General features: G+C 33.2%; 5 protein-coding genes across 9 annotated transcripts; 2 read left to right on the top strand and 3 right to left on the bottom strand.

Moving 5' to 3' along the window:
* Positions 1 to 12706: 12706 nt before the first annotated feature.
* On the bottom strand, positions 12707 to 14351 carry LOC129875422 (uncharacterized). Of its 3 annotated transcripts, XM_055950760.1 has the most exons (4): positions 14128 to 14351; positions 13413 to 13659; positions 13227 to 13334; positions 12707 to 13098 (listed from the first exon to the last, which is right to left on the bottom strand). In XM_055950760.1, exons 2-4 carry the CDS (start codon positions 13466 to 13468, stop codon positions 12765 to 12767), a joined length of 498 nt encoding a protein of 165 aa, XP_055806735.1. In that variant the 5' UTR covers positions 13469 to 13659; positions 14128 to 14351; the 3' UTR covers positions 12707 to 12764. The 3 variants fall into 3 exon arrangements, with proteins under 3 accessions (XP_055806735.1, XP_055806734.1, XP_055806736.1); XM_055950759.1 differs by having other exon boundaries at positions 13413 to 14351; XM_055950761.1 differs by lacking the exon at positions 13413 to 13659 and having other exon boundaries at positions 14128 to 14350.
* A 10866-nt stretch (positions 14352 to 25217) lies between these two features.
* Positions 25218 to 33378, top strand: LOC129880319 (probable alpha,alpha-trehalose-phosphate synthase [UDP-forming] 9). 2 transcript variants are annotated; one of them, XM_055954296.1, is made up of 5 exons: positions 25218 to 25466; positions 25617 to 25693; positions 29962 to 32042; positions 32172 to 32439; positions 32544 to 33378. In XM_055954296.1, exons 3-5 carry the CDS (start codon positions 30061 to 30063, stop codon positions 32865 to 32867), a joined length of 2574 nt encoding a protein of 857 aa, XP_055810271.1. In that variant the 5' UTR covers positions 25218 to 25466; positions 25617 to 25693; positions 29962 to 30060; the 3' UTR covers positions 32868 to 33378. The 2 variants fall into 2 exon arrangements, with proteins under 2 accessions (XP_055810271.1, XP_055810272.1); XM_055954297.1 differs by lacking the exons at positions 25218 to 25466; positions 25617 to 25693 and adding an exon at positions 27240 to 27394.
* Positions 33379 to 43400: 10022 nt separating this feature from the next.
* On the bottom strand, positions 43401 to 46003 carry LOC129870053 (uncharacterized). Its single transcript, XM_055944635.1, has 7 exons — positions 45827 to 46003; positions 45016 to 45363; positions 44590 to 44838; positions 44384 to 44464; positions 44152 to 44259; positions 43956 to 44066; positions 43401 to 43880 (listed from the first exon to the last, which is right to left on the bottom strand). Exons 1-7 carry the CDS (start codon positions 46001 to 46003, stop codon positions 43401 to 43403), a joined length of 1554 nt encoding a protein of 517 aa, XP_055800610.1.
* An 11864-nt stretch (positions 46004 to 57867) lies between these two features.
* Positions 57868 to 61309, top strand: LOC129880318 (uncharacterized). Of its 2 annotated transcripts, none has more exons than XM_055954295.1 (7): positions 57868 to 58190; positions 58307 to 58387; positions 58489 to 58665; positions 59453 to 59623; positions 59858 to 60073; positions 60151 to 60239; positions 60374 to 61309. In XM_055954295.1, exons 1-7 carry the CDS (start codon positions 58100 to 58102, stop codon positions 61043 to 61045), a joined length of 1497 nt encoding a protein of 498 aa, XP_055810270.1. In that variant the 5' UTR covers positions 57868 to 58099; the 3' UTR covers positions 61046 to 61309. The 2 variants fall into 2 exon arrangements, with proteins under 2 accessions (XP_055810270.1, XP_055810269.1); XM_055954294.1 differs by having other exon boundaries at positions 60368 to 61309.
* Positions 61310 to 62669: 1360 nt separating this feature from the next.
* Positions 62670 to 66669, bottom strand: LOC129880317 (uncharacterized). The gene is made up of 6 exons (XM_055954292.1): positions 66543 to 66669; positions 66258 to 66428; positions 65887 to 66051; positions 63796 to 63993; positions 63442 to 63539; positions 62670 to 63360 (listed from the first exon to the last, which is right to left on the bottom strand). Exons 1-6 carry the CDS (start codon positions 66601 to 66603, stop codon positions 62857 to 62859), a joined length of 1197 nt encoding a protein of 398 aa, XP_055810267.1. The 5' UTR covers positions 66604 to 66669; the 3' UTR covers positions 62670 to 62856.
* Between the last annotated feature and the right edge of the window lie 5420 nt (positions 66670 to 72089).

The raw sequence follows: 72089 nt of genomic DNA, 5'->3' as shown, positions 1-72089 counted from the left end.
TGGAATCCATACCCAAACTGTTAGTGTACCGGCGTGGTACCCGATCCAATATGAAATCACACATCATAAACACAACCACAATGAACAGGCACACACACTTGTACAACCAAGTAATACATTCATTGCATGTAAATTGATCACAAGATGTCATTTCACTTCATGTTCTTTCCCTTTTCCCTAATCATATATCATGCATGCAATACTAGTGAAGTAGTTAACAAGCACATATAACACAAGCAGGAAACTCAACCATCACCTACCTCAAAACAAACATTGAAAACTTAAAAAAAATGGAATTTTCCCTTTTCTAATGTCTTGGCTAGTTCTTGGTCTAAAACAAACAAAGAATACAAAGAATCAATGAACAATGACCTAAAATATTCGAATTACATCAAAATCCTAATCTTTGGCCAATTTCGTGATCATCTCATCCAATTAGGCCTTTTCCCACCATTAATCCAGGCCAAAACCTTCCCCCGAGAGAATTCTCATAGATTCTAAGGTCTAAGAATCAAATTACAAGTTACAGGAAGGATTAACTTACCTTTATCAAATAATTTGGTGAAAAACTGGAAAGAAAATAGCCCTAAGTCACCCCTTGCTCTTCAAAAATAAAGTTGGAGCAAATAATAACGTTTTAAGACTTTTCCATGATAAAATCCATGACTTTTCTGCTATAGCGTGATTAATCCCGCCACAATGGCTTTCATGGAGACAGAACTCGAAATTCATATCTCAAACCCCCAATTTGAAAAACAACATCAAATTTTGACGTTCTAAGATAACCCCTTCACGTCAAATTCAATTATGGGAGTTCTACTTACCTGAATTCACTTCCGTAAGACCCTGTGGACTCCTTAATATCTTAGCTACTTGTTCAAATAGTAAAACTTAGAAATACACCCTAATTGTAACACCCGGAATTTTTTTCGCAAAGACTCAAACATTCCTTCACATGTGTGTATAGACTCGAACCGAAGGACTTGTAATTTATATATGAGTTAGGATTAATTCCTAAGTATTTGAAGTGTGTTAGATGTTTTTAGGAGTCATAAGGGATCTCTAACACCAAACCGAGTCCAAAGAATTCCAATCGATTAAGTTTTCGGATGAGTTAGTATAAGGGTCAACTTCAAACGACCATATCTCTTTGAATATAATGAAATGGGTGGACCACGACCTACCAAATTAAAGGTCTTTGAGTCTTCTTTCTAACTCCACCAAGATTGTAATTTTTGGAGTTCAGAGTCAAACGTTATGACCTTTTTTCTACAGACTAGTACTGCAGGAATTTCAGGCCTGAACTCTAACTGCAGAAAATTTAGGTTTGGCGCTCCAGTGGCGCCCGGCGCCACTATAGCGCTAGAAAACAGCCTCAGTAGTTTGGTCCTTGGTGCGATGCGCCACTATTATATATGCAGGGTTTTAAGCCCATTTTGGCTTGGCGCTGCAGTGGCGCGACGCGCCACTATAGATTTTTGCCCAGTTTTCCAGATTTTGAAGAGGGGTAACTTAGATATTTTCCCTAAACATATATACCATAACTTGGAATGTTTTGGGATCATTTTCCAGCCTTCTCACCTCTCAAAAACCCTAATCTCCATCCCCTCTTCTCTCCCAAACATCTCCAATAAGATTTGCCCTAAAAAACTCAAGGATTCAAGCTTCCCATTGAAGACCCAACAACAAGGTTTCTTCAAAATCTACTCTAAGGTATGTAAGGCTAACCTAAAATATGGATTGAGTTCTTCCATATGCCCATAGATGTGTTGGATAGAAGTTGTGAAAGATTTGAACCTTCTATGAAGGTTTTCTTGAAATTTCCTAAACTATAAAATATTACTAAAATGTGTTAATGATGTTCTTGAGTTGACTTTGTTGAGAGTATGGATTCATGTATCCATTCACATGAACCCAAGATGAGATTTATTTTTGGTCATAATTTATCTTGAGGATGAGATTGATGGTTTTTATGTATAATAAAAAATATATTATTTTTCATAGTGAAATGAGGTATTCTTTTACATGAGTTTGATGAAATTGATTTTGAGTTATATGAGAATTGGGATAGTTATGAATGTGAATGGCATAAAAAGAAATGAAATATTGGTAAAGCTAGAATGTCACTTTTGTTTCTATAAATGGAATATAGAATTAAATAAGAATTTTGGAGCAAGATGTTTGATAATGATGTGAATGATGATGTTTGATAATGATGTGAATAATGATGTTTGATGATGATGTAAATGGTGATGTTTGATGATGATGTGAGTGATGGTCATCTTTAAATATATGTAGAATGATTGATGAAGAGGTATGTTGATGATGATGCTTGAGGTGAAGTGGATTGGAGTCTAATGTGATTATGTGATATGTGATTTGCATGAATTGATTTGATTGGAGTCTTATGAGCATTTTGAAAATAAATGTTCTTTTGAGAAGGGGTTTTAAATAAATGATTTGTGAATATTCTTGCATAAACTATTTATACACTATTTTGAGTTCAAAGAATGATTATTTTCATCCTTAATTTAAAAAGAGTTTAAGCAAGATTTGAGTTTGAAAAGTCTCTTAATTATCACTTTGAACATGAGTATTTTGAGTATAAATGAGTTGAGTATTTTTAAATAAAAAATGTCTATTTTGAGTTTGAGTGAAGAAGTTGAAACTATGTTTTAAATGCATCTAATATTTTCTACATTCATTGAGTAGAGATGGTATCAATTTAAAGAGAAGAGTTTGATGATTTGAGATGAGTCGATTTGAAAGAAGGTCCAATGAGGCCAGATTTGATTGAGTTTTGAAAAGAGTCCAATGAGACTAAATGAATATTTTGAGTATTTTATTCACTTGATAGATATGAGCATATTGAGTCTTGGAAGGAGTATCGAGCACCGAATTGGGTAAGAGTATAGTCCATACTCGAACCAATAAATTACGTCGCCAAACGTAGGAGAGGATTGAACCATTAAAGTCAAATGTTTCCTAAATTACAGTCCTGACATGATAGGACTTGATTGGTTATGGATCCATAATTGTTGATTCATTCTTACCCTGGCAAGGTATGAACGGACGTGGCAACAACATCGGCTTGTTGTACTATCACTCGGTCATATAGTGATAGTTGTCGGTTAGAGAAACTCCCAATTGAATGGATTGTGCTTGATATGATTGGTTTGATTGTGATTGTAGATGATTGGGTTGAATTGTAAAACATTGCATAATTTAATTTGCATATCTATTGAGCTGCGCATAGCGGGAGCCTTAGTGCACCAGGCTGCCCTTTTTTTTGAGCTGAGTCCTTTGACTTTATGGTGGAGTTGATTACATATGATTGGATTGGATTGAATCAAAATTTACATGATTGAATTGAATTGAATTGAAATATACACGATTGGATTGGATTGGATGATATATGATTAGATTGTGTATGATTGGGTTGAATAAAGTGGTATGTGATTGAATGGGATCGAATTGTAAATGATTTGATTGAACTGTATTGTACATGATTGGATTGGATTGTATGGTATATGATTGGTCTTTGTCTAAAAATGTATTCTTACTTTAGACTTATGACACTTTGATTGAGTCTCTCTTATCTTTCTGATTTTGAGATATTTGAACCAACATTATTCTTCCTTGAGGTATGTTTCATTCTCCCATATTACATACTCGTACATTTCATGTACTAACATCTATTTAGACCTGCATCATTTCATGATGCAGAGACAGGTTTAAGAGATCATCAATAGGAGCACCATTGAGGACCTATACACACTCAGCGTATTGGTGAGTCCTCCCCTACATTCGGAGGATACCGCTTATGTTATTCTTGCGTCGAGTTAGCCCTTTTTATTTTGATTTGAGGTAGCCATGACCATGTCATTGCCACCAATTGGATAGTAGTGATAGAGGCTTCATAGACTAGATAGTGATGGATCGATTGAGTATTCTCTTTCCTTGAATTATTCTTGTCAAACTATTTTAATGACAAAGACTGGAGTTTGATTTGTTGGCCCATGGCCTTTCTTTATTAAGTTAGATCGTTGATTTGGATTGCCCGCCAAATTATTTCGTTATTTTATACTTTCTGCTGATTTATTGATAGTGAATGGATGTGTGATTGGACCAAGTGGTTCGCTTGGGGACCAGCAATGGTATTCGAGTGTCGGTCACGTCTAGGGTACCCTCTCGGGGCGTGACACCAATCCATTATCGAATTGACCTAGACATCACCTGATTCAGATTCCGTCAAAGTCTAGCCTACTCTCTAAATTTCTAAGATACTATTCAAAACTTTTTTGCCCCAAATTTATTTCCCATTGGCTTGTCCATAACGACTGGAATGGATCTTTAAAACTTACCACCAATCAATAATTTCATAGAAGAAGTTTATAGTAATCGTATTTTAAAGATTCATCAGCCTAGCTCTCTTACAATATAAGGAAAATAGTCTTCCCAATCTGATGCTCTTCATTCATATGTAACTATTTTGATCATAATAATTAAAGAAATGTTTTGAGATTTATTATGCATCTAGATTCTCGAATGTTCATTCCATATAGATAGCATGTGGAGGTGGTGGAACGTTTGGAGGTTATGTTCATTCTTGGGAATAATTATTATTGTTATGCGTCTATTCAAAAATTAAAGGCTTAAGTCATCTACAACCCATTAAAGTTGTCTGCATTATTCACTTAGACACCTCAACTAAAACTAGTACCTATTCAACACCTCTATCAGCCAACATTTGAACCACTTAAGTATGTTTTGCCTACATGGCAAAATATTTATAACTCACGTAAAAGAGTCCTGTGAGTCCCTTTTTCATCCATATGAAATGACAGTTTATCAGTTCTAATATTAAAATTAACGGTTCATTCCTCAATCCTTTAAATCCTCATCTTTATCTTCCCCAATTTCCCAATTTATTAACCCTAAATTCTAATTTTCAGCCATTGTAAATCTCGTTTCTTCCTGCTTTCCTCTTCTTCCATCTCTTCGTATTCTATCTGTCTCTTCATTTTCTATTTTTCATTAGATATGTCACAAAGTTTAGTGAATATCGAGGAAGTCGATATATGTAATTGTGGTGATTATTGTCGTCTAAAAACTTCGAAGACTCCATTGAACTCAGGTCGTAGATTTTTTGGATTCAAAGCATCAAAAGTGTGTAACTATTCAAAAATTTAAAATCAAATTTTTTTCTACAATTTTTTATTTATTACGGTTATTTGGTTTGTAGGAAAATGGTGGATGTGGCTATTTTAGATGGATTGATCCGTCACCTGAAAGTGCTAATTTTCAATCATCTAGATCAGTGTCGTATTTAATGAATAGATTTAAAGATGGTGAAATTTTGATGGATCGACTAAAGGGAAAAATGAAAGAGCTTCAAGAAGAAAGGGATTCTATGAAATTGAAATTGAATGAAAATGAAGAGAAGATGATGGTATTGAACCAAAAACTCAAGAAAATTAAACTACAAAGGGATTGGGCAAATGCCAAATTTAACCGACTTGTGATTGTTCTTCTTTGTCTACTAACTATAAAATAGTTCTTTAATATAGTGTAGTCTTGTAGTAGTCTAATTGTCAAGTTGTGTAGTAGTTAGTTAGGCCAAGATTAAATTTTTTGTAGTAATTAGTTTTGTAGTAGTTAGTTAAGATCATGTTTTGTATCAAATTGAATGGTTGAATGGCCTTTTTTGTATCACATTGAGATAGTAAATATTTGTGAAGTGCATCTGGTTTTCTACAGAGTTATAGTGCATCTAATTTTCTGCAGAGTTGTCAATAACAACTTGTTATAGTTCATGTATCTCAAAATTGATATCTTTGTGCAATATATCACAAAGATATTGTTGCCTGAACACAAGTTAAAACCAAACCTTAACTACACAATATCACAAATATATTGATGCTGAACACAAGTTCTTCAAAACACACTAATTGTATATATTTCAAAATACACAAAAGGTTCAATATACATAACATAAGTTGTTCAAAAATACATAACATAAGTGGTTCAAAAATACATAATACAAGTCATCAAATACATAACACAAGTTGTTTAAAAATACATAACACAAGATAACCTACTTCTTAGAGATTTCACAAGCTGCTGCCACTTTGTTTTTCTTGTTTGCGGTAACGACCTTCTCCCGTCAATAGAGGTAGGCCAATGGAGAAGGATTTTGGGCCAGAAAACTTTGGGTAGTAACTTCGGAAAATTTGAGCCTAAGCCAGACTTGGACGATTCTGAGTCAGGTGAAGTGTAGAGTGATCACGTGAATGATGGGATGTCAAATTTATAATTTGATTGTACAGGTTGATATCCAAGACGATACAAAGTATTTACGGCTTTGTGGAATCGCATTCGGGCGAGTAAAACTCTCGAAAACAAATTTGATGTGAAAGTTATAATTTTAATGAATCTTTGGAAGGGCTGTGTTGAGGAATGGGGACTTGGAGCACAAAATCCGTGCTCACTATTCCCGTATATCCCGCCAGAGCGGGATCTTTCCAATCTTGGCCCAAACTGAGGCTGTTGGTATTCCCCTTCTATATCCAATTTTGGCCCAGCAGATCGTGAAATTCCTGAGTGGGCTAATTGACACTGGTGCCACCCCCACCATGCCCGCAGCACCAGCTCCTGTTGACCATCCATTTACTACTGCAGATCAGCTAACAGATAAAGTGGTTAGCACAAATGCATTTTTCAAGACACTAATGGTCCTGTGATGATAAGTACTAAGCATGGCATGCTCACTAAATTCCTCAAGCTCAAACTTCCAGTTTTCCATGGTACTTAAAATGAGGATGCCTACGAATTTATTCTTGATTTTCATGAGAGGCTACACAAGCTGGGCATAGTGTATCAGCACGAAGTGGAGTTTGTGATTTTCCAGGTGCAGGGAGAGGCCAAGCAACGGTGGAGGGCCTATGTGGAGTGTCATTCGCCTATGTTGCCTCCACTCATTTGGGCTCAGTTTTATGCTCTATTTTTAGAGAAGTATGTGCCCCGCACCCTGAGGGACACGAAAAAGGATGAATTTTAGCCCTTAGGCAAGAGGTTTATCAGTGAATGCTTATGAGGCCAAATTTCATGCACTGTCCAGGTATGCTACTCAACTGGTCACTACTGAGGAAAAGAGGATTAGGTTATTTGTGAAGGGTTTGAACCCCGAGTTGCAGGTACTTTCTATTCATATGACTTCGTCCGACAGGAGTTTCAACGAAGTCACAGAGTTTGTTAAGAAAGTTGAAGGTGTGAGGAAGGATGGGCAAGTCAATGCTTTAGCTAAAAGGCCCAAGAGTGCAGGTAACTTTCAAGAATCCTCTTCTAGAGGGTCAGGCAGGTCGATGATTGTTGCCTGGCCAATTCAGTCAGCACTGCCTGCTTTTACTGGCGGTTTTTCAGGTACTACATAGTAGCATCAGGCCAATGAGAGTCAGGGAGCATCATTCTTAAGTACCCGGCTGTCTTTTAATCGCGACTATTTTAACTGTGGAGAGTCGGGCCATATACGGAGGGAGTGCCCTCACCCCCACAGGACAGTTTCAGCACCCCAGCAGTGGTCCTAGTAGCTGGAGGGAACAGTGACAGAGGACGCCCATAAAATGGGCGAGGAGGAAATTTTAGAGCCGAGGCAGTAATAGTACAGGTGAAGGAACAGTCCAGCCAAGCAGGGAGGTGGTCTGTCAGGATGACTAGGCTCAGTTTAATGCATTCCAGGCAAAATCGAGGCAGAGGCGTTTGATACAGTTATCACAAGTATTATTCTTGTCTGTGACTGGATGACTACTATTTTATTTGATCTGAGTTCCACTTATTCCTATGTGTCTATAAGATATGCCTTGGGTTTTGATGCATTGTGTGATATATTAGATGCCCTTATTCATGTTTCTACCCCTATTAGAGAGTCTTCATAGTCATCTATGCGTATCGTTCTTGTTTTGTTATATTTATGGGATACCACACTTGGGTTGACTGAGTGATCCTAGACATGACAGATTTTGATGTGATCTTAGACATGACTTGGTTGACCTCCTACTTTGATGTAATTAATTGCAATGCAAAGACTATGGTTCTAGAGATCCCGTGGAGGGCAAGGTTAGAGTGAAAAGGGGTGTACAAGCCTAAGCCAGCTAAGGTCATATCTTTTTTCTAGGTTAGAAAAATAGTGGGGCGGGGTTGTTTGGCTTATTTGGCCCATATCTAAAATGTTGAAGTAAAGTCTCCTTCTATTGAGCTTATTCCAGTAGTGTGTGAATTTCTAAAAGTTTTTCCTTCAAACTTGCTTGGTATGCATCCTGATCGAGACATAAACTTCTGCATTTATTTAGAGCCGGGTACTCGCCCAATTTCCATTCCTCCATACCGTATGGCTCCAGCGGAGTTGAGAGAGTTTAAGGCTTAGATTTAAGAGCTTCTTTACAAGGGGTTCATTCATCCTAGTGCTTTCTCTTGATATGTTTCGGTGTTATTTATCAAGAAAAAGAATGGTAGTATGAGAATATGCATTGACTACCGACAGCTGAATAAGGTTACCATCAGAAATAAATACTCTTTGCCTCGTATTGATGACCCGTTTGACCAGTTACAAGGCGCTTCAGTCTTCTCAAAGATTGATCCCAAGTCTGGATATCATCAGTTGAAAATTAGACCTGAAAATGTGCCCAAAACAGCTTTTAGGACCTAGTGTGGACACTATGAATTTTTGGTAATGTCCTTTGGGTTGATCAATGCACCTGCAGCTTTTATGAGTTTGATGAATAGGGTGTTCAAACTATTCCTGAATTTGTTCATGATAGTTTATATAGATGATATATTGGTGTGTTCAAAAAGTGAACAGGAACATGCAGATCATCTTCGAATTGTGTTGAGAGTTTTGGGAAGACAAAAGTTGTATGAGAAATTATCTAAGTGTGAATTTTGGCTGCCTTTAGTTGCCTTTTTAAGCCATCTTGTTTCAAAAGAAGGAGTAATAGTGGACCCACAAAATATTGAGGCAGTTAAAAATTGGGCTAGGCCTAGTTCTATGATAGAGGTTAGAAGTTTTGTAGAACTGGTCAGTTACTATCACCGGTTCGTAAAAAACTTTACTTCTATTGCTACTCACTTGACCAGGTTGACTAAAAAGGAAGTACCATTTGAGTGGACTGACAAGTGTGAAGTAAGCTTCTAAAAGCTCAAAATTCTTATTACCACAGCACTAATTTTGACCCTGCCGGTCGAAGGTAAAGATTTTATTATTTATTGTGATGCTTCACATTCCTATTTGGATGATGTGTTAATGCAGGATAAGAATATTGTAGCATATGCTTCACGATAATTGAAGGTAAATGAGAGGAACTATCCGACTCCTGACTTGGAGCTAGCAGCGGTAGTGTTTGCACTAAAAATCTGGACATATTATTTATACGGTGTCAAGTGTAAGGTTTTACTGATCACCGCAGCTTACAGCATATCTTCACCTAGAAGGACTTGAATTTAAGACAGCGAAGGTGGATAGAGTTTCTTAAGGAATATAATGTCACTATCCAGTACTATCTAGACAAGGCTAATGTGGTAGCAGATGCATTGAGCCGAAAGCCAGTGAGCATAGGCAGTTTGGCTTGTTTGGGGGCCCTTAAGAGGCCCCTATTTAGAGAAATTAAGGTCTTGGAGCCAGATTCATGAGGCTAGGCATCTCAAAGAAAGGTGGGATAATGACCGGAGTTGATCTAAGGCCCACTTTCATAGAAGAGATCAAGACCAAGCAGTTTGAGAATGTATACTTAAATGAAATTAGAGGGAAGATGTTGATGGGCAGTGCTCCAGACTCAACACTAGATGCAGGTAGGGTGTTTCATTTTAGGGGAAGGATTTGTGTTCTCCGGATAGATGGACTAATGCAAAAGATCTTGTTTAAATCGCATGGTTCACGATACTCTATTCACCCTGGAGTTACTAAGATGTATCAAGACTTGAAACAGCTATATTGGTGGTCGGGTATAAAAAAGAACATAGTTGAATATGTAGCCAAGTGTCAGAACTACCAACAAGTGAAATATGAGCACCAAAGACTTGCAGGTTTGTTGCAAAGAATGTCCATTCCTGAATGGAGTGCGAGAGAACAACCATGGATTTCGTGGTGGGATTTCCTAAGACTTTGAAAAGCATAACTCTATTTGGGTGGTGGTTGACAGGTTAATGAAGTTAGCATACTTCATTCTGGTTAGAGTGGATCACAATGCACAACAGTTGGCCAGAATTTATGTGAAGGAGATAGTAAGGCTACACGAGGTACCCGTTTCCATCATTTCAGACCATGGTACGCAGTTCACTTTCAAATTTTAGGGTAAGTTGCATGAAGAGTTGGGTACATAACTTACTTTCAGCACAGTTTTCCATCCACAGACAGACGGGCAGGCAGAAAGGACTATCCAAGTGCTAGAATATATATTAAGGGCATGTGTGATAGACTTTGGGGGACATTGGGAAAAGTTCTTGTCCTTGTATGAGTTCTCCTACAACAATAGCTACCACGCTAATATTGATATGGCACCATTCGAAGCCCTATATGGGAAGGGATGCAGGTCTCCCATAGGGTGGTTTGAAGGTGGGGAAGTGGAGCCGTTGGAGGTTGACTTAGTGAGGGATGCTCAAGATAAGGTAAGAAGCATCTAAGTTAAGCTTCTAGCGGCTTAAAATCTTCAGAAGGAGTATGTTGATTGCAAGGTGAGGGATATGACATTCGAGGATGGTGAGCAAGCACTTCTAAAAGTATCACCCATTAAAGGGGTGATAAGATTTGGCAAGAAAGGAAAACTCAGCCCTCGCTATATTGGTCTTTTTGAAATTCTTAATTATGTAGGGCCAGTGGCGTACAGGTTGGACTTACCACCTAGTTTGTATGGGGTACACCCGATGTTTCATGTGTCTATGTTGAAAAAATACCATGGGGATGGGGTCTACATTATTAAATGGGACTCGGTATTATTAGATAAGGAACTTCAGTATGAAAAAGAGCAGTTGCAATTCTTGATCTTGACGTCCGGAAATTGAAGACTAAGGAGATTAATATGGTTAAAGTGCAATGGAAACATCGTTCGGTAGAGAACGCTACTTGGGAGACTGAAAAAGACATGCGAGACAAGTATCCTCAATTATTCGACGAAACAGGTAGTAATCTATCTTTACTTTAGCCCTGTTTCCCCCAGTAAGTCATTCGGGGACGAGTGATGGGTAAATTCGTATCTATTGTAACTACCTGCTCCAGTCTTTAGGAATAGGCCAATGGGGAAGGATTTTAGGCCAAAAAACTTTGGATAGTAACTTCAAAAAATTTGAGTCTAGGCTAGACTTGGAAGAATTTCGAGTCATGTAAAGTCTAGGGTGATCACATGAATAATGAGAGGTCGATTTATAATTTGATTGGAAGGCTGATAGCCAAGACGATATGGAGCACATACGGCTTCGCAGAATCGTATTCGGGGCAAGTAAAACTTTTGAAATCAAATTTGGCATTAAGAGTATAATTTTAATGCATCTTTGGAAGGGGTGTGTTGAGAAATGGGGGTTTGGAGCACAAATTCCGAGCTCACTATTCCCGCATATACACTCCGATCTCACTGTTCCCGCATATCCTCCCAGAGTGGGATCTATCCCGCTCTGTCGCAACTTAAATAGTGAAAAAGACCAGAAACAGTCTTTTCTGCAAAAATCAATTTTTAAATCCCCAAGAGGTGACCTAGAGCAATTTTCATTAATTTTTCACGGATTTCCACACTTAAGGTAAGGTTTAAACTCCCTAGATTCATACTTTGATTCTTCCAAACTAGACGTAAGGGCGATAATCATTGGATAATATTAGGATCATAGGTTTGGCTTAGCGATAATCATTGGATAATATTAGGATCATGGGTTTGGCTTAGAGAATGAAATTGCATTATATTTCTTGATAGTTTGGCCATTTTATTGATCCTTGATATGTATTTAATGTTTTTAGATCAAGAACGAGAAGAACGAACTTGAAAAGAGAAGACTCTTGCATTATAAGGTTGAGAAATCTTAAATTTGAGGTAGTGATGGTCCAGTTTCCCATATGTATTTCATATACCTGTTAAATTACTTCATGATATGCACGCATGTATATGAATTGCGGAGATACCTCATGTAGAGGAGTGATCGTGTCTTCGAGTTCAAGGGTGAGTTGTTCTTTCAGGCTGCCTAGTCCTTTCTTTTCCAGAACTTAGGTGTTCAAACAATGTTTCTATTTATTACTGATTTCTATTTGGAGTTGTACTCTTGTTCTAGACTTATTAGTTAGAGTTTTGGAACGATGACTTTCAGTTGCTACGATGTGTTTACTTCCACAATTTCATTGTTATTAACATAATTGGCTGAATTTATGGGAACTCAGCATTATTTTTGGTTTATCCCTGCTTTCGCAAGTCTTTAATTGTTATATCCTAAGTTTGATACACTGGGCAGTGGAAATAGTTCTCCCACTGGAAAAAAGTATGGTGGGTGCCAGTCACGGCAGGTCAGAGTCGTGACATTTGCTCTCATTTGTTGCAACTGTGAGGTTCTGACTGCATCTTTTCCATTTCATTTTAGGCCACGAGGTTTAAAACCAATATCTATATTGGTTATTTGTTGGCCCATGTAGAACCCTCTCACTTGATGTACCAGATTGTAATAAAAGAAAGTATAAGACTAGAGTTAACAAGAGTATATACGAGTAAGCCTGTTATGGGTGAACATACATTAAACACTTAGGTTCCAGTTGTAGGATCAAAGTAAACACCAAAACCAGTTGTAGGCCTTTTGTTTCCTCCATAAACAGCTGCAAATGAGGCAGAACTGTATGGTCCCTTGTGACCTAATAAAGGTGACACTTGGATTGAAGAGTCAACTCTTTCACTAACAAATGGGGTCCCTCTTGCATTAGCTCTTTTTCTCCTCAATCTTCTTCCAGTCCCAACCTGCAACCTTGTTTGAGGAGCTCTTGGCACAGTTGTTGTGTCACCATAAACAGAGCTTGGTTGACTTAGTTGTGTAGTTGCATATGTGGTTCTGGTAGTAGAGTGTGATGGACCCCATTCTAGGCTGAACAACATAAACAAGGACAGTAGAGTGTGATGGACCTCCCATTGCATATGTGGTTTTTACAGTGGATATAAAATAACTTGTACAATAAAAATTAAGTCTAAATGAATATATTGATCTAAACTTACTCATGTTTAAGTATCTCTAAGCACAGCAATGGTGTCACCACAAACAGAACTTGATTGACTGTCACTTGATGGTGCAGGTTGAGAAATACTCTCCCTTCCATACTTGTACTAAAAATAATTATATGAAAATTATAATATGTATAAACTTTAAGCAAGTTGCAAATATGAATATGAATTATTGCTTACTCTTGCTGCATACACAGTTTATTATGGCCAATTTTCTTGCATATGAAACATGTCATCTTCACTCCCTTTTTTGAAAGTTTATCAATTTTTTTGGCTCATCCTTCCTCTTCCTTCTATTCTTGCTAGGTCTGCCTTGCATTTTTCTTGATTTTGGAGGCTCTATTAATGGATTTGTACTATCAGGCCACATGCTCATATTGGGAATAGATTGGATGAAATGGTTGTAAGCTTGAGAAATGTTTCTTTTCTGTACCAATGCTTTACATGTTCATCAGGATCAAGATCCAAGTAATAATAAGCACAAATAACATGAGGGCAAGGCATACCTCTCAACATCCACATCCTACAGTCTTTTCCAAGTGAACAACAAATGAATATTCTCCCTCACTAATTTCAAAATCACTCACTCCATTCCATTGAACTTTACACCTATTGGAATACTCATTATTTTCTAGTATTGTTCTTGCCATGGATACAATGTCTATTATTTATATTTCAGCAAATTTGATCATGTCTATATGTCTGTAAATCATTTTATGCCTAATATCCTCTAACATGAAAATAATTAATTTGTGTCTAGCAGCTAAGATTCGGGAATTGAAAGTTTCACACATGTTATTTTCTACAACATCATATTTATAGTGAGTCTTGAAAAAAGCCCTACACCAACTAGTGGGATCATAATGCAACAAGTCCTCTGTTATTTTCTTCTTACCTAGTTTAGACATTGCATGAACTTCTTCTTTAAACTTGACTTCAAAGCTGGACTTTGAGCATCTCCAAAATTATTTTCTTATTTCTTCTCCTTTCCAAGTCACATGTCAATTGCTCCATATATGTCTAGCACACATCCTTCTCTCAGCATTTGATAACAGCTCTAACAAGACTGGATCAAGTCCCTATCAAAAAATATGTATAGTATAAGAAATTTAAGTAGTAAAGATTAAATTAAAACTAAAAAAAATTGTACACAAATATCTTTTGCATGTCTGAAATTACAGTCAAACCTTCACTAGTTCCTAAATTTAGATCAACAATTAAATGCCTTATGAACCAACTCCAACTATTAAGGGGTCGTAGATGATTTAAGCCAAAATTAAATGAACAAAATTTGAATCTTTGATTACTTAAAATAGAAGAAGAAAAATAAAATGAAAAGAAAATAGGTCGATTGGAGTTAAACGGGTGAGTTTTTTAAAAAATAGGATGTTCAAAATTGAAGGGGAGGGAGAGTCATTTAATTCTAAACATGGCATATGCCTCTCTGTTATAATTAAGGAAAAATTTGTGTCATACTATAATGAGAAGGGTATATTTAAACTATTTCTAATAGTATAGGGATAGATTAAACCTTTTTCTGTTATATAAATATATTATTACACTGATGTCATACAATTTAAACTCTCTTCGCACTATTGATCTTAAATATATGAGTGCAAAATCAACCAAAAATAGCTAGAGAAACCAAGAAATTCCGAATGAATAATAGTGTTACGGACGGAGCTACAGAATGCAAGGGGTTTATCGAAATTGTCTTCATTGAAAATTATATTACATATATAAGGATAAAGTTATATTTTATGTAAATATAATAAATGTTGAATTTCTTGCTTTTTTACCTGTGTATAGTTCTTTACACTTTGAATATTTTTAGTAAAATTCCGACTTTACCATTAATAAAGTATATGATACATTTTGTTTGGAGACTAGAGAGGCATGTAAAAAGCATCGCTTGAGGTCCCCTAAATAACGAATGATAAGAATCATGGTTTTCCCTGGATCTTATTTCGGTATCGGTACGACCAGCGCGGTTGTTCCTATTTCATTTTCTTCTTGAAAGTTCTAAATCACTAGCACTAAGTTACTTACGGAATCGAGGCCTCAATTTTTTTTTAATTAATAGTAAATTTTATAATTTTATTTTCACTTAAACCATATTGTAGAAAAAGTTTACAAAAAAAAAATATTTTAAAAAAGAAAGAAAAAATTGAGTACTTTCTATAGTAGAAATATTTTAGATTTTTAATTAAACTACTCACATCTTAATAGTAGTAAATAAAAATTTGTAAACTAATATCTTGATGGCGTGAATTTTGAAGGGACATAGAAATGACAAACAAAACGTGGATAAAGAGAAAAGAAATTCATACATTGCTTGAATTATACGTTTGAAACATTCCATGCAAAGGAAGGAAGTGGGCCCCACGCTGGATAGGTACAAAGCCCAATCTCCTTCGGCCCATACGCTATCTTATCACTAACTGCCGTGAATTATGCTTTGTTTTGGATAAACTTGGGCCCACTATCCAGTGGGTCCCACTACATAAAACACCACCATATACATTTATTTAATAAAATATTTTTTTATAATTATGGGGTTCAGATCAATTTGTGTCATCTTAGCTAATTTTAATTATGATGGTCGTGTTAGTTTGCTCACGTTTTAATAATTCTACAGAATACTTGTCATATTTCCTTAATAATAAATATCAGGTAATTCTGTCTACAAAAATTAAAATAATATTCCAAACTCAAGAAACATGATTGATTAGTCACTTAGATGTCTAATTCATTTTAATTTATGTGATATTGTATAAATCCCATATTAAAAAAGCTTGTTGGAAACATCATGTATTTAAATTTAATCGAATTTCAATATAGATATCGAGCATTAAATTTGAACAGGAAAGAAAAAAGAAGTGATAATCTCTCTAACTAAAACTTTTGACAAATCAACATGAATTATGATGTTGTGCTAGAATTGCTCTATTCTTAATCAAAAATTTTGAATTTAAGTACAATTTAAATTTAATCAAAGCTCTAATATGAGCACCGAACACGAAGGAAACAAAAAAGGGAAACTTTTGACAAATTGAATGGGTAAAAGGAGGACATAAATAGATAACAATTAATCAAGTTTTGGATATGAAGCCATGCACATGGGATTCACATGGGTTCTGGCTAATATCATTTCTTCATCTGTGTATATAATCAAGTAAAGTCGGCATTTGAACAACATTTAGTTGAAATTGAGAAAAAAAAATTATTTGAAGTTGGAAGTTCACAAATAATAATAACAAATAAATTAAAAAGAAAGTTCGAGTTAAGAATTGAAAATTAAAGTTATGCTTTAACATGACTCATACATGGGAAAAAAGGTCATATTTTGTGAAAGAATCTACGTATTTTATAAGTATTTCACTTGGAATGTTTCTTAAACAAGTACTTTTAATATTTTATCTGTATTTCAAAATTAAATACTTACAAAAATTGGTGGTCAAACTAATATTTGCAAAAATTAAAACATCACTATTTGTCAAAGGGGACCAATGCAATGCATGGTTTGATTGGATTCAAATCTATTCATTTCAATTGGATAAAAGTTGGTCTGATCTCGTCTTTTAAATGAGTAAGGCAAGAGTTTTATATGTTTTATCATTTTTCTCTTTTTATAAAATGAGTAATAAATTTCTATATATTTACTTGTAACTTTAAAGACACGTACATACCAAAAAATATTAAAAATTAGTGCAATTTGGTGAAAATAAATACTCTATTGATATGGGTAAGAATAATTAATTTCTACGGATAAATGCATAGGGCGATTAGTTGTGTGAAACTTAATTTGAGGAGGGATTATTGAGTGTGCAAATAAAGTTTTCAAATCAGAAGCTGATAAGAAAGAAAAAAACTGTCTATAAAGTATAATGAAGTGATTTCAACAAGTTACGTATTTTGTCTTCATTTATGTGTCATGTATTTTTTAGGATCGTAAGATTTTTGAATATTATAGATGCAAACATGAGAAGAGGTGGAAGTGGTTATTTGTAAGATGAGTAAATGATAAGAGATTGTGTCAAATGAGATGTCCATCTAGTGGTTATTTTGTAAGATGAAGAAAGGATGAAACGATTGCGTCAGATGGGATTCCGATGGATTTATGAAAAAATGGAGGTGAGGCAAGTATGAAATGACTGATTGAGCTATTTAATGTCATTTTTTGAATGAATAGAATGCCTGAAGAATGAAAGTGGAGTAATTAGGTCATTGTACAAGAACAAGTTGATATTCAACATTGTAATAATTATATGTGTATCTAGTTACTAAGCTATACAATAAAAGTTTGGAGAGGATAGTCAAAATGAGAATCAAAAAAGGTGTATCTATACCCAAAAATTGATTTGAATTTATGTTGGAATGATCGACTACAAAAGACTTTGTAAAGAGACTTTTGGAGAAGTATGGGGATGGTACGAGAAACTTACACATGATGTTCATCGCTCAAGGAAAGACGTACGATAAATTAAGTACCTAGGAGGTCCTCTAGAGGTGTTTGAAGCCTAGCTAGAGGAGTACTCGTGACTTACATAATGATGATTAAGGACATGCATGAGGAGGTCACGAATCAATTAAAATAATAGAAAATGACTTGAAATACTTTTCGATCATAATAAAGTTTTATCAGAGGTTAAGAAAAGTAAAGGTAGGTTAAAAAAAAAAACTATGGAACATAACACAACTTCAACTTATTAAAAAAAGTCTTGTCAATATGGTAAAGAATAACATGTCAATTATTTACCATGCCAAGACTGAATTTGCTGACGTGTGCTAATGTAATTGGAAGAGCACGCATGCGGAGCGTTTTTACATGGAGGATATTGACGTGGGGCTTTGCTATTGGATAAGACATGCAAATAATGGGTCCCAAAAAAGGGATTTAGTCAAAGCTCGTATGAGAGAGAAGGAATGGACGAGGAAAATGGTAAGAGTGAATCCCACATATCATTCCTTTTTTTCATTCCGTCCATATTTGATGCTTATATTATATTAAAATTTGATTAAATTTTAATTTATATCAAAAAAAATTATATTAAAAGAGTAAAGGAGTAAATCGCTCTTTAACAAAAAAAATTTGATATACAAAAAAAATTAAATTCAAAATAATATCCACATTCGTTTGGTGTATTAAACTTTCCCCTTCATGTTGCTCCTTTTTTACCACCTTGCCATTTTATGAGACGCTCCAAATTTGTTGCTTTATTATATTTGGAACTATATTTATCCATAATTTACTTACAATTTATTAATTAAAAAATTTGGTATTTCAAATCCAATATAAAAAGTGAGATTATGATCTCAAGATTATAGTTTTGGAATAACTTCATTCTTAAGCAAATGACATTTTATAATTTTCTGCTCTCTCCGTCCTTTTCTATATACCAAAATCTATGTCCTAATAGGTAACAACTATTAAAACAAAGTTGTAAATATTGCTACATTAAAAATCAATATATTTTTAAACAAAACAGGTTCTAAATTTTTTATTTCTTGTGGATATGGGTCGGTATCAATATTTATAATTAGGAAAAGCGTCCTAATGCAGATTTACTGGATAATACATATAAAATTGTCACTTTGAAGTAATTAATTAAGTTATCCTATTCCTTTTTGTCAATTTTTTTTATAATATATAATACAACCTAGTTTGTTTGAAATGCCGACCATGTTCGAATTCTTTGTTTACTTGTATAATGTTTAAAGTTGCTTTTGTTACTTCTAATTCTCGTACTCATTATCTCTTAGTTATTTAATTTATATATTACTTTTTCTCTTATTTGATTAATTTTAAAAAAATTAAAACTCTTTCATTTACGATTAAGATATTTCCCTTATTAATAAAGCACGCTTAACAAAACCTATAAGATAAAGACATATAAATTATGCCAACAAATTACATTAATTAATATCTTTCATAAAATAATACCAAGCAAATGAGTCACAATTGCAAAAATTAGTCTATGATGACAAGATTAGCACATTCTATATGGCACCCTTTCGAAGTGTCGATTGGCCAAATCTTTGCAAAAAAAATTTATTTATTTTTTTACTCAATAGTAATCTACATAATTTGAAGAAATAAATTATTAACCAAAAAAGAAGTCAAGAGATGGGGACTGATGTCGGGTACGGAAAAAACATTAAATTTTATTATCTAGTTGTTGCCAACCTGCTAGCAGGTGGCACAACTTTTTTTTCACCGGCATCTCCGGATCAATTCTAATCCGTTGCACTAAATTTTATATTAAATTTTTTTAATTATTATTATTATTTTTTATTTTATTTATATTTTTTTATTTCATAAAACAATTTTTTTTTAAAAAAACATTCTCAATATATAATTTTTATATTATTTTAAATTATAATAATTTAATATAAAATTATTTTATATTATAATTTTTTAAATAATATAAATTGCTAGCAAATATTACATATTTTACATAATAATGAATGACACAAATAAAAGTGAAATCATTAACGAAATATAATTACATAAACATTACACAATTGAAAATTTTATTTTAAGTTTTATATGAATATTCAACTTTCAAGATCACTATGGTGCTCCCATAAATACTCTATTAATGCATTACGTAGTTTAAAATGAGTTTCTTTGTCCTTAATTTTTTTATGTCGAGATTTATATTTTTGCATATTTAGTTTTTTTCAAGGTTAATTATACTTATATCCAATTCAAATTTATAGTAGAATTAACATAAATTTAATTTCAAAAAAAAATCAAGTAAAGGAAAATAATATATAAAAAAATTAAAAATTAAATCTAAAATTAATATTATAAAAATATTACGTAAAACTAATAAAATGTTTTGATTAAAACATACCAATTTATATAATATTTAATTAAAAGTATTGCATAATAAAATAATAATAAAAGATAATTTGTATTTGGTGTGATGAATAGTGCAGCACCAATTCACCCACCAAATTTGGTGCAAAATTTGGCATGGGTTGAAGTAACTTTGCACCAAATTTTACATCAAATAATATAGCATTTGATGTAAAATTGGTTAAGCACCTCCACCCACGACCGGTAGGTCCTGAGTTCGAGTCACATTGGAGGGGAAGTGTGGAAACACTATAAATCCTCCAAAATGGGGGGTAAAATATATATATATATATATATATATATATATATATATATATATATATATATATATATATATCGAATAAAAAACAAGAAAAAAATTAGTTCAATTTAATCATTCGTAAAAAGCGCTTCCCCCCAAATGGAGCTATACGCTCCTTGACATTGATCTTTTGGGTATGTTTTTTCTTCTTTAAGAGGGAAAAATTAAAGGGAAAATAAAATAAAATATTACGCTATTTGTTTGAGTTTCGAACTCTCCACTTAACTATAAAAGTTAGACCATAAACCCTCAAACGTAAAGTTATAATTCTTCTCTTCTCTTTTTATTTTGTTTTTGGTTCGGGTAACACAATTTCAAATAATAATAAAAAACTTAAAATTATTTTTTCTTGGCTTAAAAATAAAAGGGGGGAAATGTGACATGGGTACCTTGTTAAACGAAATTGCAATTAAATTCAATGACAACGTCTAAAAATTGATATATGTAACATAAATAAATAAATATCTAAATACGTACATTCTTGCAAAAACAATATTTTTATGAATTGCTTATATAAATTATATTCAAGAAATAAACCGCATCTTATCCAAACTAAAAAATAAAGTTTAGTTAATTATAGTTACATTCACTAATAAAAAGTAAAAAAATAACTAATTATTGTAAGAACAATAGGGTATAATTTTCTTTGAAAAGATATTTTTATACAAATGTTTTGAAAAGCATTTACCTTAAACTTAGATGGCTAACTGAATAATACTCCTAATAAAAGATGAAATCACTTGAATCGGAGAAAAAAAATATCCACAAGACCCCTTGAGAGAAAATAACCACATGGCTCGTTAGTGAAAAAATAATGACGAAGCCAAAAAAAGAAATCGATTAAAATTATAAAATAATGGCAAGTTGTGAAAATAATATGAGTAAAGTTGATAAATAAATGCACGAATGGATAAAGGTGCATTTATGTATTTGACCTTTAATTGATTGTGCATACCTTTTCTTCACACAATTATTAGCGTACGCACTTTCTCCCCATTATGTTTATTTGGGACTTTGTCCTTTTATTTTTGCTTGTCGAGTATTTTACTTAAATCTATAGTAAAAAAACTTAATTATAATTTATTTTGATTTTTTTGGTAATTATCTGATTTTTTTTTTCTAGATTTCTGATACATATGAATGACGCAGATACATTGCGATTTGATACATAAGTCCTTTACTGATACATTATGTGTTTGGTTTGTATCAACTAGCGATGTATCATGAAAATGACTTATGTATCAAATCGCGATGTATCAACATCATTCCTATGTATCAGAAAAGAAATTTTTGAAATTTTTACAAATGGTAGAGAATAATTAAAAATATAGAAATATAATGTGTGTAATTTGATAATTTTTCCTTTATTTAAATCATATCCATTTATAGTTTTCACTTTTTCTTCATAATAATAAAACGCCCTTCTCTGTCTTCATGACTTATATTTGAAGAGAATGCAAAACACGGACATAATATTCCAAATTTAAAACCCTTTTTTTAAGAAAGAAAAAGTTATTATAGAAAAATTTACACACTATAATAATATTTTATTATAAACTATCAATATTTTAAGAACCAATTTTTAAGGTTATGTATATTCATTCAATTTTACTTGGTGCTAGCTGACTTGACCCATTAAGAAATTAATATTTATTAGATGTTTATTAATTATACTTTGAAAATATTATAAATAATTTAATGATAAGGATAATATTGAAAAAAAAAAAAATCTTGTTGATTTGCTAAAATGTACAAAGAAAAAGAATCTATATTTAATACTCTATGAGAGCCAAGTAAAACAAAATTGAGGGAGTATATGTTTCCAATATTTCTGCAATAACAATCAAAAAAATATTTGAACAAACGACACTATTAATTCTATAAACGCTATGTTAGCATCTTGTGCAAATTGCTTCCACGTTAAGCGTAACCAAGACATAATTCTTCAAGTATACAGAGATTTTAAAGCTCAATCAAGATTGATCGGCACTTGAACTCCAAAATTCTAAGATATTCACTTTTTAAGGGCGAAAAATCTAAAAGATAAAATAAATTCAAGCTTTAGAAAATAATAGGACCCCCAAAAGTTCAAAGTAAACATTTTTTGATAATTACTGTTCGCATCGCTATACTCTATTTAAGAGACAAAAACTCCTTATTAAGGGATTGATTTATCTATTTTCATAACTAAAACGTCGAACTCAATATATCTTGAATTAAAAGTGAAAAAATTTAAAAAAATTTATCTCACCATATCTTCCTATTTGAGTGGGAAAAAAACACTAAATATTTCAATATGTATTTTAGTTGCACATATATAAAATACCTTGGTCTTTTAATGGTTCTTATTGGTGGGCGAGGGTGGGTGGGGAGCACCTATTCCATAAGTAACTTAAGGACGGCATTTATGTACTATTTTACTAATCAAAGATCGTGTAATTAATGGATTTCCTTTATCGTGTTTGATTGAGATGTTTGTTGATCTTATATATTGTCTTAATAAATTAAGGATAATATATCTTGTTTTGTACTTTTCCCATTGGTTGGAGTCTATCAAGAAAAGCATATGGAAAGATTAATTAGTCATAGCTTATCCACATTTGACCTAAACTTATTGATTAAAATAAGCTAACAGAGAAGAAGTACACACCTTCAATAAACAACTAGCAAGCTTTATTACACTGTCCACGCGATAACATTGTTTATTATAGGGCTAATCAAATTGAAGGGGAGTTATAGTAAAATTATCTTTTTGTGATCGAAATATTATAAATTTGAGTCATGAAAGTAATTATTAATATGTGTTTGGATATGTTATTTCATCTCGTGATTTGAAATCAGCGTTAGAACATACAATTTCATCTCATAATTTCAAATCATGAGATGAAATTTCAAATTCTCCAAAAATTTTGATTTGAAAATTTTAGATTTTTCAAGTACAAAAATTGACCCATAAATTTATATTTTGTAAAAAAAAAAACACTAGCATTTTATATGTACATAATTTTTTGCGAGAATACCAAATGAGTGATTAAACATTCACGAAATATGAACATGATGATATAGTTACTAATGATATTGACCAACAAACAACTATATAAATATAGTACACAACAACTTATGTATAATTTTATCTTTTTATTGAACTAAAGTTCGATCAAATAAATATTGTATTTTTTTAGAATAGCTTTTGTGATAGTGTATTATACTTTTATTAAGAACTTTTGCTTATTTGGTAAAATTGTATAAAAAACTAGGGATAATTTTAATAGTTTTCATAACTTATGTATTTTTTATGTTTATGAACAAAAAATACAACTTAAAAATCAAAATCTCATATCCAAATAAAACTTTAATTTCATATAATAATTTCATGTCACATAACCAAACGAACCCTTAATATACTTACACTACAATAATTTGTCTACGTCACACTCCTTAAAATACCATTCTTTTTCAAATTCCACTAACACGAGATGAGCAACCCTTAATGACCATAAACATACGAAGAATTAGTCGAGGTAGTTTTCTCATGGTATTGGTAAACCACTAATATTGCATCTCAACTTTTCTGTTGACCTTGTTTTCTTTAAGGTAAGAGATGGTTAAAAATCCATTTGATTAATTTATTTTAAAATAAAAAGAAACTATATGAATCCATATGAAGATTCTAATTATAAAGTTTTTGGGCTATTTTTAGACTTTCTTTTTATAATATTTTCCGTATCTATTAGTGGTATCTCTTTGGCTCTATAGTTGTCTTATATGAGTTTAAGTGGAGTTGTTAACAATATTTTGGTAAAAAGAAAATTGTTGTCCAAAGTTTTAATAAAAGAACTTATATTTACTTGTATTTTACGCACTGAATGAGATAATATATGTATAGCTTATGCATATTAAATTATCAAAAGAGCTTTTGTGCGATAATGCATGTAATGTTTTTCTAGAGTCATAATGCTTGATCATTACTTTAGTTCTTATATTTCATAATAGCATTTTGCAATATTGTTATAATATGTTAACTAAATACAGTAACTATTATTTTTTTTCTTTTCTCTTTTTTCCCTTTTTTCAATACAGTAACTATTAAGATTTTTCTGATATGATTAATTTCAACATGAACTTTTAATGAAATAAAATCAAGTATGATAAATTCATTTAATCCTTGATTAGATGTTTGGTGTTCGAGTCCCGAAAATAAAGAATTTTCTGTAGGAAGCACTTTCCTCTTTAATAAGACATACGCAATGGCAAATCTACATTAATTGCTACTGATTCAACAGAGCCTAACAACTTGGTTCAAACTACTTGTATGTTTGTTAAAAATTTATTTAGTACTATCTACAAATCTATGTAGAACTCAATAAGCAAAAACAATTATCTTCTGAATTCATAAATTAAAAAATCCTAACTTCAATTATGATCATACGCCACACGAATCTACATTATGATGAACAACTGCTCTTAAAAAAAATAATGCAAATATTCTTAAACAACTCCTAATTAACATAATTTTAAGTAAAAAATCTTACCTAATTCCATCTAAAATAATTATGTGTCCTCTCTCCTTTCCCACTTTGCTTTTATTTTTAAAAAACATAAAATAAAATAAAAAAGGCATGGAAGAAGTTTACTTTTTAGTAGTACTAAAATCCTTAAATATTAGCAAAGGATATAGTTTTAAATAAGAAATTAAATAAAGTGGCAAAAAATCACAAACCTTAACCATGGTTAACTACACATAGTTAACCATGGTTAAGCAAGTCCGACTTTATCTTGTCACACGTAAAACGACACTGCCCCAAAGCACAAAGTCAAGCTTTTCGCTATTTTATAGAAATAGTACTTATTGCATCAACGCTTGTACCATTTCCCTGTTTTCTTCTTCTTCTTCTCTCTGCATTCTGATCTCTTTTCTCTCTTTACATATTTTCTTCTATTAAAACTTCACGCACACACACACAAAACACAGAGTTACACTCTCTCTCTCTCTCTGCATATGTGTGATAATCTTCGGTGCTTCGTGAATTCGTAGGATTCTGACGTCATCACCATTTTCCGGTCACCGGTACAGTATTTGAACCTCTGTTTCTCTGTTATGTTGTTTATTTTTCATGGAATTTTATGTTTTGGTGGTTTATTGATATGGAAACTGTTGCATATGTTGTTCGGTGACGAAACGACAGAGATTGATGTGTTGTTTGTGGTTTTTTTGCAGTGGTTGAATTTTTTCTGTTCAGAATTTTTTCTGTTGAGCCTTTAGAAGGTTGACAATTTGGTTAAATTCAATTTAAGGTGAGAATTTTTTTATTTTCTAATGGTTCAGTTAAAGTTTTTAGATCCTTATTCCTTTTGTTTATATGGTTGTACTTGTATTTCGACTTGAATTTTTGTCCTTTTACTGACTGTCTCTTACAGAAAATATCCATTTTTTTTCATTAGAAGATTCTTTACTTTTTTGAACCAGTTTCACCGTTTTCTGATTTTGTGACTCTTAAAACCCGAGGAGGAGTTGAAATGGTTTATGGAAATGAAGTTGTCAGCATAAAATGGTTGTTTTGTACAAAGTTAGGATAAGTTGTATTTGTTTCTTCAAATCAGATTTACTAAATTTGGGAATCTGATGCCTTGAAAACATTATGAATTGTACTTGTAATTTCATTCTAATATCAAATGCATAAGAGATGAGGAAATAATGACTACGGGAATGGATTCATTTAACAACTGTGGAAGTAAATTTTGGAAGAAGAATCTAGATGTGTAGCTGCTATGTGCATGTATTTGAATGTTTGTTGAGGCAGCTTCATAAATTAGAGTGGTAGAAAGAAAAATGGGAATGTGAAAGCACCTAGATGCGGAGTTTACGCAGGGAGGTGTAATATGATGTGTTACTTGGAGATCATGGGCATGCATGACTGTGTACGTGAATTGCCATTCATTAATGGGTAGAAGACGACAAATATTTCTCTGTAGAGAAGTTGCACTAGTTTTGAGAGAGGAAGTTTAGCACAATAATGCATGTGGAGTTCACATTTGTTGTTGAGTAAAAAGTTAAAAAGGAAGTTAATAAATTAGAAAGCTTTCACAAGTTTTGAGAAGGACGTAATGGACCGTTTGTAGCCATTGAAGTGTTCATCGTTTTTTGTTTCCTTGTGCACGTGCACCACGCAAACCTACACACTCAATCAATATAAAATTGAGTGTGACACCTTAAAAGTTGAAAGAATTAAATTTAATCACCCATAAGACGACAAATATCATAAATATGCCGTGAAGGACTGGGGGGAAACCAGACATTTAGTTTCTTTTTAGGGGCTCTTAGCTAAGTGCCAGCAGGGATAATTATCCCCTCTATGATCACATGAAGGTAATGGACATGGAGGAAGTTTGGTTCAGGGCGTGTCACATAGTGTCTGCTTATTGCATCTAGTGCTCACAAGATGTATTTGGCTCATTAACAGAGGCGAGGCCCAAATTGAGCAAGCTATTTGAATCTGAGTACTCAGCAGGTCCCTTGCGAGGTCATTGCATAGGGGCAAAATTCTTCTGAGTTCCTTGCTTGACATAGACTTTGGACGTTTCTGGTGATTATCTTACGCCTGACACCATCAATGGTCAGATAGTTGATGTCCTTATCTGAACTATCAATTGTTTCCGAACTTTCTTGTGTTTTTCTAAAAAAAATTCTTACAAGTTTGTTCTCTCTGTTTGTTTTGTTAAATAAGATGTTACCACTGACTGTGGAAGGTCAGACTTCACCACCATCTTTATTTCACTGATGACTAGGCTGGATCTCATTTTGATCCATTTCTCTAGAGATATAGTTGTCTTTACAGGTTGTTTTGATTCTATGGATATCCGATTTGATTGTCAAGTTTCAATCCTCTAGCATTCTGTAGTAGTGTTATCAAAGGTGAAAAACGTGGAAAGCGCTAAGGTCCAAGGTCCATCAGGGCTTTAAGCCAAAGCACAAGCTTCAATGCAGGTGCAAATAAAGTAAGTAAAAATATTGTGTAGTTTATGAATAACAATTATAAACACACATAACAAATATATAAATAACAATTTTTTTAAAAAGAGCTACAAAGTAAAATATTCATTGTTTAATGTCCTCTTTACGATAACTCCATTGGCGATGAGACATATGCCTTAAGCTCCCACTCTGTGGGGCAAAGCATTTTGCCTGCTTTGCACCAACTTTAGGGTTTAATCTCACTTTGAACGAGCCTTCGACAGCAATGTGTTTAGGGGGATTAATTTGACAGAATCCTAAGGGATCATTTGGTTTGGTGACAAGTTATAGTGGGTTTAGTGATGCAAGGATTAGTAATGTAGGGACCTGTAATGTTTGGATTAATAATGAAAGGATTATTTCATGTTGGATGTTTGGTTTGTTGTATCAAAAGAAATATGAGTCCAAAAAGATGAAGGCATCTTTGCCATTTTAGTAGTTTAATCATATATTGCCAATACCTATAGTTTTATTCCACATTCTACCTTGTATAAAATAATAAATAGATTACCATGTAAGAGGCAATACTATAACTAAACAAGCTACAAATTATGCTGAATTTAATGAGGAGATCTTTGCCATTTTAGTAGTTTAATCATATATTACCAATACCTATAGTTTTATTCCACATTATACCTTGTATAAAATAATAAATAGATTACCATGTAAGAGGCAATACTATAACTAAACAAGCTACAAATTATGCTGAATTTAATGAGGAGATTAGTTCTATTCAAGCAACCAAACTATATACAAGTTGCACTATATCTAGTGAGGGCATGAATTCTCCTTATTTGTACAACCAAACGGCTCCTAAGTACAATAGAGCTTAAAGAATAGCAAGCCGAGGAATCATGTATATTGATCCATTTATTTTTTTCCCGTGATAATATTAATATGACCATATAGCCAAGAGTTTTAATATAGGAGGTTTGTGTGAGAAACAGCGATTGCAGAACAAAGAACTTGACAATTAATGTACTGCTTAATTAGATTCTTCTCTTGCATTTTAGTAAACAACAATAATAAGAGTTCTGACGGCATGTTAGAACTGATTTCATGGCTGATTGGCAAAGCTATTAAGTTTTAATTTAGACCTGCAATTGGTATACTATAGAGATATATATAGCAGTGTTATCAATAGCAAAAAGCGCAAAAAGGAGTTTTAAGCGCACAACGCACATAAAGCATGAGGTTTAATAAAAAAAGGCGCAAAGGGAGAAACAATACAAATATATATGTTTAGTCCAAGACTAATAATTGTAAGCATGAAATGAATGAGAAATATATGAACAAAGAAATTGAAAAAAAATTACTATAAAGTGACATATCAATTGTTTAGTGTCGCCTCTTTAGAAGAGGCTCATTGTCAAGGAAAAGTATGCCTTAGAACCTTGATGACAATACTAAAGCGCACATTGAGTGAAGCGAAGCAAAGCGCTCAACACGTTTTGAGCGTTGCTTCAGGCCTTGAGCGCGCCTTTGACAAATAGTAGTATAAATGCCTTTATTGTTTGAAGGAGCATTGAATATCCAATAATTTCCCTTTAACGTAAAAAGGATAGATGCACTTCACCATGAACATATTTATCTGTAATTGCTACATTCAGAAAGTAGATAGTGAATAAATGCCATAGTTTTGTAAGCATCTTTGGAATGGGTATTCCTCTTCCAAAATAGTTTTCACAGAGAGATAAAGGGATTAATGGTTGGCATTTCTGTAATATCCTTTTAATTGGAGAGCTTCGAGGTGGTGCATGATTTGGTGCGCTCGCCTTCAAATGGGTTTTGGGTTGGATTTGAGTTTGTTACAAACATATGATTCCTAGGTTCGTTATGAACCATTCACCGATCTTATTTAACACGTTAAAATTAGAACTAAACTTTGTAATTGTACTTGTTTTTTTGTTCACTGCTCATTTCAGCTCAACAGTAACTGCTGTTGCTACTGAGTCAGCCATGGTCGATCAAAGCCATATTATGGTTATTATGATAAATGCCATGTTCTTATACCATGACATTCGGAAATGTGTTTCTCTTCATATGTATTGGATCCCACCTTATAATGTAACCAACCCTTCACCCTGCTAAATTGGTTAAAACTTGTAGCTGCCATAATTTACTATTTGTCAGCTTGTAAATTTTTGTTTAAAACTACTACTGCTGTTGAATTTCATAGTGCTGCATTTCGTGTCATTCATATTGTGTGATTGAGATCAATTGTTGAATCATTGCAATGTTGTACAGTTCTATGAACTCTGATAGTTTTTAACCTTTTTTAATTTTGAGATAAAATATTTCTTGACACTTCTATTCCTGCCCTTTTAGTTTCTTTGCCACTCCTCGTTTAATTTTGAGATAAAATATTTCTTGACACTTCTATTCCTGCCTTTTTAGTTTCTTTGCCATCCCTTGCTTGATGCTTGATAATATCCTCAACCCTTCCAATCCATAGTTCTATTGTCTGGTGTTGTGATGATGTTAGGAATCACGTCTTATGATGAACTTGTTGGCAAAATAATAATGTCTTTTCTACCTGTTGGTGCTGTAGGTTACTGCACAATTGCTTTTGGGCTGGAAGTTTCAAGCATAGATTTCAATTTCCAGCAGCGCGTGTTTAACAATATAGACCAAAGTTTACTTTATAATCATGCCATCAAGATCTTGTGCTAATCTTTTGGACATGGCATCTGGAGATATACTAGATATACCTCAGACACCTAGAGCTCTTCCACGTGTGATGACAGTTCCTGGAATCATCACAGATGGTTATGGAAGCAATGATGGTGATTCAGATAGTATGTCATCCTCATGTCGAGAGCGAAAAATTGTTGTAGCAAACATGCTGCCTTTGCATGCTCAAAGGGATACAACAACTAAAAAATGGTTATTCAGTTTGGATGAGGATTCTCTTTTATTGCAATTGAAGGATGGGTTTTCTCCTGAAACTGAGGTTGTCTATGTTGGTTCTCTGAAGGTTGATGTGGAACACAGTGAACAGGAGGAAGTTGCTCAGCGACTTCTTGAGGAGTTCAAGTGTGTGCCTACTTTTGTACCCCATGATATCCAGGAAAAGTTTTATCACGGCTTCTGTAAGCAGCAACTTTGGCCTCTTTTCCACTACATGCTTCCAATGTGTCCTGATCATGGAGATCGTTTTGATCGGCAGATGTGGCAAGCTTATGTCTCTGCGAATAAGGTTTTTGCTGATAAGGTTATGGAAGTGGTTAATCCTGAGGATGATTATATCTGGATTCAAGATTACCACCTCATGGTTCTCCCAACATTTTTGAGGAAGCGCTACCATCGTGTCAAGCTAGGTTTCTTTCTTCATAGCCCATTTCCTTCGTCAGAAATTTACCGAACTCTGCCTGTTAGGGATGAAATTCTCAAAGGGTTGTTAAATTGCGACCTAATTGGCTTTCATACCTTCGATTATGCACGTCACTTTCTGTCATGCTGCAGTCGAATGTTGGGTTTGGATTATGAATCTAAAAGAGGACATATTGGACTTGATTATTTTGGTCGTACAGTTTACATTAAAATTCTGCCTGTGGGCATACATATGGGTCGACTAGAGTCTGTGATGAATTTTTCTTCTACTTTTGATAAAGCTAAAGAAGTTCAAGAACAGTTCAAGGGGAAGAAGGTAATTCTGGGTGTGGATGATATGGACATCTTTAAAGGCATTAGTTTGAAATTGCTAGCATTTGAGTACCTACTACAGCAGGACCAGAACTTGCAGGGGAAACTTGTTCTTGTTCAAATAGTAAATCCTGCTCGTAGCTCGGGCAAAGATGTTCAGGAAGCAAAGAGGGAGACATATTCAACTGCTGAAAGGATCAACCAAATTTACGGTAGATCTAATTATGAACCTGTAATTTTGATTGATCGTCCGGTTCCTCGCTATGAGAAGACTGCATACTATGCTGTTGCTGAATGTTGCCTGGTGAATGCTGTAAGGGATGGGATGAATTTAGTGCCTTACAAGTATATTGTTTGCAGGCAAGGTTCTCCTGGTATGGATGATGCTATGGGTATTAAAACTGATTCTCCTAGAACTAGCATGCTTGTTGTGTCAGAATTTATTGGTTGTTCCCCATCTCTGAGTGGAGCTATTAGGGTAAATCCATGGGATATTGAAGCTGTCGCTGAGGCTTTAAATGTGGCCATTACAATGTCCGATTCCGAGAAACAACTTCGTCATGAGAAGCACTACCGCTATGTAAGCTCTCATGATGTAGCTTACTGGGCTCGTAGCTTTATGCAGGATTTGGAAAGAGCTTGCAGAGATCATTACAGTAAGCGTTGCTGGGGCATTGGTTTGGGCCTGGGCTTCAGAGTTATTGCACTTTCTCCGAGTTTTAGAAAGCTGTCTATTGATCACATCGTCTCCTCATATAGGAGGACACAGAGAAGGGCAATATTCTTGGACTATGATGGCACTGTGGTACCTCAGTCATCATTGATTAAAGCTCCAAGTACTGAAGTTATTACACTGTTGAATTCTTTAAGCAATGATCCTAAAAACACAGTGTATATTGTTAGTGGCAGAGGAAGAAAATCATTAAGTGAATGGCTTGCACCGTGTGAAAGGCTCGGAATAGCTGCTGAACATGGGTATTTCATAAGGTATGGATATTTTATGTGAACATGATGCGGTCCTTTGTCCCAGTTTCCCTATAATTTCTTATTTGGAATTTTTATTTTGAAGTTTTCCTTGGATACCTTCATGTTAACCTGGTTTCTTTCATGTTGCAGGGGTAGTAAACTGTCGGATTGGGAATGTTTGGCTTCTGATCTTGAGTGGAAACCAATTGTGGAACCTGTGATGAAACTTTACACCGAAACAACTGATGGATCATATATTGAACCTAAAGAGAGTGCTTTGGTGTGGCACCATCTTGATGCAGACCCAGACTTTGGCTCCTGTCAGGCAAAGGAATTGTTGGATCATTTGGAAAATGTTCTTTCAAATGAACCTGCAGTTGTGAAGAGGGGCCAACATATTGTCGAAGTCAAGCCACAAGTAAGACCTCCCTCCCTCATGTGTTTTGTGTCTGATGCAGATACATACATGTGCTTGTTGCATTATACTCTTCAAAGTTTTTACTTCGTTGTGCTTATTTGCAGGGTGTGACTAAAGGATTAGTGGCACAAAAGGTCCTCTCAATGATGGTAGATAGTGGCACACCACCTGATTTTGTTATGTGCATTGGAGACGATAGATCAGATGAGGACATGTTTGAGAGCATACTAAGCAGTGTATCCAGTCCGTCAGTCACTGCTGCCCCAGATATCTTTGCCTGTACTGTTGGGCAAAAGCCAAGCAAAGCCAAGTATTACCTAGATGATACTACTGATGTTCTTAGACTGCTTCAAGGTCTTGCTAATGCATCTTGTCCAAAGCCAAGACATAATGCTCATTTCCAGGTTGCATTTGACTCTGTTCTTTAAGAAGGCAAAGTAGTTGGTTGGGCATGTACATGGTTCTACTTTTGGGGTTTATCTTTTACCGATGAGGAGTATATCCTTTCATCAATCTTAACTTAATGTGATGCATGGCTGGACTAAGGCCTGATTGTTTCCTGATTATGCTGCATTCAGGGCTTGAAATTCCCGTTGATGGTGACTAAAACATTTTTTAGAAGTACAGCTTTGCAGTAGTCATGATGGCTGCCCTGAATGATTAACAAACACCATTGCGTTGTATAGATACATTTATCTGTTTAGCTTAATGACAGTTTGGTTTAAGTTTTACCTAAGTGGAAGCTGCTAACAATGCTTGATGCCGTTTTGTGCCAAATGAGTTCGCTTGAACATGTACATAGTACTAGACTTTTCTGGAATATGTTCTCGAAATGGTATTAGTTCAATTGTTCTGCTTTCCTGTTGTAAATACTTCAGATGCTACCATCTGATAATTGCAAATTTAGTGGTTATTTTTAGTTGTGTGCTCTGTGGTCAATTCAATCTAGTTTCTGACAGTAATTTTCTGCTTCAGTCGTCATGTCATTCGCATCTAACATTTGTCATTAAGACCTTATTGGGATCTCTCGAAGATCATCTTTGCGAACTGGCTTCCTCAATATTATCTTTGCATGATTTTTTTTTTTAACTGGTAAAGTTGCTGCTATGTGATTAAGAGGTCATGGGTTCAAGCTTTGGAATCAACTTCTGATAGAAATGCAAGGTAAGATTGTGTACAATAGATCTTTGTGGTCGGGCACGTCCTCGGGCCTTGCGGATAGCGTGAGTTTAGTGCACCGGGCTGCGCTTTTTTTTTGAGGTGTCAATGCCAATGTTCACAGAAATACATGTTTCTAACTGGTGGGAGGTTAATGCATCGTGTGGCTCATATTCTCTTATCTAGGATTATGTCCTCAATAACCCGTAGGTGTGTCATGTCTTGTCTTGTTTAATCACCTTTCTTCAATACGGGTCTACTTCTACGTCTCCTTTGACCCACCAACTAACCAATCGCACCTTTTCATTGGGGCATCCGTGCATCTTTTCTTCATATGTATGAATCATCTCAATCTTTTTTTTCTCATCTTGTCAATCATGTTAATCTCACCTTGTTTCGGATATCTTCATTCATAATCATTTCTCTTTTAATATGGCTACACTTTCATCCTCATTTTTGCTACTTTCATCTTATAAACGTTTAAGTTTTAGATCGGCCAACACTCCATCCCTACAACCTAATTGGTCTTACAACAACCTTATAAAAGTTACATTTAAATCTTAACGACCCATTCATACCACACAAAGTAGTCACCAAAATATCTCATCTTGTAATAACAACGATCTGCATACCTAAATTGCAATGATTCGAGCACTTTCCTGTTTCATTATTTCCTAACAATGAATCTTGCCATCCAAATTTGGGGATACAACTCTGTTGATTGATTGCTTCCACATTTCAATGTACACGTAATATTTTTGGGGAATTTTGTGTATTCTCAAGCAATTAGAAACTAGAAAGTTAACTAACATATATATCGTTCCATACAAGTAATTGTTGAGGATAAGAGTTGAATGGAGTAGGAATGATTAAGGTGGAAGTGGGCCAGATTGGACTCACAGTTTATAAGTAGAGTAGCCAAACAAGGTCGTTGAAAGGCAGAACATTTTGGGTTGGACGGTGTCCAAGCCCAAATGATGGCCCCACTAGCTCAATCAGTTAGCTGCCCCCTACAAATTATAAGTAAATTTTACCTAAATCCCATAATGAAAAAGTCTAATTACTATACATTCCTCATTGTACCAAAATTATTCGATTTCCCCTTTTTTTTCAATTTTTCTGATACATTAGTTATGTATCTGATACATCAATTTAGCTGTAGAATAATTAATGAAAATCATCTATTTATGGATAATATCTTAATATAAGGTATGATTGGTTCTTTAAATCAATTATTGATCTAATTAATGAGATTAATTTGGTTAAAAAAAATAACGGTTGTGTACATGAAGATTCAAGCCAAAAAACAGAGCATAAATTCAAACCAAATTCGATTTTAATTTTTTTTTTGGAAAAATTACCCTTTTACACATATTCTAATACCATATTTACTTGTATTCCCTATTATACCAAAAAAATATCCAAAATCCCTCTTTTTCCTTTAACTTTCTCTCCCTCACTGATACATCACTCTTCCTCCCTAAATCCTCGCCTAAATTCACTCCTCTTCATCAGTTTTTGAAATTTTGAATTTCTGAGAATATTTGTTATTCAATTTCAAGGTTCTAACTAAGGTATATTTAAGTTTTTCCTTATCTGGAATCTCACTTCATCCTCATTCAATCTGATTTCTCCTAAAATTTGTATCGTTTGATTTCTTTTGTAAATCTTTGAAAAATCTTCTAAAATTGGTATCCTTTGCTTTCTTCTCTAAATCTTTCTGTTTTTTTTAACTCATATCTTCAATGATACATATGGAATCCGTTCATGGTCTCACACAATTGAATAAAAATCAAAGAAATTCTTGTTTCACCTAATTCTGATTCATCTTGGGAAGGTTACGACGAGGTTACATCCAAACATCATAACGATCCAGCAGTGATGGATATGCTACGTGAGAAATTAAAGTCGAAAGCTCCAGTTAAACATGCACCCAAAGAACTAGACAACAAGATTGAAGGGTTACAACACGCCAAAATCTCCCAAAAGTATGAGTTCAATTAAGTTTTTTTAATGCCGTTTTTATGAAGGTTTTTTGATTCTGATACATATTATTTATATATCAGATTCTCATGTATCAAGCGTTAACGCTTCTGATACATAGTGTTTTTTTTAAATGTCATTTTTCTGGAGATTTATTACTTCTGATACATCATGTTTAAGTGTCAGTTTTTATTGTATCAAGTTTTAATGATTCTGATACATCTACATTTATGTATCAGATTATAATTTATGAAGCCTTACTGCTTTTGATACATCTTCTGTATGTATCAGATTCTCATGTATCAAATATTTTAATGCGTCTGATACATCATATTTATATAGAAAGTTCAAATTGTATTTAACCATTTTTCATGTCAATGCAGGGAATGAAGTACGTCATCAAAAAGATCCCGTCTCACCCCTTGATGTATCAGATACATAACTTATGTATCATCAAAACTGAAAAATAAAATTGAAATCGACTTTTTGTTTGAATTGATGCTCTGTTTTTTTCATTCGAGACGATGCTCTATTTTTTGGCCTGAATCTTCATGAACATAATCGTTGTTTTTTTAACAAATTAATCCCATTAATTAGATCAGTAATTCATTTAAAGAACCAATCATACCTTATATTAAGATACTATCCATAAATAGCTGATGTGCATTAACTATTCTACAGTTAAAGTTAATGTATCAGATACATAACTTATGTATCAGCAAAACTGAAAAAACAATTGAAATCGACTTTGGTTTGAATTGATGCTCTATTTTTTCCATTCGAAACGATGCTCTTTTTTTTTACTTGAATTTTCATGAACATAACCGTTGCTTTTTTAACAAATTAATCTCATTAATTAGATCAATAATTCATTTAAAAAACCAATCATACCTTATATTAAAATACTATCCATAAATAGCTGATATATATTAACTATTCTACAGTTAAAGATGATGTATTAGATACATAACTAATGTATCAACAAAACTGGAAAAAAAATTAAAATCGACTTTGATTTGAATTGATGCTCTGTTTTTTTGCTTGAATCTTCGTGTACACAATCGTTGTTTTTTTTAACCAATTAATCCCATTAATTAGATCAGTAATTGATTTAAAGAACCAATCATACCTTATATTAAGATACTATCCATAAATAGATGATCTGCATTAATTATTCTACAACTAAAGTTGATGTATCATATACATAACTAATGTATCAGCAAAACTGAAAAAGGGAAAATCGGGTAATTTTAATATGATGAGGGATGTATAGTAATTAGACTTTTTCATTATGGAATTTAGGTAAAGTTTACTTTTTTTCCAGTTTTGCTGATACATAAGTTATGTATCTGATACATCAACTTTAGTTGTAGAATATTTAATGCATATCAGCTATTTATGATTAGTATCTTAATGTAAGGCATGATTGGTTCTTTAATTGAATTACTGATCTAATTAATGAGATTAATTTGTTAAAAAAAGCAACTGTTATGTTCATGAAGATTCAAGCCAAAAAACAAAGCATCATCTCGAATGGAAAAAATAGAGCATCAATTCAAACCAAAGTCGATTTCAATTATTTTTTCAGTTTTGCTGATACATAAATTATGTATCTGATACATCAACTTTAGCTGTAGAATAGTCAATGCACATTAGCTATTTATGGATAGTAGATTGAGATAAGGTATGATTGACTCTTTAAATCAAATACTGATCTAATTAATGAGATTAATTGGTTAAAGAAGGCGACAGTTATGTACATGAAGTTTCAAGCCAAAAAATAGAGCATCGACTCCAAGGAAAACAATAGAGCATCAATTCAAAACAAACTTCGCGTTTCATCAATTAATCGATATGAATATCCCGATACTACTGAGATATTCTGGAGTTTAGAAATTCGATGTTAGTTATGAATAATACAAAAGTGATGGAATTGTTGTCGGTGATAATGTATCTTACTCAATCTAAAAGCAGCAATCGCTGCTGAATTGAGTGTGGATGAATCAGTGAAAAATATTGAAATTTGATACATCATTGAAGGTAAATGATCGCCAATATATATTCGTAATGATATGGGTGTTAATCTTTACATAGAGTTGAAGAAGAAAGAGCCTGATTTTGTAAATTATCCCCTGTGCATATCAAGCTCTGATAAAAAAAGATGTGAGATAAAATCATTCGACAGTACATCTGGAGCAATTGTTTGTGCTGAATCAAACGCGAATGAGTCCCAAATTTTTGGTTTAGAAGAATTTGGTAATGTTGCAAATTGTTATATAGCAGAATTGGATTTGACGAACTACATCGCTGATACAAATGATGCGGAAGTGAAGGAGAATCAATTCTATAAGGACAAAGCAACTCTAGTTGACGTAATGGCCAAATACAAAATCAATAATAAATTTAATTTCAAGGTTAAAAGATCCGATAATAAAAGGTATGCGCATAGTCTGCATTTGAAAATTTTAGTTTTGGATATTATCAAATAGTATGTATCAGATACATATGAATGTGTGCATTTGATACATGCTTAAAAAAATTATTTTTTCCTGTCATGATACATCAAAACTCTATTTCTGTAACTCAGTTAAAAAATGATCGTAGTTATACTTTTAAAAACTATTGCTGTCAGTATGTATCAGATTCATATGACTCTGTGTATCTGATGCATGTTTGTTTTTGTTCATGATACATACTAAGAAACATGTATCAAGTACATGCGTTGACACACTTCCTATCAGAATGTCCCTTTGTTTGGTGATATTACATATGAAAAAATGTTGGTATGATACATGCCATTTTTTTTTATAAAAATGCAGCTATGTGTTAGTATGCTGTTCAGACGGCTGTTGTTGGAGAATGAAAGCTTCATATTGGAAAAAATCCGATATATTCAAAGTTAGATATTTCAATAGTGAACATTCATGTGCACTGAGAGATAGAATTTTCAACAAAGTTCATGCTACAAAGGCTTTTGTTAGTGCATTCACAACACCTAAATTGATTAATTATAAGAGAATTATCACCCCTAATGATATACGAGAGGATATTAAATCAGCGTATAAAATTGATATTACCTATCAACAGACATGGCGTTCAAAAGAGCATGCTTTGGAGATGTTAAGGGGAAAACCTGCTGATGGATATAGACAGTTGCTTGTATACATACATATGCTAAAAACCATATATCCAAATTCGTACATAAGTATGCATAAGTCATCAACTGATGAGTTCATGTATTTGTTCATAGCGTTAAGGCCCTTGATGAGGGGGTTTCGGTTTTGTCGACCAGTAGTTGTTGACGGTGCGTATCTTGATGGACCTTATAAAGGGACGTTTGTATCAACTAGCACACTTGATGGGGCAGGTATTACTTTTTGATACTGTTGCTTATTGAATAAAAGTGTGTCGTCTCATTTGTCACATTTGTTGTGAATCTGATGAATTTTAATAACTATTATATCGCTATTATTAATTTTTTAGGTTGCATATTATCGTTGGCGTATGGTGTTGTTAATACAAAAAATGATGAATCATGGATGTGGTTTTTTCAGAATTTCAAAAATAGATTTAGTGAGAGGGACAATATGTGTGTTGTATCAAATAGGAACGAAAGCATAATCAAGAGTGTAAGCATGGTATTTCCCAATGTTCCTCATTTTGCATGCATATGGCATATATAAAAAAATGTGTGTACTAAATACAGAAGGAGCAAAGCTGTACTAAGTGACCTCTTCTATTCAATGGCCAAGGCATACCGAAAAGATGAAGTCGATAAATTAATGGCCAAAATTGAAAGAATCGATCAACGGGTGGCACAATATTTAAAAAATACAAGATACGAAAAGTGGTCAAGGGTTCATGCCACTATCAACAGGGATAGAATGATGACTTCTAACATCGCAGAATGTATCAATGGATGTCTTGTTGAAGCACGAGAGCTGCCTATAATTGACTTTTTGGAGCAAACAAGAATGTTATTTGGTGCTTGGAACTGCAAAAATAGGGAAATAGCATCTTATACAAAATATACTCTGGGTAGAAAATTTGAAGATATCCTAATTTCAAACACGATCAAGTGTTCGAGAATGAAGGTGCACGACAGTTATTTTTAAGTAGATAAGTACTTGATACATAGTTATTTGATAGATTAGTTAGGTATAACTTGTGCTAATTATATACTGATACATCATTTCTTATACACAGTTCTGTTGTTGATACATCAGTTGTGATACATATGTGTGAAGTTTATTTCCTAAAGGTTTTTGATACATCAGTTATGTATAAACTGTGCTAATTAAAGACTGATACATAAATTCTGATACATCATATGTGTGAAGTTTATTTCATACAGTTTTTTTGATACATTAGTTAGGTATAACCTATGCTAATTAAATACTGATACATCAGTTCTGTAATTGATACATACTTTCTGATAAATATATGTGAAATTTATTTCCTGCTGGTTGTTGATTCATCAGTTAGGTATAACATGTGCTAATTAAATAATGAAACATCAATTATGATACATAAGTTCTGATACATATATGTGAAGTTTATTTCCTTCAGGTTGTTGATTAATCAGTTATGCATAACATGTTCTAAATATATACTGAAACATCAGTATAGATACATTAGTTGTGTAGATGATACATAAGTACTAATACATATATGTGAAGTTTATTTATTGCAGTTTGTTGCTTTATTATTTAGGTATAACCTGTGCTAATTATACAATGATATATCAATTCTGATACATCAAATATGTAGTTGATACATAAGTACTGATACATATATATGAAATTTGATTCCTGCAGTTTGTTGCTTCATCATTCAGGTATATCCTATGATGATTATATACTGATATATCTGTTCTGATATATCAGATCTGTATTTGATACATGAGTTCTGATACATATATGTGAAGTTTATTTTCTGCAGTTTGTTGCTTCATCAGTTATATATATCCTGTGATAATTGTTACTCTTTTACATCATTTCTGATACATAGTTGTGTATGTGATGCATAAGTACTGATACATATATTTGAAATTTATTTCCTGCAGGTTGTTGCTTCATCAGACTATCTTTATTCTGTTTATGAATTAGGTATAAGATACATTGTGTGTCTTGAAAGAAAAACATGCAATTGTGGCAGATTTCAACTAGACGAGATACCATGTCCACATGCAATTGCATTGTTGAAGAGCAAGAATATTATTGACATGCACCCATACTGTTCTGATTACTACAAGTCAGAGGCGTTGGCAAATACTTATGAATTACCAATGGTTCCAATGCCAGATAAGAAAGATTGGTCTGCTCCGAAGGAAATTTTGGAAGAATTTGTCTTACCACCAATATACAAAAGGATGCCAGAAAGACCAAAGAAAGTGAGAAAAAAGTTCGCTAGTGAGAAGATAATAAGTAGCACAAATTCTTGTGGACGTTGTGGCCATGAAGGCCACAACAGAAAGACTTGTAATTTCATTCTTAAAGAGATATGATGTTTGTGGTATCCCGGTATACATTCTATTTGAATCATATAATTATATCTATTTTTATTTTATATTTGAGTTTGACACATGACATAAACATACAAATCTTTTCAGTTGATATGTATCAAGATTAGTACATTCGATTATGATACATTAAATATAATGTATCGGGATACTTAAATCAGCAGTTACATTTAAAATGTTTACAATTGGTGAAAAATAAAATTGTACATTCTACTGCTATAAAGTTTTTTTTAAAAAAATACACGACGTCCATCAGTTCTCCTTGACTAGGAAAAATGAAATCTCACATGTTTTTTTTTGGATCGTTATTTTCCCACACATAAACATTCTTGTCTTTTCGACAACCATAATTCCACAAGAGTTGTGGGTGATACATAAGATCTTGTTTGATATAGGTTGTAGATGTACCATATGCAGTAAATCTTGATACATGCATATCTGATACATAAGCAAGATGTATCATAAGCATTAAATCTTGAGACATGAAATTCTTATGCAAAAACTAAATATATCAAAATCAGTAAATGTTGAGAAATGAGAATCTGATACATATGCATGATGTATCATAATCAATAAATATTGATGCATGAAAATCTCATACACAGACAATATGTATCAGAATTCGCAAAATATGACACTTATGAATATGATACATAAAAAAGAAGTATCAGAATCATAACATCTTTATACAAGCGGATCTGATACATAAACAATATATATATCTTAAGAATTACTATTTTATAAATGAGAATATGATACAAATGTATATGTATCAAATTCATTAAAAAATGGTAAATGTTATTGTGATACATAAGCAAGATGCCCCGGACAGTCAAGTTTGATACAGTAGAATTTGATACATAAACTTTAATTTTATATTCGAGTTTGACACATGAGAAAAACATACAAATCTTTTCAATTGATATATGGAAAGATTATTACATTTCAGTTGCTTACTGATTCTGATACATTACAGTTAATGTATCAGAATCATCTAAAATGTTTACTATCACAAAAAAAAACTATTGGACATCAATCAGTTCTCCTTGGCTTAGAGAGATATCTCTCCTAGGTTTTTTTGGATCGTCGTTTTTGCTAACATAACCATTCATGACCTTCTGACAACCATATCTCCACAAGAGTGCGGCATATCTTGAATGGAAGAATTCGGCGTTTAGTCCAGTATTTGGAATAGAAATTCCATCACTAAGATATTCAGCAAAAATGACCAGGAAAACTCCACAATCCCTGTAAAGAAAAGAATATACAAGTTTTAAAAAAGTAAAATTGACATATTAATGATTTAGGTATACATAATTGTTAATACTCACAAGCTGTCACTTCCATGTTGCGCAATTCCTTCAACGTATTCAACTACAAATGAGTGATGTGGTTTAAGCATGTTACCGATTGATTTGTCCTTGTATGAATCAAGCGACGATCAATCAGTACGTTCGTTGTTGTCAAAGAAACCACTATCTTGTAGGTATGTTAGTAGCATTGCTGCTATCTATTGGATCTCTTGGGAAGGATTGCTACTTATTCGTCTAGGCGATGAATCATACACACGTATCAACCTCTTTTTCAACACAACTACCGCAAGAACCCAATGAAAATCCCTATCGTAATTTACTGGAATGTATACCTTATCTACCAAATGCCAGGGCAACCCGGCTGGTATTGAGAAACCTTTTATTATGTTCTTTACAGATCTCTCATGATGAGCTGTAACAGTGGCCCTTGCCATATCTTCTTGTGTAGAAATGTCAGGTGGAATATGATAGTAGCGTGTGTGTGCAGATTCGATGAAAATTTTGAAAATGCAATTTGTCATTGTGTATCAATACTGATTGCTCAACTGCATCTTCGATTTCTTTCGAAGGTAGTAAAATATTACATCGATATGCTGCACATTTTAAGAAAGTATTAGTTATATAACAACAAACTGCATGTATCAGATTATGTATGTATAAGATACATTAATCTCTATGTATCAGATAGTAAGTATGACTTGTATCATATTCTTTATGATGAAATTTTTACCTCATCGTTTCAGCATTTGTTCGGCTGTGACATTAGGTAGAACCAGTTCCTATCTTTAGGAAATGCCAATACAAAGTTCATTTTTTCAAAGCTGAATGAAGAGCACTTAGATCTGTAATGTTCCTCCTTCGATTTCCTGAATAGAAGCTTGTATTTAAATAACATAACAAATATAATACACAACTTGTATGAATATAAGTTGTATATATCATACTTACTTGTTGCCATGCGATTTTAGTAGTCCTTTATCTATCCATTAAGAGTAATCTGTGTAAAGCTCGGATGGGGAATGATAGCATATATCAAAACCTTCAAAAGGGTGTGTCTGATGCATAACAGATGACAATTTTTCCTTATCCTTTTCACTCGACCCAAAATTTGAAAGATACGGTGATTGTAAGATCTTCAAAGGAATCCTACTTCTTCGAAATGGTGTCTTCGCATCGTCAGATAATACATTGGGTTTTGATGGAAGAGTGGTAGATAGCTGGCTATTGCGTAATAGATATTCATCCTGAACTACTTGCTCATGACTAACAGCGGTCAATGACATGGCTGGTAATGGAAGTCCGTATATTAGAGCATCTATCACATCCAGAGTTTTGGTCGAAAACGATATTGAAGTATTGGATTCCGATGTGTTTGGTTTGATTTTTTCTTTTTCAATCTCCTCAACTTGCTCTTCTGCTTTGTCAGGTTTATCAACGGCTACTCTTCCATATTTCTTTGCAGTGTTCTACATGTAATGTATAACGTTATTACAAAACTTATTAATGTTGACTTTATCTCAATAATGTATATGATACATTACGTGTAATGTATCAGAATCAGCAATAAGCTGAACAGTATCTGCTCTTTGTGGTTCCATTTGGTATGCTGATACATCCTTCAATTGTGGTGTAATAATGAATGTTTCCGGTTCCTACAAATGTTAAAAAACAATTACTTAAGAAAAAAACTGCTGATATGATATATTACCTTAATCAAATTTTATATTGATACATTACTTTTAATGTATCTGATGACATATGCTGATCAAATGATTCTACATCATCTGCTACAATGTTTTGTTTTGATACATCATCCACCTTTATCTTGCTGGATGGTTCATCTTCCTGGAAATATAATAACATTTACTTATGATATATATGTACGAAATATTTAGATATCTATATATTTAAAGAGGTTGAGCTTATATATAGCATCAGATTGGTCATCAATTTGTTTCTGATACATTACCTTTAATGTATTAGAAGAAACATACTGATCAAATGATTCTGGAACATCTGATGAAATATTTTGTTCTGATATATTGTCCACCTATTTTATCATGGTAGATGGTTTAGTTTCCTGAAAACATAATAACATTTACATATGATATATGAAAATGAAATGTATCCAGAAGTTTAAAAGTATAAATATCAAATATTATGTGATGTATGTACCTTAATATCTTTGTGGACATTAGATTGGTCATTTGCTTGGGGTGGATCAGATTTATTTGTAAAATTGTGCTCCTCCAATTCAGTAGGTGCTTGTTGTTGTTCCACCACATGGAATGTGTGATCAAAATCATCTGTTTTAAGTTGAGATGATGTGCCAGTCATTCGGTTCGCTATACTGTCGATGACTTTCAAAAGATCAATATGATTTGAATCAATTTTATTCTCCAAACGCTTGAACTTCCGGTTAACCTTGATACAGTTATATGAAAAATCAGAATGTATCAACTAATTAAAAGTATATTGTATGTGATACATCTTAAAGTAATAACTTATGTATCTCTTTAGAGACTTCTTTATGGACTTCTTCAATGCTTTGAATTGCATATGAACAATTTGCTCTGAATGACTGAAAGATTCACCTCTTACCGCTGACTTCACCGCTGGTATATTATCAGGAGAAACATGCTTTTCTAATTCATTTAGTGGTATGACATCCTTGTGCATGTTGGCTGTTTCTACTTGAATTGGCTCTTTAGCAGGGGTAGTCTTCATTCTTTTGGAAGGAGGTGGAGAAGATGTATCAGCAACATGACTGGATCTTTTTAATAATTCTGTGGGTGGTGTTGTTGAAAAGTCCTCAAATCCGGGGACTTCATGAGGGTTTTTTAAATTGACCTTGGCAGCTGATGTAGAAGCTTTAGGTTGATGTTGACTGCCATGAATGACAATAGATTTCATTTCATGTTGAGATGGCACAATGTTGTAGCATCGATACTGCAAAAAAGATTGGTTGCTTGTCAGAAAACAAATGAATAATTGATACATGATAATTCTGATACATAAACATGATATATCAGAAATATTAATCCTTGATACATGAGAAACTGATAGAAAAATAACATTATCCAAAGTAGTAGAATCTGATACATAAATACAGATGTATCATGAGATGTAATTCTTGATACATTATAATTTGATACATAAGATAGGTTTCTGCTACATACAATTATATGTATCAGAAAGGTTATAGCTTGATACATTTTCATTTGATACATAAAGTAGATGTATCAGGGACATTATATCTTGATACATTTATAACCTGATACATAAATATAGCAGCTGATATATCTACTTTATGAATCAAATTATAATGTATCAAGGTCACGAATATATAATATATCTTAGATGTTATGTATAATGAATCAGTGCATAAATGAATAATCTTCAATGTATGTACCTCACTGAAGATGATAGACATGAAAGTCTCAAATTTTGGCTTCACGGCAACAACACGCCAGTTAATAATTATGGAAATTTTATTACCCACTCTTACAACAATTTCAGAGGTCACTTGAGATGCACATTCATATATCCATGCATTCAGAGCGTATGGCATGCCGCCTAGACGATACATTTATTTGGCATTTGAAAACTCCTGCCTCATTCCTTTTATCAATTTGGAAAATGCTATTTTTCCCCATGGGTATTGCTCATACCTATCATCTTGTACAATCTTAAAATCATCAATAGATATAGGTGCATCACCTACTTGAGAAAAAACAAAAGTGTGGATGAAGTAGAGAATGGTCATCTGAACAACGTCTTCATTTGTTTTTCATCCTCTAACCAGAAAACGCTCAACAAAACAAGCTTTGTTGACCCCATTTTTTGCACCAGGAAAATATATAGACAATAATCTACTTGTTGGGTCATCAGAGTACTGAAAATCATTGATATTACTGATATATCGCAAATCAGTAATGATAGCAAAATCTTTTATTGTAAATCGGAGTATATTACCCTGCATGTGACGAATGTGCAATTCTTCTTTGTTTTTTTGCTCTACCTCATGAAGTAAGAGGCATTTGATGATTTGTCCTTAAAAATTGCAGTTTGGCATATCTAAGTAGTGACCAAATATGGATTGCCTAAATAACTTTATACCTTCTTCACCTATTGATGATTCAAAATCATCAAGAAAATTAACCCTATATGCCGTGCCGAATCTCAATGGGTGGGCCAGGATCTTTTTGATGATGTATTTCATTCCCTGCATTGACATAAAAAATGATTAAATACAACTTGAACTTTATACATAAATACGATGTATCATATGCATTAAAATATTTGATACATGAGATTCTGATACATACAGAAGATGTATCAGAAGTAATAAGACTTTATAAATTATAATCTAATACATAAATGTAGATGTATCAGAATCATTAAAATTTGATACAATATAAACTGACACTTAAACACGATGTATCAGAAGTAGTAAATCTCCAAAAATGGCATTTAAAAAATACACTATGTATCAGAAGAGTTAGTGCTTGATACATGATAAGCTGGTACATAAACGATATGTATCAGAATCAAAACACATTCATAAAAACTTCATTAAAAAAAACCTTAATTGAACTCATACCTTTGGGAGATTAGGGCGTGCTGTAACCCCTTCAATCTTGTTGTCTAGTTCTTTGGGTGCATGTTTAGCTGGAGCTTTCGACTTCAATTTCTCACGTAGCTTATCCATCACTGCTGGATAATTACGATGTTTGGATCTAACCTCGTCGTAACCTTCACAAGATGAATCAGAACCAACTGAAACAAGAATTTCTTGATTTTTATTCGACTATTTGAGACCATGAACGGATTCCATATGTATCATTGAAGATATGAGTTACAAAAACAGAAAGATTTACAGAAAAAAGCAAATGATATCAATTTTAGAAGATTTTTCAAAGATTTACAGAAGAAATCAAACGATACAAATTTTATGAGAAATCAGATTGAATGAGGATGAAGTGAGATTCCATATAAGGAAAAATTAAAATATACCTTAGTTAGAACCTTGAAATTGAGTAACAGGTGTACTCATAAATTCAAAATCTCAAAAACTGATGAAGAGGAGCGAATTAGGGCGAGGATTTAGGGAGGAAGAGTGATGTTCAGTGAGGGAGAGAGAGTTAAAGGAAAAAGAGGGATTTTGGAAATTTTTTGGTATAATAGGGAATACAAGTAAATATGGTATTAGAATATGTGTAAAAAGATAATTTTTCCAAATTATAATGAGTTATGTATGACATAGGGTTATAGTTTTTCGAAAGGTAGAGGCTGTGGCAGAGGTAAAAAATATTAAAATAAATAAATAGTGTGCTAATATGTATATAGAGTTTTGAATACACTAATTCATATCTTTTCGTTAACATCTACTTTTTCTTCAAACATTTTTCACCAATTGTCTTAAAATGGAATAACTATTTAGTAAATGATATCTTTTTCTTCTTTTAACTTATGGAGATATAGACCACTGTCTAAATATCCCTTTGGAAAATAAAAAACAGTATGAAAAAATGTTACATCATGGTCTAAAATTTTATAAGTTATTACAAACGTTAGATGATAGTGTTTTTTTTCATATAAATTAGATAAATATATAAATAAACATTAGACGATAATTTAAAGTTATCCAGAAAGGTAATTCTCCGAGGGTTGTATTTGCATATTTTTTTAAAATAAAAATAATGTAAATAATGAACAAACAAAAACATTGTAAAGATTATGCATTTTTCTTTATTGATTACTCCTATTACAGATTACATCATATTATAAGATAAAATAATTGGGGCCTAAATTTTCTTGAGGTCTAAAGCGGTGGCTTCAATTGCTTTAGCCTGAAGTTGGCCCTCTTAATAGGTACAAGACCGAGTTAAGATATCCAAGTGAATTATGCGGACAACTTTAACGATTAGTATATGAGTTAAGCCTTTGTATAATATACACATAACAAGAACACAAATTAAATAGTCACCTGGTGGACTTCCTCGAGCAATTTTTTGAATATAGATAGTACAAAAAATTAGTCTCCTTGGTTTATGTGATATTATTTAATTGGTTATTTTTTAAAGTTAAATTTGTTTATGTATACTAAAAGTAATAGAAAATTAAAAGAAACCATGAGAGTGCTTGGTGTGAAGAAAAATGTGTGCCACGAAAATAATAAGTGATTTATTAATTTATTTTTTATGTTTGGTTGATAAGAAGAAAATATTATTTCAAAAGTATTTAAATATAATCTAGATAAATACTTTGACATAAACGAAGACCTCAACCCTTTAATAGGGATCTGAACCTTTGTTCCGACCCGAAATATGACCTAAGCAAAACTTAGGAATCTACTTCAACCTCAAGACCTGACCCTAGGGTTAGGAGTAGAGTTTTGGGTCGGAGTCGTGTGAGGTGGGTCTGGTTTTCTAGTCAGGGGTTAGGATTTGGGGTTGGGGATCGAGCCAAGGTTAGGGTCAGGGCCTAGAGTCAAGTCCTACGTTAGGAGTTAATATCGAGGCCAAGAGATGGTTCCTGGGTCGAGATCTGGATTGGGAGTCGAGTTCCGATACTAGGTCAGGTCAGGGAAGGCTCGAGCCTCGATGAAGGAGTGTTTGTATAACACCCTGTACTATTCTAACCTCGATCAAGTTTAAAAATCAGAGAAAAGATTAGAAGTGCACTACCAATAGGGGCACAAGTGCCACCTACGACCCGTAGACTGTTCTACGAGTTGTAGGGATGACTTGTAGACTCCCATGAACACCCACATCAAGACTTAGAATTATCCCAATTATTGAACCACCTTACGAGCCCAAGATGATGACCCATCAAAAGGTCTATGACCCGTAGAAGGGACTCGTAGACCCAGTGACACAATTCCAGTAGCTCAGGAAATTGTACCTAAGTTCTATGATTGGGTCTTATGACTCGTAAGACTTTGTACGAGCCGTAGGAAATTATCTGTAGACCCCACCCTCAGAGAAGCCCCAATACTCTGCCTACGAGTTAGAAGGATGATCTGCCGTTAGGATTATGACCCGTGGAAAAGGTTCGTAGGTCCAACTTCAGAAACACAGACAAGTGCCTGGCTCTCTACGAGCTTGGTTCCTACGACCCGTAGGTGGATCTACGACCCATAGAAAGGACTCGTAGACCCAACCTTGCCAATTCCAGTGAGCTCCTAAATTAGACCTGACCTTCTACGATGGAATGTTTTATAAATGCACACTTGAGTTACTCTTTCCATGAGTTGAGTCTTCCGCTGAGTGAGTTAGTCAGGCAAAGGGTTAGCTTGAGACCAGCAATGATTTCCGAGTGCCTGTCATGTTCAGCATATAGAGTCGGAGCGTGACAGTTTGACATGAGTAGAGGGATTAGGGTGAGCGGGGGTGAGTGGAATGTGGAGGCAAAGGTGATAAAGGGGGGAAGGGGATCTATAATGCCGGATTCAGGATTTTTATTAAGGAAATTAAACATATAAAAAAATAAACATACAAATAAGTCGAAGCAGGTTGAACATCTATTCTATATACATAAAAAAACTGTAACCATGCATGTTAGTGTATTTTTCAGTTCAAAAAAGGTCCGGATAAAACCTTGGGCCAATATTAGCTCTGCCCTTGAGAACGAGTGGTGGTTTAGGGGAGAGGGTATCCATCTAAGTAGAATGTGGGGTGGGATGTGGTGGGGTAGCAAGATGATGCGGTAGGTCGAGAGGCTGGGGGTCAGGGGGTCGATGGCCGATGGCGTCTAGGTGGATTAGGTGATGGTGAGATTGATAGAGAGTTTTTGTAAATGTTTTTCTTACTTAATGTAGGAAAGTCATTTTTTTTAAAAAAAAATAGAGAAAAATAAGTTCATTTGAAAAATATCTTTCATAACATTTAAGTCGTTTTAAAAACATTTTTTGAAAATATTGTCTTTCATATACCAAACACATCCTAACATAGCCATTAGTTTGATGAAAACAAATATGTTACCAAATTTTGAAGTTAAAATTCCTCCACGAATTTAAGTTCTTGAAATAACTTTGATCATTATAATAGTTTCAAGTGGTTTTAAATGTTCGAAGGTAAAATAGTTAGGCATGACAAGTAGTGTGATCGCAGGCAAATCCACACAAAATTCATTTAAAAAAATGTTTGAACCTGCTCTATGTAAATTTAAGTCTACACCGTCTCACATTAGCTTAAACTCTCTCCACCTCACACCACCCCGCATAAATTTAAGCGGAACTTATATAAATCCAACTAGTTTAGGAGCTAATTACTTAGATACATTCTAGTTTGTAATATTACATATTTTACCATATATTTGTGCGTCCCCAGATACATTCAAATATATTTTAGATATATTGTATCCAATAGGATTCGCATATATTTGGGATATATAACAAATCTCGCTCGCCTCCCTCTTCAATCTCGCTCACCTCTCCTCCTATTTTAGAGAGCAAAAATACATGTATTTGATTGAAAATTCTTAATTAGTGATAAGATACGTAATATTTTGAAAGTATAGGTAATAATAATAAATATGATAGTGAAATATGTGTAATTATGTAGTTTTTCCTAAATTTAAACCCCTACCACCTAGGGGTGTTCACGGTTTGGGTAAAAATCGATCAAATCGAAAAATCAAATCAAACCGATTTTTTATTTGGTTTGGTTTTACATTTTTAAAAATAAATAATATTTGGTTTGATTTTGATTTTGTTCAAAAAATGGAATAAATAACTGAATTGAATCGACAAATTATATACATATTTTTTTATAATTATATATACATAATATATTATTTTTTATAAACACATTTTTATGCAAAAAATACAACACACTAATTTAAAATAGTAAAGTATGATATGTATTTTATTTGTACAACCATATCATTAGCTTATGCATTATTCAGTAAGTTTATGTTGTTTAGTAGATTAGATTAGTTAACAATATAAGCAGGAAGTTAAACATAATTAAAGTTCTGGTATAAGAATTATAAGATCCAAAATGACACGAAGATAATTTATTTATTTTTAAATGAATTATTGTCTTTTCTTCGCTTTTGAGTAAATCGTTTTTTTTATAATTTTTATGTATGATTAATAACCGAATCAAATCAAACCGAAACTGATAACAACCAAACCGATAGATGTATATTTTAATTGATTTGGTTTGATTTTAATAATTTTAAAATTGATTAAATTGATCTGATTTTGATCAATAACCGATCCAAACCAACCCTGAACACCCCCATCCCCACCCCATTGCCATCCCCAAAAATTGTGCAATCCATTGGCTTTTTGCTGAAGTCGTAAATATGCTCTATCCTATCCTTTTTTTCCTTGTTTGCCAACGAAATTTTGTAAAATCTAATAATAGAAATAAACAAAAAATTCAAAGTGATGGTAAATAATTGATACTATGACATCAGAATATCACATGATGAAGATATATGCAAAAAAATTAACGTAATAGATTTGAAATGATTTGAAAATGATGTGAATGGGCACACATAAATTGGCAATTGGCCTATGCTATTCACCAACCAATGAAAAATAATGGATCACAATTAAAATGATAATGTCACTCACACGAATTCCATGTATAATTAGGGGTCATTTAATTTGTCTGAATTATAATTAGGAGTAGTTAATTTATGTATTATTTTAGATATAGGTAGGAGATGAAATAATTATTGTATAAATTAATAATACATGAATAGTTAAATTCTACACAACTAAATTTTGTTGATTAATCACTATATTATTAATACTGGAATAATTCTAATCATCAACAAAACGAAATACTTATTACTACATTATTAAAGGTAATTGGTTAAATATAGGAGCTCGTGCCAGTACGGGTCCAACAATTTGTGTGACAACCAAAAAAAATGTGAGATTTTTAAATATTTTAAGTTGTTAATAATTATAATTTATAGTGTTTTTTATGTAATTTTTCAGATAATATATGTTACTTTCTTTCTGTCAATTTATGTGACATAGATAGAATTTTGAGAGTCAATTAAATTTTTTTATATGCCTTTTAAATATTTTATATTATTAATTATTGTGATTGATGATACTTTTTACGTAATTTTCAAATAATATATGTTACTTCCTTTGTCCCAATTTATGTGCCGTGGATAGAATTTCAAGAGTCAACCAAATTTCTTATATGTCTTTTAAATATTTGAAATTGTTAATAATTGTGATTTATAGTACTTTTTACGTTATTTTCAAATAGGATATGTTACTCCCGTTGTCCCAATTTATGTGGCATTGATAGAACTTCAAGACTCTATCTGATCTTTATTTTTTTTAAAATATTTTAAATTATTAATTATTTTAATTTATTACTTTTTGTGTAAGTTTTAAATATATAATTAACAAAAAAAATTAAAATAGATAAATTAAGACTTTAAAGAATATTGAATTACCCTCGATTAGAAGCACACATGTCGATTTAGTTATATGATGAAAATGTGACTTTTTAATTGCCTTTTTTATGTTGTATATAATTATGAATGGTATGTTTTCACATTTTTTTCTTACGAGAATTACTTGCTTAAACAAGTCTTACTAATCTCCTTATAAGAAACATATGGTGTGACACATAACCTGCGTAATTGTGGAGTGAGTTAACTGTTTTTTGACCCACTAAAATAATGGATCAACTCAACTTAACCCGTAAACTTTCAAAATTTGTATAAATTAATCTGAATGGATTGAACCGACCATATTGATGGCTCTAATATTAACTTTCCTATATCACATCGAAGAGCAGTGAGTATGCATGATTTTAGTAGCTGCATCTGCATGTGCCTACAGAGAGGAATGAAAATGATTGATTAACAAACAAAATATAGTGTATATATTATTTCTTCCAAATTCTCACATTTTTTCCTCAATTATATTATAAAATTGGAAAAAAAATATCAAAATAAAATATATAGCTACAATAGCCTTAACAAGTGGGAGAAAAGTTGTAGAATAAGAACTTTTATAGATACAATCAATGTGTAAATTGACATAATTGGACCACCCAATAGGCAAATAGTCCCACCAATCTTTCCCTTGTACTCAATGGTTATAGACTATAGTTGTATAAAAAGAGGAGAAGGAGAAAAATGGATCAAAACTTCTCAAACTATCACATTTTTGTTAGTTTCATATTTAAATTATATTTAATTTATATTATGTTTGAACGAGTAATTTCTCCAAACAGTTACTCGTGTTTGGGAAATTGCATAGAAATAACACTTTTATTTTTTTTAGGACTACAATATCACCCTAATGAGATTATATGTCACATTATTTCTTTTTTTAAAAAAACTATTTTAAACCATCCATATTTAATAACAAATAAAAATTTATTATTTTTCCATATTGTTAAAAAAAAAGAATTTTATTGTTATTAAAATGTCATATCATATTTTTAACTCCGTTTACTTTTAATAATTTTATTTTTATTTATTTATTTATTATATTAAAAATAAACTTTTTTGAAAAAAGCAAATGACACTACACATGCTATTTAATTTTATTTTTTTAAGATTTCGTTATTATTAATGATTTTAAATTATAATTTTGATTCTAACTAAATAAGTAAAACTAAAGAAAAAAACAAAAGTTAAGTAAAATGGAATAAAAAGTTAAAAGGGGGATTAGGAAAGGAAAAAGGTAAAGAGAATAATATAGGGGATGCCATTTTTGTTCCATTTTGTTGAGAACTCTCTAGCCTTTTTGTCAATTACAATTTACAGGTTAATGTTGTGCTAAGTGGCAAGATAAAATCTATTTTGCTTACCTGCATGATCCGTTTTTAGTGTTTATAACCTTCAACAACAATATAATCAGTGAAATTTCATAAATTGGGATTTAGAAATGGTAGAATATACGCAAATCTTATCACTACCTCGTGGAGGTAGAGATGTTATTTCCGAAAGATCCTTGGCTCAAGTGTATCAAACTCAAGCAAAAAAGAAGAAAATAATGACGAAAACATAGCGGTTAAAAAAAAAATCAGTGAAAAGTCAACAAGAGAGAAATAACAACAACAAAATAATGTCATAATCGAAATATAGTAAACAACACATGACCAGAACTACAAGGGAGCGATTAGTCATACAACAAGCATTAAACCTTTGCAAGGCAAGACAACACTCTACCTCTATTAGTATTTTACCCTAATACGCGACCTCCACTCATTCTTATCTAAAGTCATGTCCTCGATAATATGAAGTTGTGTCATATCCTGTCTAATCACCTATTGCCAATACTTTTTCGGTCTACCCCTACCCCTCTGTGTACCCCTACATCCAATCTATCGAACCTTCTCACTAAGGCATCGGCGCACCTCCTTTGCATATGTCTAAACCATCTCAATCTCGCTTTCATCATCTTGTCCGCCACATAATTAATCCACTAATCCCGCCTTCTCCTGAATAACCTTCTTCTTAATTTTGTTGCTCCTAGTATGCCCCCACATATATCTTAACATTCTCATCTCCACAACATGCATCTTCTGAACATGTGAGTTCTTGATTGGCCAACACCAGGGGCGTCTCGACCATAAGGCCATCAAAACAATTGCTTGGGGCCTCAATTTTTTCGGGGCTCCCACTTTCTCTCAAAGATGTATGTATATGTATATATATTATTTAAAAAAATTCATTTATTGATAAATTTGAAAAAAACTTTTTGGGTAGAAAATATAATAATCTTTTACCTCATTCAGTATAAGGACTGTTGTAATAATTTAGAATGGAATAGTGTTAGTTAATGGCAGCATCGTTTCTTATGTGGCTATCTATTTTGTTGCCTCATTTATATTTTGAAGATTATCATGAACCAACATTATTATTCTTATATTTAATTTTTTTATTCCTCTTTCACTATTTTTATTCTCTCATTATTGAATATTCTAAAGTCTCTCAAATGTTCAAACCTTATACATTATGCAAAATCTATCACTTTGTGTTTATAAAGAGATCAAATTTGTTTTTTGGTATCTTCTTCAAATTTCAAACACTAAAACTAATCAACACTATTTTAATATCATTATATCAACTTATCAAATTCAGCGCAACATTAATTCAATATCATTATATAAACTTTTCAAATTTTCGAGTCAGGTTTTATTTATTCTAACTTTATATTATATATTTTTATTGAAAATTTACATTATTTATATTATTACTTCATAATGTCCACGTATCTACTACCTCTTCAGATCTTATTTGTAGGATTACACTGAGCATGTTATAATTATTCAATTTATATATGTCAACTAAAAAAAATAAGGCCTCTTTATGAAGTTTGACTTTAGGCTCTCAGACCTGTTGAGACGGCCCTGGCCAACATTCCACCCAATACAACAAGGACAGTCTAACCATCACTCTGTAGAACTTACCTTTAAGTTTAGATGGTATCCTCTTATCACACAAAGCTTCAAAGGCAAGCCTCCATTTCATCCATGTCATCCAATGCGATATGTGACATCATTGTTGATATCTCTACTATCCTGGATTACGGTTCTAAGATATCTAAAGCTTTCTTTCTTGAGAATAGTCTGTGTGGCAAGCCTCACTTACACGTCCGCTTCACTGAATTTGCATTCCAAATATTTCATTTTGATCCTCTGAACTTGAACCCTTTGGACTCCAGAATTTATCTCCAAACCTCCATCCTATCATTAACTTTGTCCCGTGTCTCATCAATCAGTACTATGTCGTTCGTAAATAACACACCATGAAACCTCCTCATCATCATCAAAGCATTCATCACCAAGACAAATAGAAAAGGGCTAAGCACTAATCTGTATAGCCTCATCTCAATTAAAAAGTGCTTCAAATCTCCTTCCATCATTCTAACCCGAGTCTTGACTCCATCATATCATTATGAAAAAATTGGCCTATTTGTTTGCTTCTCTCTAAACGTGTTTAATAATGGTCATATTCTTATTAAACTTCAAAAAATGTATTTCATTCTATAATCATCAGCTCCATATTACCATATTAACCCATTTAGATATCATTTGATATCATGATTGAAATTATATTAATTTGAAGTTGAAATTTTATTTGAACGTGAAATTTTCTGAAGTTATATTTTTTTCTTCATAAACATGAATATTCACAAGTTGTGAAAACTATCATTTTTTTTCACTTTCTATATAATCTAATAAAGTGAGCAAACCATAGTTCATAAATAAAATATTGGAATATTCTAAGGCGCGCCATTGATAAATCACACATCTTTATTTTTCTTTTATAAATAAATATTTGTGATTACAAACTCTTAAATACACGTAATTTAATAAAGATTTACTAGTCAACAATAATAGCTAGTAATTAACTATTTTTAATACAATTCTTTCACATGGTACGGACAATTTCTTTATGCCGAGCACTAATACTTTTTTGTAAGTTTTAAAATGATGGGGCTTTTTTTACAAAATAATTTAAATGTCAAGTTTTTATATCTTTATAAAAGAAATTGACCTCACAATTTAAAATCCCAAATTGTTTTTCTTTTCTTAAAAAAAATTGAAATTTGAAATCAAGAGCTCAAATCACATGTCCAAACGCCTATTTGATATTTCATTTTAATTGATCAATTAGTATTCGATCAATAAGAAAAACTTAAAAGCATATCCCATTGATTAAATGAAATAATTCAAATTGTAGTTTATAAACTCTTAAAAGTTATTACTATTTACTATTATCTAGTTAATCATTTACTATTAATTATGGGAATAAACATTAAGTCCTCAATACAAAAATAAGTGTTGTCTTAACTCATTTCGTATTCAAAATAATAAATACAAAATATTATTTATTAAATCATTCTTAATTCATTACTACTCATGTATCAATTTATGTGACACAATTCAAATATTGAGAGTCAAATAATTTAATTTTGATTGTGAATTCAAACATGAAATCTTTAAAATTTTTGAATAAAATTTACATATTTAAAAACGACCTAAAAAGTACTACAAGTCATAGGAATAAATAATTCAAAATATTTAAAAGATGTACGAAAAAATTACGATCAAATAAAGACTTGTATTAAACTCAGTTATAATTTTTTAAAATAATACTTATTTTGAAAATACTCGTTTGAATAACGAAATTCGAAAGATGTCACATAAATTGAGAATGAACGAATACCATTTTTTGTCATAATTTTTTTAAATGACTATTTATTTTAGAAGGGAGGGAATGTAGATAATTTGGTTGACGTTGGTATTTATAGTAATAAAAAAACACAGATTTATTTATGATGAGAGATTAGGAACACAAAGATTTGTACAAATATAATCATAGATTCATATGATTCTCTGTTTTGCTCTTCTTTCTTCCCAATGGTCATTTGTAGGTCCCTCCGCCACCCCTAAACCCACGCCCCCCTCCCCGCACTCTCACCACCCCAACAAACTTTTCATCTTTTTATTTTCATTCACAACTTTCCCTCACACTATCAAAAACCCCAACACTTTTCTGCAAAAGATCAACAACAAAATAAACCCCACAAAGCCACTTCTTTCTTTCATGCTCATCCACACTTCTTTATCTCACTGAGCTCATTTTTTTTGAGCTAGGGTTTTCTTTAGTTTTTATTCATACCCCCACAATGCAATAGTTAAACCCCCTCACCATTTTCTTGGATTTTCGCTCAACAATGGCTGGGAAGTTTTCAACTTTGATTCTCATTCTTTTGCTTCTTTGTGCTGCTGCTTTCTGTTCTGTTTCTGCTACACCTTCACCTGCAAGTAAGTCTGCATTCTGAATTTTCTGCATGATTTTTTAAACTCTTCTTGAAGATTCTGCCATTCTTGATCTGTTCTTGTCTGACTTGTTTTAATGTGTTTAATGTTTTGGTACGCAGAGATTGTAAATGGGTTTGTTTCAAATGCTGTTACGAAGCTGATGAAATGGGTTTGGTCACTTAAAGCCAGTACTAAAACGGGTATGGATAATGGATCTCTAGTCCCACATTGATTTTTCCCTTTTAATTTTTTGGTTTTGGAAAATGGGGTTGAAAATGAAATGATTATTGGTGTTTTGCAGTGATTTCTGGGCGTCCAATGATGAAATTTGAGAGTGGGTATAGTGTGGAGACTGTGTTTGATGGAAGCAAACTTGGGATTGAGCCTTATTCTGTTGAGATTATGTCTAGTGGGGAGCTTCTCATTTTGGATTCTGCTAATAGTAATCTTTACAAGATCTCTTCCTCTTTGTCTCAGTGTAAGTTCTTTTTTCCTTTTGGGTGTTTTTTTTAGCTATTTCCTGTTTTTCTTGAGTCCATTGTGTATCAGAAACAGTCTTTCTACCTTCCCAAGGTAAGGGTAAGGTCTCTGTACACTCTTACCTTCCCCAGATCGCAGTTGTGGGATTACATTTTATATGTTGTTGTTGTTTTTAGCTATTCTAGGTAATTAGTGCCTTCAATCTTGAGTGTTCTTTTGGTATTAGTATTTTGTTGCCTGTGTATAACTAGACTGGCTTATCTCATTTGAGCAGTATCAGAATTTTGACAGGGTTTGATATGAGTGTAAATGAATCCTGATTTTAGCTAGATATTGTACCGAGTTTTAGCTCATAAGAATTTGCTCATTTTGGCTTCATGTACCTGGTGCATTGTGTCCTTGTTAATAAATTTCTGAATCCTTTGTGATTTTCACTTTTTGAGTAGTCCACTGACTGTTTGCAGTGGAATTTTGGTGCTTCCATATCAATATTTTGCATAATTTTGTTCAGTGTTAAAGAGTTGGATTCTCCACAGGTACCTGATCTCTGCTTTTCATGTTGGCTATTAAAATGAGTCCAACCAGCAGCAACTCTATAAAAGATCCTTTGCTTTTACCATTTACCATTTGATTCTTCATGTCTGCTGCAAATGATTTTTCTCTGTTTTTCTACCGACTTCTTGCAAATAATTTTTGATATTTCCTAACTAATTGTTTTCCCTTGAAGTTTCTTTGTGGGACTTGTCTAGTGTGGAAATTTTAGTCTAACTGGGGAAATTTTACAGACACCAGACCTAGGTTGGTGGCTGGATCAGCTGATGGATACTCTGGACATGTTGATGGAAAATTACGGGAGGCAAGAATGAACCATCCGAAAGGTCTTACTGTTGATGACAGAGGGAACATCTACATAGCAGATACGGATAACATGGCAATTAGGAAGATAAGTGATACAGGTGATTAACTAAACACACTGTTCCTAGCAAAAATGTAGGAGCATTGTTTTGCTAGTTTCTGACCTTTGTGCATGTCTTTAAAATCACCAAACTTCTGGTCATCTAAATCCTGATAAAGTTGGATGATCCCTAAAATCTCCTTTTGCTATCTCTTAATTTTAAGAGTAAAATATGTGGCCTAATGTCTGCAAAGTTAGAATAATTAACTTTAAGCTATGAAATTTCCTTGTCCAGGAACAATCACAACAATTGCAGGTGGTAAATGGAGCCGTGGAGGTGGGCATGTTGATGGACCAAGTGAAGATGCAAAATTCTCTAATGATTTTGATGTGGTCTATATGGGAAGCAGTTGTTCCCTGCTTGTCATAGACAGGGGAAATAAAGCAATACGGGAGATCCAACTTCATTTTGAAGACTGTGCTTATCAGTATGATAGTGGTTTTCCTCTAGGTTAGTAACTCTGTCCTATTACTATGTACAATGTGTTTCGGGTGAAGGTGTTATTGAAGAAGAAGATTTTGCCACAGGAATTGCTGTGCTTTTGGCTGCTGGTTTCTTTGGTTACATGCTGGCATTGCTACAGCGAAGGGTTGGTACCATGGTATCCCTGGAAGATGTGAGTATCAAGTTCAGTACTCTTATGATTTAAGTCAGACTCTTAACCATTGCAATCAGAACTTAGATTAAGAACTTAAGACCTTTCTTCCAATCTCATTCACTCTTTTCTCTTCTGTCTTCTTGAAGGATCAGAACACATACGTTTTCACCGATCATTATGAGAAGCCAGTGAAATCATCAGTAAGGCCTCCCCTAATTCCAACTGAAGGTGAGGTGGAGAAGCAAGAAGGAAGCATGTTTGGGTCTCTAGGAAAGCTAATCACGCATGCTGGAGCATCAGCTTCGGAAATTTTAGGTGGTGTATTTCCAATGTTCAAAAGGTTGCCTTTGAACCATCACTATCAACAGCAGCAACAACAACAACAGCAGCAGTATCAGTATCCGCAAAACACATGGCCAGTACAGGACAGCTTTGTAGTACCAAAAGAAGATGAACCCCCATCCATTGAATCCAGAACTCCTACTCCACGAAAGACCTATGCATTCATGTCCAAGGATTCTGAAAAGATGCAACAGCTGAAACAAAGCCATGCTTTTTATGGTGGTGGATGGAATGCTGACTTTCAACAACACCAACAGCAGAGTCAGAAGCATCTACATCATCATCAATATCATTCATCTGGACCTCAAACATTTTACGAGCAAAGCTTAGATAATACGAAGGAAGTAGTTTTCGGAGCAATTCAAGAACAAGGGCAACGTGAGGCAATGATAATAAAGCCTTTGGACCATGCAAATTCTGTTTATGATCGACACAATGTTCGTTCTCGATTCAACTCTGCTGGATATTCTCAAGGCTATTAATCAATTCACATACAGAAACTTCAAAGGTTCTTTAAATTGCTTGGTGATGGCATAGACATTAGAAATATATCATGCATTAACAGCCATCAAAGTACAAATTTTGGAGAGTGGAAGCCCATGTTAGAATAGCTTATAATGTTTATCCAGTAAAAATGTTGTAGTGAATGCTGTGAAAGTATTACAAGTACCAAAAAATTGTTCTATATATCAATGATCTATGTTTGGTTGATGGTATAAATTAATCTTGTATCAATTCTCTAGGAATTCCATTGCTTCTGGAATACCAAGCTGGATATTAATGTCAAGACAAGATCTATTCCCATTTCTTGTCCTTTGCACACAACCTGAACCTCTAATGGGGTCCAAGAAAAAAAAGAAAAGACAATGAGGAAAACAACAAAAGCAGCCAAAAAAGGACAAGTTTTTCTCCAAACAGTCTGTTCCACCACAGGTAGCTGGAAAACACAGAAACCATGAGGTCGTTTGGTACGCCGACTAAATTATCTCGGAATTATAATTCTTGTACTAATTTATCCTACATGGAGTATCTTAGAATTAAGTGTAGAATAAAATATTTACTTCTTTTGGTTGACTGTATAAATTTATCCCACCTTATTCCGTTTACGAAACAACCTCTATGAAAGCACAAGTTGCATTACTTTAAACAAACCTGGCAGAACAATGTGGTATGGGACTCAACCTCTATGAAAGCACAAGTTGCATTACTTTAAACAAACCTGGCAGAACAATGTGGTATGGGACTAAGGACATAAATATATACAATATAAAGGAAAATTTGCACTTGAAGCTGCCATTAATGACCATTGTTTTTTATATTTCTCCTTTTGTGAAAGCAAGAATGTCTGTTGATCTTTTGTTTTATTTGTTTCCTTTAATAATAATATAACTGTACTGTGATGTTACAGTAGGAGAACCCACTCACATGGGCACGTGACCAAACGGTAAACAACAGTTAACATTAGAGAGACAAATGAATTAAGCATTTTTGTCCAATAGATTTATTATAATGTTTCATAAAGTAAATATCATTACCAATTTTATCTAAAAAACTTATAAGCCTAATTATTTGGTCTCTTTTTTTCATTTTTACTGGATTCCACTTCCCACAAAAGTTAATTTGAGTTGTTGGCATTGGATCACCCCAAAATATATATTTGGTTTAGTGACATGGTTTATAGATCCCCATATAACTTCCCACCTCCTCTAAAGGACAATAAAAATATTTTATAAAAACTTTTAGAATGACATGTTTTCTACAAGGTCAGATTTTTCCATGCAAATAGTTACACATTCAAGAAGGAAATTGGTCATGTCAAAGCTATATCAATAATAAATGCTTATTCGCATTAGGTGTTACTTTATATCAAAGTTTAAGCGCCACATGACAATCGCAATTAGAGATGAACATTAAACGAAAATTAGCAAGTTTTAGAGCCTATTTGAATGGACTTACAGCTTATGACCATGGACAACAGTAAGTAAAGAAGCATGGCCAACCCCAACTAGTTTGAAACTGAGGGTAATTTTGTTATGAAATAGTTGAATATACTATATTTGCAGCTTTACAAACTAAAGATGAGAAAAGTCAAATGGAAACAAAAGGGAATAAATTTTCCATATGAGGCATCACTTCATTGAAACAAGAAACACAATAGAAATAGTAACTTAAAAGGAGCTGAGTCATTTGCTTGTCCAGTTGTCCTACTATGTACATGGAAATTGTAGCAAATAGACAACATTCAAAACACTTGCAAAAGTTAATAATACATTAATACTACTACTAGACTTCATTAAATTACTTTCTTTTTTTGGTTAACCAAGCTCAAAATGCTCTTAGAAACTTCAGGGCCTGAAGAAGCATTCCCTTGCTCTGCAAACACTTTTATATTAGCTAATATCATGCTATCTACAACAGAAACATTGGTACTTTCCTTAACCACATCATCTTGATTAGCAGTCAGCTCAGAGTTGTTTAAACTTCCATCAAAAGTTATCAGATCTTCTAAACTGTTAGCTATCACTGGCGAGTTTGGTGATTCTTTGCTTTCACAGTCATGAAAATTTATGAGAGGTGCTGGTTGTCTACGAGAAGTCTGGCGTGCTAAAACTACTACTTTAGGACTAAACATTAGACGTAGATGGGAGAAACTAAGCAATACGAGCTGCCTTAAGAGTGAATAGATTTTTGAATCAACAATTACGCTTCTGATGACGAAGCAGAACATCAGAACTTGTCTCTCCAGATTGATTAGGAAGTGCTTCCATGTCATGTGCTGAAGACGACTGCTGTGATCCTGTCTAGAAAGTTCCATTAGAGAATATGTGAGCATTTGTCATACCAACAGAACTCAAAACCAACCACCATTGGTACTTACATTTGGGATAACATAAGGACGAATGATCAACCCGATAATCAAGCAGACCAAGCAGGGAATCCCAACGGTTAAGAACCATGTAGAAACTGCTCTTAGATCTGAGAAGATTTAAGAAATGTTAAAGAGTATCTGATAAAAGTAAAGGGAAAGACTGGCATTCAGAAACACGAAGCCAGAAAAATCTGAGAGATGAGACATCAAAAGGTCTATGGAAACTTAATATCCATTGTGATGTTGTGTACTAAACAATCTTTTAGACTGCAGAAACTGATGGGCAATTCCAACCTCAAAATCACGACAACGGAACAAACACAATAAAAGAATGAGCAATGTATGCTGGGATTAATGTATTACCAGAATGAGAATCTCTTGAACAATCCTCGGCCTTAAGCTGTATTTCACGGACTAAGTTAGTGCCATGGTCAGAGATCATTAGAGTGCATCTTTTAGGAGTAAAAGAAAGCTCATAATCATTTGAGAATGAAGCATTTAATCCAGGTCCATCAGCACGGCCTTCTGTTTTTGAATAACCTCCTGCTATTGTAGTAACACCTGATATCATCATTGGTTAAGGAGTAGCATTCAGAATCCAACATGACGATAATAATAAAACAAATATTATTGAAGAAGCTTAAGCTATAGTTACCATGTAATTACAACACCATTTGGCAACTACCTAGGTAAATAAGAAAAAGGGAAAAGGGCCAGAGATGCCTCTCTACTATAATTTGATCCTTCGGTATACTTTGCCATTTCATACCCTTGCTATATGCAAATCATCTCTTGTTTTCCCTGGACTCTAAAGGAGCTCCAACATGAAGTACAAAAGAGGATAATTTTAAACCATATTCAAAAGTAGAGAAGTAAATTTGGAACTCTTTACCCAAAGAAGTTTGACACGTGGAATCCACTTAATCCAACTTGGACCTCTGTTAAAGTTAAGCGCAAATACAAAATGATTTGAAAACGACAAGGTATGAATGGTTTCAAAGTAAGGCGGAGGGAAAAATTGAAAACTTTTGTCTAGTTGAAAGGTAAATTTGGTCCTTTTCCCTAAGCAACATAAACACACTAGATCAACTTCCACAAGGAGTATCACTCTCCAAGCTATAACTTCCCCTTGAAAGAAAAAGGACGTTGAAGAAGAGAAACATGAGAGAGTCATGAGAAGTTGATAAAATAAAACTTTTAAAGGCATGCTTTATACACCACATTGTACAGCATACATACCAACCAACATGAGAAGCATAAATTGGAATGGTTACACATCATACCACCAAACAACCAACATAGACTAATTTTATTTAACAACTCTTGGCTCCATGCCCGTATCTTCTTTGTTCAGGCGATACCATTTAGCAGGCCCCTACATGTTGTGCTATGGGACATCATCAATTCTTGATGCGTGAAAGCAGCTATTCCAACCAATTTTCTTTGAAAGTTGTGTTGGATGGCAAAAGTCTAGTTTCCAAGTAATACTCAAGTTATAAAGCGTGCATTCCCACTTACTCATCCATGAAGCTCGGTGTTCTCTTCTTATTTTTCCCCATTATTCTAAAACAAATGTTCCTCCCTTCTAATTAGTGTCATTCTTAACCTTCATCAAACATGAACCCAGCATCTGACAGCCACTCCAATTTCTATAAACATACAAATGATGTCCTTGCCGAGGGATAGCTTAGCGGTAAAGACCTCCACATCCAACCATAAGGTTGACATTCAAATCCCAAACAGAGGAAAGTAAGAAAAGGCCCCAAAAGTAGGCTCTTGGATATAGGAGCTTTGGTGGTGGAGTTTGCCATATCATTAAAAAAAAACTTAAATCAAATGGGAAAGCAACTTAGAGCGTGTAAAATTTATAAATAACCACTTTACAACCATTGTAATTGAAACATAGCCACTATCATGGAGCTTCAAATTCCACGGGTGAAACTCTCCGTGGAATTTGCAACTCCTGACAGTGACTATTTTCCAATTATAAGATCGAAAAGTGGTCAGTTGCTATTTCTATGTTTTTCCACCTGGAACTCCATGACAATGACTACTTTCCAATTACAAAATCAAAAAGTGGCCAGTCAGTGCTATTTCTACGTTTTCCACCTGGAACTCCAAGACAATGACTATTTTCCAGTTACAAGAACGAAAAGTGTCTAGTCGATGCTATTTCTACGTTTTTTACTTGCATGACATTTTTCCCTTGCTCCTTTAAACATGTCGAAGTTATTCTCACAGTTTGCATGCTTACAAGTATCACTAAACACCAGGCCGTGGCTCCATCTTTCCAACTATTATAGTCTTCCAACTTTACACCCCAACCAAAACCCTGATATGAATTTCTAGTATAAAATTTTAAATAGAAAACACTTTTTAAGTCAGATCAAACACAATCAGTAAGACCAGACAAAACACCCAAAATAAGAAAACATCACCACTATATCTAGATACCTGACTTGCTAATCTTTCTAATTGCATGCATGTTCTTCACATCAGCAACATAAATATTCCCTTTTGAATCAACAGCAAAGCTTCTGGGTTTATTGAACTTAGCCTTATCCAGAGAACCATCAGCGTAGCCAATGCCATTACCAGTTAACTTAGTAACAGAAATATCTGCAAAATACCCAAAAAGTTTCCCAAGAAGATTGAAATAACTCAATTCTGCAACAACCCCACATCATAAAATCAAATCTTTATCTCATTTACCCCCAAAAAAACTGAACAAACCTAAATCTGCAGCAATCCCACTTCAGAAAACCAACCCTTTTCTCCAAAATAGAGAAAAAAAAGAAGAAAAATTCAATCTTGACCACATTTACCTGAGTCTTTGTTGTATGATAATGTGTAAAAAGTACTAGCAGAGGAATCAAGAATGATGAAATGGGTATCATCAGATACAGGGATGATGGAGCGAGGGTTAATATTGATCTTGTTGCCATCAATCACTGTGCTGACTGAGTAACCATCTTCAAAGATCACTTCACCAAGAACTGTAAAACCAGTCAAAGTTTAGTTGTTTTTTTCTTTTCTTTTCTTTTCTTTTTGGGGGGGTGAGGGAGGGGGGGGCTTAAGTTTATACCAGTGAGAAAGTACAGAAAATTCACCTGGGGTAAGACTGATATTGAAGAAGAAGAAGATACAGAGGGTAGAAATCAGTGAAGCCATGAGATCAGAGAAGATGAAGAAATTGAACCTTTTTTTCTCCTTTTGCTTCAGAATTAAGGTAAAAAATCAACTAGGTATAGCTATAAAAGAGGAATCCAAAGTCACTTTTCGAAAAAAAAAAGTGATTATAGTGCCAAATACTAATTAAATTTAGAGTTAGAGCCCGTTTTTACCAAATACTAAATAAATTTAGATTATAGTGAAAAGTTAGAATTTTTAACTCTTTTTTTCTAAGTGCTTAAAGCCATTTTGTTTGATCATGGAAATTACTTTTATATTCCTTATATTTTAACTAAATTTCCAAACTAACCTTCTTATTCTTTTAACCCTAAAATTCAAACACTTATTTTCAACATAAGCACTTTTATTCAAACACTCAACTGTTTATTTATAAAAATAATTTTCAGCACTTCAAAGTTCTAAAAGCACTTCATACATAAAAATTACTTTTTTAAGCCCATCCAAACGGGCTCTTAGTGAAAAACACACTTAATTATCGGTTCTTTTTTTTTCATTCTAATAATTGAGAGCATGAGAAATACGCCTAAATTATCCTATATTAATTATTTTGATATTAGCTATTCTGGAATAAGGTGTATATTTTATGGGAAAATTACACCTAATAAATTAATTGTGAAACTATTTATCCAAATTGGACCCACCCTAAATTATTTACTCTTAATAGACTCATGACCCAAACTATTTACCCTCTTACCTCACTTTTTTCCTTTTAATTCCGCATATGATGTCATGTTGGCGTCAGCATCACTGCTCCTCTTTGATACCATCAGAGTATATTATATACTCTGATGGTATCAAGTAGTTTCGCCGAAGCACGGTCTCTTCCTTCTTGATACCATCAGAGTATATATATACTCTCATGGTATCAAACGTGTATTTATGCTAATGCCCCTTCCCTTGTTCCTCTTTGATACCATCAGAGTATATTATACTTTGATGGTATCAAGCAGTTTCTTCTTGATACCATCAAAGTATAATATACTCTGATGGTAGTAAGAAGGAAGAGACAGTGCTTCAGCAAAACTGTTTGATACCATCAGAATATATTATATACTCTCATTGTATCAAATGTTCTTCTTCTGGCTCCACTAGAGCTACGGGTCTAACACCGTTATAGCGAGTATTTACCATTTGTTGATAAGAGAGTGAAAGAGGGTAGATACCAATTGGAATCAAGTTATAGCACGAAGGAAATAAGACAATGAAACTTTGCCTCTCGAAGAAAAGTACAGACATCTCCGTACCATTTCGCAAGACTCTACTAGACTCATTTTGGTACGATGAGATCAACGAACCTAGGCTCTGATATCAACTTTATCATGACCCCGACCTGCTATGACTGGCACCCACTCTAACTCTCCAGTGGGAGAACCATTCTAACAGTCCAACAATAATAATCGCAATATATACATAAACTTAAAGATGCGAAAGCATATTTAAATCAAAGATAAATGATAAGTTCTCATAAACTTATAAATCAATTAGTTATCAACCCAATTATGCGGAAGTAAACTGTTAGACCCTGTATTTTATACGTCAAGTTATTCGAGAAGGAATCGACGCGAGATAGAAACCTCGAATTATTAATTTCTAAACTAGAATTAATTGGTTATAAATTTTACTTAGTATAAAAATATTATTGGAGATTAGGAATTACTTAATTGTGGTGTTAAGTAAAAAAAATAAAAATAAAAATAAAAATGGGACAACAATGAACCAAGAAGGAACATCAACGTCCAAGGTCCAAAAGATGACTTCAAGTCATCTAAAATAAGGCTATTATGGAAGATATACAAATATGTATTTAATGTTGATTCATCCACTATATTTTTATTATTTTGGGGAAAATTAAATTGGGAGAAATATACATATAAAGTCGTTCAAGATGGCTGAAAATTGGAGAAGAAAAAGTTGAAGCATGCAATTGAATATTGGAGCATCCATTACTTTATAAAATCATGCATTATTTTATGAAGCATCACATGGTGGAGGAATCATTTCACATTAAATATTGATCATCCATCTTGTATGATTACAATAAACAAGGGTTAATGTATGAATCATCAACTACACAAGCAATTTTCTTGTAAACAATTGAAAAGAAAGAAGAAAGGAGACAAAGATGGACAATTCATCCAACACCTAGCCGAAAGTAGGAGAAAAAGAAATGATTTTTTTGTGTAAAGTTAATGGAGTGACTCATTGTCTTGAGTGGAGAATGTGGCCACCTTTTAGGCATAATAGTTCAACCAAAATATGACTAAGGATATCATCAAATGCATTCATTTCAACTACACAACACAAAGAAAGAAAACTTAGAACCTAGAGAGAGAGAGTCTTGGCCAAAGGGGCTGATTTTTGAGCTCTTTGAGTCTTGATCCAAAAAGTATTATCCAAGGTGTTTCAACCCTTGGAAGGTCCCTAGAAACGTGAATATAGTCATTGGAGCAACAAGAATCATTTTCATTTTAATTCACAAACTCTAGCCAAGTTGAAAAGTCAAGTTGTCAAGGTAAGATCTAACTTTCTTTTTCATCCATCAAGGGTGATGTAGATATGTAAATATAAGTTGTATGCATGCAATAAGGTGTGTTGATGTGGGAAAATGATAATAACCATGAGTTTATAGGTGTTGGTGTTGAAGTATGGTTGTAACTTGATAAACATGAATTGCATGCATAAAATCGTGAACGTTCGTGTTGGAATATTGTTGTGGCAGTGGGGACTGTTTTAGTGGCATTGATGGACTGATTTTCTTTAATAATTATGGTATTTACTATCATATATCTCATTGTAAAAAGAATGAAAAGAATTGGAAGGTTAGAGGTGAAGTTGTGTTAGTATGAAAATAATTGAATCTAAAATTCTATGTGAGTGATGTTGAAGCATGTTGTAACCGTGTGTGGACTATTTTGTGAGGAAGTTAGTGAACTATTTTTACTTGATATTTTGATTTTTATTATCATGAATCTTATGATGTAAATGAAGGTGTATAATGGTTGGAGTTTAAACTAAAGTCATTTGTGAGTTGTTGTAAGGATTATAGAAATGACGATGTAGCTTAGTTGCGTATGAATTGATGTTATACTTGTCGTGTGGATAGCTGGTCATAACCTACTGAAATTATATGAAAAGAAGACATGAAATAATATGTAAGAATCATATGTGGTTTGCTTAGTATGTTCGTAAACGTTTGCAAGAATTCCGAGAATTGATTAGGGATTGGTTTGGACATTTTATTGGACTTTTTTGGACGTGTTGTGGTAATGGACTGTTTTGGACTTGTTGTTTTCATCAAGTTGGAAAAAAAAATTAATTATAGTTAAGAGTATACATCATGTTGTATGTTGGATGGGCTGTTATAAGTTCTTACATGCAATCGTTATGTCTTGACCCATATGTATGATTTCAGCCATCCTAGTTGGTAAAATTCATATTTTAGTACAATTCATGCTACAGTATAATTCATATTTTGCATGATTTATAATGGCAATCGAAGGTTACTTGAAATGACTATTGTCTTAATTTTTAAATGATGGTTCATTTTAATTATTCTATTGAGTCTCAAATGATGATTTAAATGCATATGGTTACTCACTACTCTACTCGTGCATACCTTAATGTATCTTTCACCGAGTCCCAGGCCGGGTATGAATTCGTGCACAATCTAAATGCATTGTTCACCAAGTCCATCACTAGAGGGCTGGATACGATATATATTATATTATATATATATATATGATTATATAATGGTATAAGATATGATAATACGATGATATGACGATATGATGAAATGATGATATGATATGGAGGCCAGGAGGGCATATAATGACCTTATTCACCGAGTCCCTCATTAAGGGTCGGGTATGATATATATACATGCATATGATATATGTTATTGACAAATATGATTATGTACAAAGGCAAGTATTTTAGTATTCTGGATATTGTACACATTTTACTGTACTCCATATTTTAATTATGATCATTTTACTATATTGCATGCTTTACATGTTCGGTACATATTCTGTACTGACCCCCTTTCTTCGGAGGGCTGCGTTTCATGCCCGCAGGTGCAGATACTCATTTTGGTGAGCCGCCAGTTTAAGACTTCCCTCTTGCTATCTTGGAGAGTTCCGTTATTCCGGAGCCCAGATTTGGTATAGATCTTTTCTGATCTAAATATATGAATATGTTGACTAAGGATACGACGGGGCCCTATCCCGTCATATTGTACTGTTGAAACTCTTAGAGGTCTGTGGACATGTGTGTGGGTCATATTCAAACATGATCAATTGGGTGTGTAATATCAGTATGCGAATACTATTATTATTTTTACAACAGCCTCGTTGGCTTGCAGATATTATCATGATTGTGGTAGTAGCCTCGTCAGCTTGCGGATATTATCATGATTGTGGTAGCAGCTTTGTCGGCTTGCATTTATATGAATATTTATGTGACAGTCCCGAGACTATGGTTTGGTCGTTATAAGATCCTTAGCATCGCTTGATGTGAAATGAACATATAGTTAAAGAATATGTATACGGGTGTCCATGCCGGGCACCAGTCACGGCCTACAGGGTTGGATCATGACATAAACACACCCTAAGAACTGAAAGTCATCGTATCAAAACTCTAAAACTAACAACTCTAGAACAGGAGTACAACTCCAGATAGAAACCAGTAACAAATAAACCATTGTCTGAACATCTAAGTCCTGAAAAAGAAAAGGACTAGAAATAATGATAGAGTCCATGGCAGCCTAAAGGAACAACTCACCCTTGAACTCGAAAACACAATCACTCCTCTAGACGATGTCTCTTCGTAGCTGAATGAATATGCCATATACTCAACAAAAGGTAGAGCAATAGTAGTATCAGTACAAGAAAATAATGGTGTACTAGTAGGATCACGCAATTAGCCCGTAAGCGGTTCATAGACAAGTAAATTCAACACAATAGACATATACATATACATAACAAGTCAACTAATCTCAAGTTCAACCATATTCATCAATATCACAACTCAGTGTCTTTCACATGCTATAACTTTACACAAGAGTCCTCTCAAGGGACCTACAAACAATCAACTTTATGTCGGAATATGACGCTCGATCCAAATATGTGTTGAAACGTGACACCCGATCCACAAATACCACAATCACAAATGCATTCAGTATTTATAGTACTTATATCACCAAGAACAAGTTTATCATAAAAACAGGCCAACAAGTGATCATTTTACACATAATCTAGCATGTTTCCCTATTCATATACACACATGCATATCATAAAGTAATTTAACAAGTATATGAGACACATATGGGAAACTAGACCATCACCTACATCAAATTCACCCTTCAACAATCTTACAATGCAAGAGCCTTCCCTTTTCGAGTTCGTTCTTTTAGTTCGTTCTTTTCGTTCTTGGTCTAGTAAATAATAAATACATATAAAGGATCAGCA

Source organism: Solanum dulcamara, chromosome 2 (assembly GCF_947179165.1).
Source record: "Solanum dulcamara chromosome 2, daSolDulc1.2, whole genome shotgun sequence".
Lineage (NCBI taxonomy): Eukaryota > Viridiplantae > Streptophyta > Magnoliopsida > Solanales > Solanaceae > Solanum > Solanum dulcamara.
Note: the sequence above shows the minus strand (reverse complement) of the source record. Positions and strands in the feature narration are given on the sequence as shown.

What these genes read in the sequence shown, in the direction of transcription:
- LOC129875422 (XM_055950759.1), bottom strand. Translation starts at nt 13,468, where the DNA reads ATGACATGTTTCATATGCAAGAAAATTGGCCATAATAAACTGTGTATG. An exon ending in AAACTGTGTATGCAGCAAGA is followed by an intron (nt 13,335 to 13,412) that starts GTAAGCAATAAT and finishes AATTATTTTTAG; the next exon opens with TACAAGTATGGAAGGGAGAG. An exon ending in TTAGAGATACTTAAACATGA is followed by an intron (nt 13,099 to 13,226) that starts GTAAGTTTAGAT and finishes TATGTTGTTCAG; the next exon opens with CCTAGAATGGGGTCCATCAC.
- LOC129880319 (XM_055954296.1), top strand. Translation starts at nt 30,061, where the DNA reads ATGCCATCAAGATCTTGTGCTAATCTTTTGGACATGGCATCTGGAGAT. An exon ending in GAACATGGGTATTTCATAAG is followed by an intron (nt 32,043 to 32,171) that starts GTATGGATATTT and finishes TTCATGTTGCAG; the next exon opens with GGGTAGTAAACTGTCGGATT. An exon ending in TTGTCGAAGTCAAGCCACAA is followed by an intron (nt 32,440 to 32,543) that starts GTAAGACCTCCC and finishes GCTTATTTGCAG; the next exon opens with GGTGTGACTAAAGGATTAGT.
- LOC129870053 (XM_055944635.1), bottom strand. Translation starts at nt 46,003, where the DNA reads ATGTATCGTCTAGGCGGCATGCCATACGCTCTGAATGCATGGATATAT. An exon ending in TGTCTATCATCTTCAGTGAG is followed by an intron (nt 45,364 to 45,826) that starts GTACATACATTG and finishes TCTTTTTTGCAG; the next exon opens with TATCGATGCTACAACATTGT. An exon ending in CTGATTCTGATACATTACAC is followed by an intron (nt 43,881 to 43,955) that starts GTAATGTATCAT and finishes CATTACATGTAG; the next exon opens with AACACTGCAAAGAAATATGG.
- LOC129880318 (XM_055954294.1), top strand. Translation starts at nt 58,100, where the DNA reads ATGGCTGGGAAGTTTTCAACTTTGATTCTCATTCTTTTGCTTCTTTGT. An exon ending in TGCTACACCTTCACCTGCAA is followed by an intron (nt 58,191 to 58,306) that starts GTAAGTCTGCAT and finishes TTTGGTACGCAG; the next exon opens with AGATTGTAAATGGGTTTGTT. An exon ending in TGATAGTGGTTTTCCTCTAG is followed by an intron (nt 60,074 to 60,150) that starts GTTAGTAACTCT and finishes ATTTTGCCACAG; the next exon opens with GAATTGCTGTGCTTTTGGCT.
- LOC129880317 (XM_055954292.1), bottom strand. Translation starts at nt 66,603, where the DNA reads ATGGCTTCACTGATTTCTACCCTCTGTATCTTCTTCTTCTTCAATATC. An exon ending in CAATATCAGTCTTACCCCAG is followed by an intron (nt 66,429 to 66,542) that starts GTGAATTTTCTG and finishes CTGGTTTTACAG; the next exon opens with TTCTTGGTGAAGTGATCTTT. An exon ending in GTCCTTATGTTATCCCAAAT is followed by an intron (nt 63,361 to 63,441) that starts GTAAGTACCAAT and finishes CTTTCTAGACAG; the next exon opens with GATCACAGCAGTCGTCTTCA.